Source organism: Centropristis striata, chromosome 13 (genome assembly GCF_030273125.1).
Source record: "Centropristis striata isolate RG_2023a ecotype Rhode Island chromosome 13, C.striata_1.0, whole genome shotgun sequence".
Classification (NCBI taxonomy): Eukaryota; Metazoa; Chordata; class Actinopteri; order Perciformes; family Serranidae; genus Centropristis; species Centropristis striata.
The window spans coordinates 22,285,648-22,342,844 of NC_081529.1; the positions used below are offsets into that span (position 1 = coordinate 22,285,648).

General features: G+C 37.5%; 3 protein-coding genes across 6 annotated transcripts in view; 2 read left to right on the forward strand and 1 right to left on the reverse strand.

The window, feature by feature from the left end:
• The first annotated feature begins 676 nt into the window (after positions 1-676).
• On the forward strand, positions 677-29,715 carry rapgefl1 (Rap guanine nucleotide exchange factor (GEF)-like 1). The gene is made up of 16 exons (XM_059348743.1): positions 677-1,428; positions 3,712-3,977; positions 18,498-18,576; positions 19,985-20,198; positions 20,968-21,065; positions 21,212-21,324; positions 21,592-21,759; positions 21,841-21,938; positions 23,087-23,209; positions 24,118-24,296; positions 24,918-25,008; positions 25,326-25,376; positions 26,051-26,138; positions 28,002-28,066; positions 28,691-28,745; positions 29,164-29,715. Exons 1-16 carry the CDS (start codon positions 1,226-1,228, stop codon positions 29,286-29,288), a joined length of 2,016 nt encoding a protein of 671 aa, XP_059204726.1. The 5' UTR covers positions 677-1,225; the 3' UTR covers positions 29,289-29,715.
• A 12,017-nt stretch (positions 29,716-41,732) lies between these two features.
• On the forward strand, positions 41,733-46,925 carry LOC131983924 (nucleoside diphosphate kinase A-like). Of its 2 annotated transcripts, XM_059348765.1 has the most exons (5): positions 41,733-41,755; positions 44,114-44,246; positions 45,324-45,425; positions 45,911-46,023; positions 46,736-46,925. In XM_059348765.1, the coding sequence occupies exons 2-5, from the start codon at positions 44,130-44,132 to the stop codon at positions 46,851-46,853; spliced, it is 450 nt and encodes a 149-aa protein (XP_059204748.1). In that variant the 5' UTR covers positions 41,733-41,755; positions 44,114-44,129; the 3' UTR covers positions 46,854-46,925. The 2 variants fall into 2 exon arrangements, with proteins under 2 accessions (XP_059204748.1, XP_059204747.1); XM_059348764.1 differs by lacking the exon at positions 41,733-41,755 and having other exon boundaries at positions 44,016-44,246.
• Positions 46,926-48,644: 1,719 nt separating this feature from the next.
• Positions 48,645-57,197, reverse strand: part of LOC131983907 (MBT domain-containing protein 1-like) — a 30,912-nt gene continuing 22,359 nt past the window's right edge. For all 3 annotated transcript variants that reach the window (XM_059348740.1, XM_059348738.1, XM_059348742.1), the window contains one exon: positions 48,645-57,134. In XM_059348740.1, coding sequence (XP_059204723.1) covers positions 57,043-57,134 — 92 coding nt within the window. In that variant the 3' untranslated portion in view covers positions 48,645-57,042. The remainder of the gene's footprint in view (positions 57,135-57,197) is intronic.

Consider the following 57,197-nt stretch of genomic DNA (forward strand, 5'->3'; position numbering starts at 1 on the left):
ATTTCCACAAAAGACGGAAACAACAAAAAAAGATGAAAAATGACCAAAGTAATACGTAAAATTAACAAAAAAGAAGTCAAATGAAAAAGAAAGACGTGAAATTAACAGAAAAAGACCTAAAGGTAATAAGCCGCGCCCCCTGCTGGAGGGCTGCAATAAGGGTTATAAGCTCCGCCCCCTGGTGGAGGGCTGGTGCAGGTTGCAGCTGCCCCCCATCTGAATCCAGATCAAAATGTGTGAGTTGATGCTGTGAGAAGTTGCAGGTTTGCGTCTAAATGAAACGTGTAATTAAATTTCCCTCCTGCGTGGGAACTCGGCGGCCTGCAGCTCTGATGAATATTTCTGCTGCCTGTCGTCAGGGATATTTTCATTCCCATCAATTTTACAGCACTGGAAGTAAATGTGCATGCGCGCGGCCGTGCAGTCGGGAGCGCGCAACTGCAGCAGATCAGAGGAGGGGGGGGGGGGGGGGAGGAGGAGGAGGAGGGGGGGAGGAGTGTGAATGTTACGAGTCACTTCTCATTCCACTAATTCAGTGGAGAGGAGGAGGAGGAGAGCCGTGACTGCAGCAAAAACACGCCGCGACTCAGAAAACCCACAGCACCTAAACGCACCGGGCCGGGCGGGTCGGTGTGCTCCAGGTGAGTGAGGAGGATCAACCGCAGCAGGAGGGAAAGAAAAAAAAAACACCCTGCACCGTCGATCGCTGCTCCGCCGTCTGTCTGTCTGTCGGAGATATCGCGGAGAAACGCGACGCGCACACGGTGTTCCAGCCGCCGGGGAGCTGCGGAGGCTCGGCCCGGAGAGGAGCAGCTCTGTTCGGGCTTCAGATTGTCGGTTTTTTCCGCCCACGGAGGGCTCGGTCCTGGGGAGGGAGAGTAGAGGCGGAGGAGGGCGCGCTGCAGCCGTGGAGGAGCGGCCCCACGGAGCACGGAGCGCTCCGGAGCCTTTTCTATAAAAACGGGTTTTATTCAGAGCACGGTGCGGTGATACCGGACTCCACCCCCCACCCCCACCCCCCTCCACCAATGGGTTAACGCTCGGTGTGAGCCCGCAGAGCCCGGAGGTCAGCTCACACCTGCACACACCTGCAGCCCGACCCGCGACCTGCGGGGGCCGGATGATGTAGCCCCCCACCGCAGCTCCGTTTCTCTGCATCGCCATCCTCTAAACCCCCCTCACACACACACACACACACACACACACACACACACAGAGTCCCATCATGCCGGCGGGGATGAAACCGCTGGAGAAGTTCTTGAAGAAGCAGACCACGGCTCTGACCCGGGCCGGGGGTTTTGTCGGTGGGGTGGCGGACAAGGCCAGCGGGGGGACGGGGGCGTCCCGCAGGAGGGCCAGCCTGTCCCGGGTCGTCCCCTTCTTCAGGGAGACCTCACCGGAGAGCGGCCAGGCCCGGGAGGTGTTCAGGTGAGACTCGTTCAGCAGTCGCTATAAAAATTTGTGTTTTTTACGACAGGGCCGGATTTACCTGTCAATGGCCGAGGGCGAGAACGACCTCTGTGGGCCCCGATAGGCCCCCCTTGAGGAATAGAAATAAACATTTCTAGCAACAATTTGACGTTTTGATATAGTTGAATACATAAATCACATGTTATTGAGCAGAAACTGCCTTTGTGTTTGTTTTTCAGGATGTCAAACAGTAACGTGACGCGTCTTTATTGAGTTTGTTTATTTTATTTATTCCTTTATTTTAAAGCGCTTTACAAATGCAATTTACTATTAATATTGTTATTATTATTTAAAGTATGAAAAGTATTTTTTAAGAGTCAAAGTCAGATGTTATGATTCAGGAGCATCGTCGGTTAAATTCGGTAAAATGTTAATGGCGTCTGGGATAGAAGACAGTTAGCGTTTGCAGTAGCTCGGCCACCTGATAAACAAAAATATTTTTCCAGCAACAATTTGATGTTTAAACCTAAACGCTGTTGGAATACATCACACTGTCAAAAAAAAGTTATTTTACAGAAATTTACTGTATTATTTTACAGTTTTAGTGCAAACGCAATGGAAAATGTTATTTAGTTTTAATACAAATATTAACCATACAATGGAAGTTGATCTGTTTAATTACAGTAAATACAGATATTTACTGTTTATTATTTTTGAAGGTTATTTTAAAACATTTTTTATGAGTTTCTAATATTTTTGATGGGTTTTTAGTATATATTCTTTTTTAGGATTTTTCAATATTTTTTAGAAGTTTCTAACATTGAGGTTATTTTAAGATTTTATGTGGTTTTAATACATTTTGAGGATATTTTATTATTTTTGAGCTTACTTTAATTTTTTTTTTAGGATATTTCAATATTTTTTTAGAAGGTTTTAATATTTTTGAGTATATTTAATATTTTTGAGGATATTTTAATATATTTTTTAGGAGTTTTTAACATTTTTAAGGGTTTTTAATATTTTTAAATACAGATATTTACTGTTTATTATCTGTAAAATAACTTATGGTTGTTGACTGTTGACGTCTTTAGTTTATTTAAAGTTTTTCTTTTTTAAATGGACTGCAAATGGACTGCACTTATATATCGCTTTTATCCAAACCGCTTTACACTACAGACTGCGCTCATTCACCTGTGCACACACATTCATACTGGTGGCCGAGGCTACCAGGGCGCACTGGTGCCACCTGCCACCATTGACAATTCATGGTCAGGGGATCAAACCACCAACCTTCCGATCAGTAAGCGGCCGCTCTACCAACTGAGCCACAGCCGTCCCAATGCTCTATACGATTAAACTGTGTTATTATTCATTAACGTAGATCACATGGGAGAAAATCTTCCTTTAGGAGTCAAATGGAGTCAGACGTTAAAATGTGAATGGAGTCTGAAATAGAAGACAGTTAGCGCTTAGCGTTAGCTCGGCCACCAAACATGCAGCCGTAAAAACATAAATCATGGAACGTAAACATTTATTCAGCACTGTTACACTGAGTTTTACCTCAACATCTCTGCAGCCTGATGAAAACATGAAACACTCAGATGAGTTTGTTGTTATATAATTCTGTTGAGTAAAACGTCAGAATAGAAAGTATATTTTATTTATAGAGTCATGGAAACAATGATTAGACCACTCTTGTTTTCTTCAGTTTCTTGTTCATTTTAATGGCTGGTACAACTAAAGGTACATTTGTTTGGACAAATATATGAAAACAAAAATAGCTGATAAGAGTTTAATTTAATAGCTGATATCTTGACTTTTTCAATGGTTTTATTGATAATAACCAAAATAATTGTCAAGAAAACCATGGAAAATGTCTAGATATCAGCTCTTAAATTAAACTCATATGAACTATTTTTGTTGTTATCATTATATTTGTCTAAACAGATGTACCAGGCATTAAAAGGAACAAGAAAGCAAGGAGAAAACAAGGGCGGTCTAATACTTTTTTCCATGACTGTATTTTCGGTCATTTTGTGCCTTTTTCAGTCATTTTTACATCTACAGTCATGGAAACATTCTTGATAGTAACCAAAATCATTATCAATAAAACCATGGAAAATGTCTAGATGTCATCTCTTAAATTAAACTCTTATCAGATATTTTTGCTGTTATCATTATATTTGTCCAAACAGATGTACCTTTAGTTGTACCAGGCATTAAAATGGACAAGAAATTAGAGAAAACAATGGTATAATCATGAAGACGATGCCTTTGACCCGTGACCTTTGACCCCTGCAGCCCCGACAGCGAGGACCCACCCTCCTGGCCCTCGGCGGCGGGGCCCGGTGTGGTGTCTCTGCCTAGCAGTGCCAACGGCTCGGGCTCTGGCGGCGGCGGAGACGTCCGCAGCCCGTCCCTGTCTAGCGACGAGCAGAGCTCCGAGGCCAGCCTGGTGACGGAGGGGGGCGGGGGCGGGGGCACGCCGCTGCCCCCTGACACGCCCGACAACCTGACGCTCGCTCTGCTGGACAGTGCGGCGGGGAGACGCTCGGCCACCTGCACAGGTGAGACGCTCGCTTTTGGTTTACTGTTTCCTGTACAGCTCCAGATCCCGAAATGCTTTTATTCAGGATGTCTTCATATTTAATGAGGTTTTAATATTTTTGAGCATATTTTATTATTTTTTGAAGTTATTTTAACATTTTTTTTGGAGTTTCTATTATTTTTTAGGTTGTTTTAATATTTTATGAGTTTTTCATATTTTTTGAGGATATTTTGATATTTTTTTAGGATATTTTGATATTTTTGTGGAGGTTTTAATATTTTTTTAGGATATTTTGATATTTTTGTGGAGGTTTTAATATTTTTCAGGATATTTTGATATTAAGGAGTTTGTAATAATATTTAGGATATTTTAATATTTTTCAGGATATTTTAATGAATATTTTAATTAAGGACTGACTTGAATTTCCTCTAAATCGGAATATTTTGAGTTTCTTCGTCTCTCTGATTGAATTTATTGAGTATACCGTATTTCGTGTATATAGTAGCCGGGGCTTCTATTAATAAAATATCAGTTTGGGACCCGGCTAATAATAGTGGCAGGCTATTATTTGAAGGAGGCTTTTATTAAAAAAATAAAATCAGAGCAGCTCTGACCGGCACTTTTTAGAGTGTTTTACACAGCGCATTGTAGCCAGTTACCTGGATGTCAGCCATATTGGAAGTACTCGGATGTAAACAAACAATGAACAGCACGCTGAATGTTCATTTTAAGCAGGATTTAAAATGTCTGAACTACTAAAAAGCCCAGAAGAACGTGTGTAAACGACTCGCCTTTACAGAGAATGACTAGGACAGCGGGAGAAACAGCGATATTTACCTACAGTACTAACTCGTGTGGCGAAACTTCAAAATACAGGTGTTGTGTCGAAATCTGTTACCGTCAAATGATGTTTCCTGAATGGTGTTCTCCGTAGCATCACCTCCGCGGTTGGAGTTAGGATTTAAGTTTAAGGTTAGGCCTTGTAGAGAGAACTGTTTGGGGTTAAGGTAAACCTGGGGTCATGTTAAGCAACTTAAAGGAGGACTGGTTGGGGTCAGGGGTCAGGTTGGTGCAGGTTAAGGTAAGGGGGACACATATCGACGGGGGAACAGACTTTGACATAACACCGGTAAGACACCCGGCTTATAAAAGAGGCCGGCTTTTATTTACTAAAAATTGTTTTTACACCCGGTTACTAAATGAGGCCGGTCATTAATAGGGGCCCAGCTTGAAATTGAGGAAATACGGTATTTCCTTATTCTGTAACGATGTTTTACGGTGCGTGCTGAGAAACCTGCCGCCACGTTAGTTTAGCCCCGCCCCCAACACCTCGCCAGCCAACAGGAGCCAACAGAAAAGTCTAATGTGGAGAATAAAAAATCTGAAACACGTTCAGACGATCCTGCAGAGATTCATAATACAGACTGTTCCTGCAGCCTGTGTGCTACAGTGTGTGTGTGTGTGTGTGTGTGTGTGTGTGTGTGTGTGTGTGTGTGTGTGTGGTTATATAATCGCTGCCGTCCTCTCAGCTGCTTATTACAGCTGAAGTGGCTGTGCATGCATGCGTGTACGTATGTGTTCCTGCAGGAATGTTTGTCTGTGTGTGTGTGTGTGTGTGTGTGTGTGTGTGTGTGTGTGTGTGTGTGTGTGTGTGTGTGTGTACGGCTGCAGGGTGTGTTTATGTGTTTTTGTCCACGTTCCGTTTGTATTTTTCCAGAAAGCCAAACAACAGAAACAGAACAAGTGGAGTCGATGTTTTCTGATTGTAAAATATTTAATATTTGATTATTTATTTTTCTGTATATACAAAAGATATATTTGCATTAAAAGTCTTCACTTTCAAAAACAAGTAATTGACAAAGTGTTTCAAAACAAATTGTCAAATTTAAAAAGAACAGAAACTGAAAAACATTTTAATCCCCAAATTAATCATTTTAATATACTTTAGAAACCAAAAAAAATCTTCTTAAACGTTACATAAACACACACACACACTGTTTACACAGAGCAGAGAGGAGAGGACAGGAGAAGCTGGAGACATGACAATACTGAAAATATGTGGAGAAAACTGGTTATGGTCATTTTTTGGTAATATTGTCTCTTTTTATGGTCATTTTATGTGTTTTTTAACAACACTTGTGACACTTGTGGCCACTTGGAAAAGTGTTTATGTATAAATTCTGTTTTATTCACAATGTAAACAATAATTTATCAGAGAAATTTAACTTTTTTTTTCTGATTTCTGTCATTCTAACTGTGTTATTATGTTTGAGTGGTTCTGATTATGCTGATTCCATAGAGCTGCAGGACTTGTATGGTCTGGTTGGGCTCCAGAGGGTTAAAGCAGCAGGAACGTCTCCTCTGCAGGTTTCACGCCTTCATTCAGTCACAATCAGATTTTAGCTTCTGTGTGAAAATAAAACTTCATGGAGCTGAAGCCTCAAACTGAATATTAACTGAGATGTGTTGCATAACACACACACACACACACACACACACACACAATGAGCTGGTGATAATGCGTCCTTTGAGAGAGTTTAACTAGGTGTGCAGAAGCAGCTCGACATCTTCATCACTGTCAGATGTATCACTTTGTTTCACATCAGCAGCTGAAAATAAACCTGAAATAGTATTTATATCTGAGAGAAGGAGTTCATTCAAATCACTAATCAATAAGTCCTGCAGCTCTGTGGAATCAGCACAATCAGAACAACTCAAACATGTCTTTGTCCAGAATAACACAGTTAGAATGACAGAAATCAAACTTTCTCTGATATTTTTTTTTAATTGGAATAAAATGTAATATATATATATATATATATATGATGATATGATGATATGATGATAAGATGATATATGATCAAGATGAAAATTGACACAAGACAATTACCAAAAAATATACAAAAAGACCAAAATAATACTTAAAATTACCAAAAAAATATGTTTCCTCGACACAATGTTCATGTTCTCAGTATTGTCATGTTTCCAGCCTCTCCTTTCCTCTCCTCTCTGCTCTGTGTAAGAGATTCTGACACAAATATCAACATTTAACACGAGTTTTGGTCACTTTTTATAACTGATGATCCATTTAAGGGCCGTGGGAAAGTTCAAACTCCAACGATAATCTCTGTTTTTACAGTTTCAGTTTCTTCAGTTGCCCAGAGCGGCCAGGCAGAGAGACTTTACTGTTTCAGGTCCAAAGGTCTCAGATTATCTGTTTGTTTGTTTGTTGCTTCAGTTTCTGGCTGCAGATTCGTTTTACTGTTAAAACCTTCCTGAGTTTCTTGTGCAGCTTTATCCAAACAACTGTTTACTGTCAGAGACGCATTTCAGACTCTCCCTCCTGAGAAACACACACACACACACACACACACACACACACACACACACTCACAAACACTCACAAAAACTCACAAATACTCACAGTGTTCATGTCACGTTCGTTGACTGATGATGGATTCTCATCTGTCTGGTTTTACCTGCTCCACACACGCACGCACACACACACACACACACACACACACACGCCTACAGGAGTTGTTTAGTTCGTCACTTTGTTTCAATGTTCTCCAGAACAGGGTTTTTTTTAACTGATCACAGTTATGTTCAAAATGTTACTTATTGAACCAAAACAACTGTTTTTTTATTAATGTTTCTTAATTCTTAAGGCTGAGTCAGACAGAAACATTCTCAGGAGAAAATAAATACATGAATACTTTTGTGTTCCTCCAACCAACTTTTGCTCATGTTAGAATAACACATCTGATAAAGTTCTAATTAATTCATCTTTTTTGATATAACGAGATTCTGATGTTATCGAGCACGCTGTGCACAATAACATCATAACACACTGTTTATTGTCCAGCATGGTGGAAGTGATGTTTCTCATGATAATATCAAAGTTTCTCATGATAACATAAACGTTTTTCATAATTATTTAAAAGTTTCTCAAAAAAGCAAAAATTTCTCATGATAACATCAACGTTTCTCATGATAAAATAAAAAAATCTCAACATATAAAGTTTCTCATGATAATATAAAGTTTTCTCATGACAAAGTAAAAGTTTCTTATGATCATATAAAAGTTTCTCATGATAATATAAAAGTTTCTCATGATAATATGAAGTTTCTCATGATAATATGAAGTTTCTCATAATAATATAAAAAAATCTCATAATATAAAAGTTACTCATTATAATATAAAGTTTCTCATGATAACGCAAAATAAATAAAACAATAAAAATAAAGTAATTAATAATAGTCATTTTTTTCTCTGCACTTTTGTCACAAGTGTTCTGTAGTAAATCAGAATGTAAAATAATTAATATAAAAACTAGTTTAAACTAAAGAGACAACAGAGCGACATCATGAGCAGCTGATCTGAAAAAAAACTTTGCGAACCGTCTGCCAATATTATCAGAGTGTGTGTGTGTGTGTGTGTGTGTGTGTGTGTGTGTGTGTGTTCAGCTGCCTCGCAGGTAAAACAGAGAGACGATAAGTTTCCTGACAGTTTGATAAAAGAGGAACAAACCGCCGAGTTCTTACATAACACACACACACACACACACACACACACACACACACACGAGTGCAGGCGTGTCCTGGCAGGAAGGCAGGTGTGTGTGTGTGCAGCGAAGCGTTCTTTCATTGCTTCACTGCTGGAGAGTCACTGTACTCGGATACTTCAGTTTATTTGTTTTATTTACTTTATTCTTTTAACTGCACTATTATTATTTTTATTATTATTATTATTATTATTATTATTATTATTGTTATTATTATTATTACCATTATTTATTATTATTATTATTATTATTATATATTACGGCCAGAAGAAACATGACAGTGGGATGATCGGGAATATTGTGCTCTGTTTTCTTTTTAACGAAGATTCGCCAAAAAACTCCGATAACATGTCCCATAGAACACAATGAGAACTCAGCGTATAAGGAGGTGATGACCAGCTGACTCAGCAGCTCTCTGAACTTTAACATGAAACAGGATTTAAAGTTTAAACCATCAGGAGACTTTTCAATGTCAGAGTTTGTAATGGGTGTGTATTGGGTGAACTTTTTTTACAACATTCGTGACACAGTCTTTTCTGGTTTCTGTCATTCTAACTGTGTTGTTCTGCACAAAGACATGTTTGAATTGTTCTGATTGTGCTGATTCCACAGAGCTGCAGTACTAATAGATTATAGAGATTTTATATGTTGCAGTGAAACATGAGGACACAGAGGAGAATTATATATTTTGTGTCTTTTCCTTTGGTAATGTTGTGTCTTTTTGGTCATTTTACGTTCCTAACAACATTCATGACACTTATAACTCATAATTTATCAGACAAATTCAAGATTCAGAGCTGCAGGACTTATAGATTATATAGATTTTATATAGATTTATATGTTGCAGCGAGACAGACGAGGTCACAGAGAGGGGAATGTAGAAAGAGTAAAAAAAGATCTTCAGACCAGCAGAGAAAAATCCTGCTTTTTCACTTTAAAACATTTAGACATTTCGTGGATTTCTGTAAGAATTCTGAAATACTGTATGTCCCATAATTTTTTGCAGCAATTGTTTGGGTTGACTCCATTTCTTCAACACATTGGGTGCTAATTTTTTTAAATGAAGAGTGGATAAAAATGGACTAAAGTCCCTCCAACGTCCCACATTCAGACACCAAAACCTTAAGGAACATCAGAGAAAAATCCATGCTATGATTTGACTTGAGACGTTTTAGAGATTTCGGCAAGATTGCAAGTAATGTTTCACAATTAAAATCATAAACCATTTGTTCAACACGGTGCTATTTTTTTTTAACGTAAAAAAATGATAAAAATGGGTCAAAATCCCTCCAAATACAACATTCAGACAGCAGGACCTCAAAGAACAGCAGAGAAAAAAAAACTTGCTGTGATTTGACTTTAAAAAGTTTCAACATTTTGGAGATTTCTGCAAGATTTCTGACCATCTATTCAACACATTTGGTGTCAATTTTAGGCATTTTCTAATATCGAGAAAGAATTTAAATGTTTAAACTTCCTCCAGAATCCCACATTCAGACTCCAAGACCTTTAGACCAGCAGAGAAAACTCCATGCTGTGATCTGGTTTCAGAAACTTTAGACATTTAGTAGATTTGTGTATTTTGTGCGATTGTATGGCAGCTCTTGTGTTGTGTTGCTGCTTATTGTGAATCTAGTGTGTCAGCCATCCATCCTCTGAATGCTCTAGGTCTCTAGTTTGTGGTTGTAAAGTTTCATGAGGCTGTGATTATCCTAGAGGTCACAGCAGCTCATTTTATACACTGAGCTCAAGTTTCACTCACTAACATCATCACACATGAAGAACATTGGGCTCACTGAATCCACAAGAGTCTCAGCTTTCCAGTCAGACCCGATTTATGCAGCTCACAGACTGTTCAGGGACCCCAGGATGCACAAAGATTCACACACAAGAGAACACAATAACACATTTACTGCAAGAGAAACACTGCATGGTTTCTGCTTAAAACGTAAAACTAAAATCGTAAAAGTGCATAAAGTGGGCATGTCACCTCTAAAATGTGCTGTTGCCTATATAAAGATAAAATAGGACAAAACTTTTGCTTCAGCAGAAAAAATGCAGGTTTCTGCCACAAACTGCATATTTATCAGCATAAAGTGGGCTTGTCTGTAAAGAGGTGCCTTGTTTAGAAGTTTAATAAGATGCCAAAATATTCTCTGTAGCTTTAAAACTTTATCTCAGGCTCCCTCAACTCAAACAAGTTAAAAAAAGAAAAGAAAAAGAGAATCTGATACATAAAATAATGTTGTTGTTTTTTAGGTCAGACCCGATTTATGCAGCTCACAAACTGTTTAGGGCCCCCTGTATGCACAAAGATTCACACACAAGAGGACACAATAACACATTTTACTGCAGGAGAAAAACTCAATGGGTTCTGCCCCAAACAACTTCTGATAAACGCCATAAAGTGGGCATGTCACGTCTAAAAACAGCCCAAAGATTTAGTATCAGATGAAACAGAGAAAAAAGCAGCCAGGCTTGACACACAAAGTTTTGTCTTGTTGTTTCTCGTGATTTATGCAGCTCACAGACTGTTAGAAATATTCACATGAACCATTTCTATAATAGGCAAAACTACCAAATTTTTCTGCATGAGATCAGCATAAAGTGGGCATGTCTGTAAAGAAGTCTCATGGGTACCCATAGAACCCATTTACATTCAGATATATTGATGTCAGAGGTCAGAGGGAGCCCTTTGAAAATGACCATTTGGGCTCATTAAAAGTTTCAGCTTTTCAGTCAGACCCGATTTATGCAGCTCACAGACTGTTTAGGGACCCCAGGATGCACAAAGATTCACATAATATCAACATTTCTGACAGTAAAAGAACAAAATGTCCCGACAGGATGTTTTTATTGCCAGGGCATGTTTTCCTTTGTTATTTGTGGAACATTTTTTCATTGTGAGGTCATGTTTTACTTCCCAAGATTCATAATATAAAGTTATTTTGTGTTGTGTTGTTCAGAGTGTCTGTCACCTGTCAATCCAGTCTAGCGTCTTACTACAGATGTCCAGAGATCTGAGCTTCCTTCAGAAAAAGAGGCGGCTCTGCCCCTTTTTGTAGAGAGTGTCAGTGTTTAGGGACCAGTCCAACTTATTATCCAGGTATACACCTATACTTATAACTTGGCACCACCTCCATGTCCACCCCACAGGTATTCACTGGCAGAAGAGGGGGCTTGAGCCTGTGGAAATCTCTGATCATTTCCTTAGTCTTTGAGGTGTTCAGTAGCAGATAGTTCTTGTGACTCCAGTCACTGAAGGCTTTTATCAGATCCCTAGATTCAGATTCCTGTCCATTCCTGATACACGCCGCAATAGCAGTGTCGTCCGAGTACTTCTGGATGAGGCAGGACTCAGAGTTTAATTTGAAGTCCGCTCTGTACAGTGTGAACAGGAATGGAGCCAGAACAACATGAGGCGCATTCACACACTTACACACATGACTGAATATATCGAGTTGCCCTCCCCACTACTCCGCTTCAAAACAATTGAAGCATGATAGAGAAACATGCCTACCTGTCTGTATCAGTCCCGTCCCCACATTATCTCTCCGTGTGTCTCTGAGTCAGCCGAACTAAATACTACCAACCTGTCCGGGGCCGTCACATCCAAACACACTGTTGCATTATGCCGTTCGTTAGCCGCAAGCTAACATTAGCTTACAATTAAAAGTTGTGTTAATCACAAAAAGCTACTTCCTGTCGCTATACACATGCAGCTTTCAAAATAAGAGTACAGGAGGGTCACTGGTTCAAATCCCAGGTCAAGGACCGAAGTGCCCTTGAGCAAGGCACCTTAATTAGTAATAAGTAATATGCGGCCATTATAGTTATGTATCAACCTCCAGCAGCTCCGTAGTTCTCCGTCTCAGAGTCTTGACGCTCGGCCATGTGTGAACTACGCGTCTGTTCTATATTTGAAGCTCGAAGCGAGCAGCACACGTCAAGATGGACAGAGAGCGGATCGTTCTGACAGGAAGTCAGATATAAATTGCAGAGAGAATCCGATCGTTTTTCAAAATAAAACACCATGAGCAGACTCCGGGTCGTATTTCACGTCGCTAGATCAACATTTCTCACATTAAATAGAAATACACAGGTTATAGCATAAAAGGTATGAAACCACAATAAACACCAGTTAAATCACACAAAAAACACAAAAGACATTTACTATGAAGCCTACTTACCCATGGTAGAAGAGCCAATAGCGACGAAAAATGATCAAATTGGCAAGTAAACACTGTCGGACAAAAGGTACACACTGTGGCGCACGCAAGACGAGACGCTTTAAATGCTCCAGGTGGGTGTTGACGCCGCGTGGATGACGGACCAAATACGAGACGCTCACGCAACGCACTGCCGGCACACGCAGCTCCACGGGCACAGCAGTATGCAGCCCACCAAGATGCCTCCAATTAAATATACAAGAACCCTTTTTCTGCTTTACAATAATTAATTACAAATTATGCCCCCGGACCCTCTAGATGGTTATTGTTATAATTTGCTAATACTCAAGAATCAAGAGTACATTTTTTGTATTTGGCAGCTGTCAAGATTTGCACTTGATTATTATTTTGTTGTATGATTTTTATTTATACAGACTGAAAAAAAATCATATTTTCTATATATTTTTCAGTATTTTGTAATATCCTAAGAAATATCGTTATCGCAACAAATTTCACAAACAAATATTGTGATAATCTTTTAGAGCCATATCACCCAGCTCTACCTGTCACAACATTCTTTTTTACTGAATCCACAAGAGTCTCAGCATTCCAGTCAGATGAATAAATACATTTGATATTTTTACATTTATTTTATTACATATTTAAGTTTTTCTATTTTTATTTATTTGTTTACACATTATTTTTTATATTTCCACATTTTTGCATAACATGTATTTATTTCTATTTTTTTTATTTCTACATTTATTCATCTTTTTCTGTGAGACTTTTGTTGCCAAACAATGCGAAAAACTAGCTGAAATGTCAAAATAAATGAATGAATAAATAAATGAATAAATATAGAAACAAGCAAATACATAAAAAATGTAAATATATATAATTAATTAATTAATATTTATTATTGAAATGATCTCATTGCTCATTGTGGACGTGGAGCGTCTTCAGGTTGTTTGGGAGAAAGTTAGGACACAAATCAACATTTCTGACGTCGGTTTCTGGACATTTTGATACAGAAATAATTAAATATTAAATGTTGAAGTGCAGACGAGCCGGAAACAGAGAAAGTGAGAGAGCAGCTGAGATCCGTGTGGGAGGAACGTTTCTGAACAAGAGAAGAAGAAGAAGAAGAAGTGAACGCCGCCCACTCGTTCACCTCCTCCTCTCAGCTGCAGCATCATGTGGACATGCATGGACTCTGTGTGTGTGTGTGTGTGTGTGTGTGTGTCTGTTTGTGTGTGTCTGTTTGTGTGTGTGTGTGCGTGCGTGCGTGCGTGCATGCCCGTAGATACATGAGAGGCTCTTTAGCACCTGTTCACATAGCAACCAGCTCTCAACAAGACATGTGGAGAAGAAGAAGAGTGGGAGGAAGAGAGAGAGAGAGAGAGAGAGAGAGAGAGAGAGAGAGAGAGAGAGAGAGAGAGAGAGAGAGAGAGACTGAGCAGCGTCCTGCAGGCAGCTTTATTTTCAGTAAAAATAAATGAAAAAATAATAAACGGATAAATTAATTAATTAATATAGATTTTTTAAAATTAATCCATAATAAATGAATTTAAAAATTAATAAATAGATGAATAATGTGGAAATGTAAAATTAAATGGGATATTACCGAATAAATTATATATAAAACACATTTATGTAAAAATATGGAATTCTTATATATTTTTTGTATTTTTCATCCTTTACAGGAACAGTTTATTATTGATTACACACACACACACACACACACACACACAGCTTTAAAGCATGTTTCCGTTTTTTTTTAAATCCCCCAAAATACACAATTTATCACAAGCAGAAACTGTAAAAACTGAAATTTTCTGCAGATTGTCACGTTTTGTGGATCCTCGAACAAGTCAAGTGTGACAAATGCTTCCGCCAGGAAAAAAAACAGAATTAGACGTTAAAATGTTGATCTGTGATAAAAATGTGTTAGTTTGGATATAGATGATATTTTCTTCTTGTTTTTTTAAACTGAGCTGCATTTTTCAGCGTTAAAAAGAGAATCTGAACTTTGTTGTGTAACAGTTTTCGTCTCGCTGTCAGTCGGTGAGCTCGGAGGCGTTTTTACATCCTTTCTCTCCTCTTCCTCCCACGTTCACACCATCCCTCTCTCTCTCTCTCTCTCTCTGTTTGTGAATTCATGTCCGACACATGAATCTGAGGCTCATATCAGAGAGAAACTAGCAGCTTTAACATAATTTTCTTTCTTCTAGTGAACAGATTTAGAAGTGGGAACAACTCTAACATGTCTTTGTGCAGAATAACACAGTAAGAATGACAGAAATCTGTAAAAATATGAAAAAATGTGTCCTAAATGTAGGAAAACCAGTTTTCTCCACATATTGTACATTTTCTCAGTATTTTCATGTTTCGAGCCTCTCCTGTCCTCTCCTCTCTGCTTTGTGTAAACAGCCTCTCCTGTCCTCTCCTCTCTGCTCTGTGTAAACGGATTCTCAGTGAATATTTGTCACATGACCGTTGGTCTCAGCAGAATCAATCATGTCTTCACAGTGTCTCTGAGGAGCAGAATTTAATGTTTTTAACAGGATCTGGTTAGTGCAAATGCTTTATTTTAAATGACACATGGAGAATAAAGAGATTCTGACACAAATATCAACATTTAACACAAGTTTTGGTCACTTTTTATAACTGATGATCTGTTCAGGGACCGTCGGAAAGTTCAAACTCTGATCATAATGCCTGTTTTTACAGTTTCTTTCTAGATACATGGAGGATTGTTGGCAGGTTTTGGGGTTTGGAGACAATCATCAGAAAATAATGATTCATAAAATCTTACTTCTTGTGTTTTAGCATTTTTGAGGCTTTTGAAAGATCGACTTCAGGCATTTTATTACCAATTATGGATTCATAAATTAATTAACAGCCTTTAAAGACAAAAACATGATAATGATTGTATGTCAGCTCTTGTGTTGTGTTGCTGCTTATTGTGAATCTAGTGTGTCAGCCATCCATCCTCTGAATGCTCTAGGTCTCTAGTTTGTGGTTGTAAAGTTTCATGAGGCTATGATTATCCTAGAGGTCACAGCAGCTCATTTTATACACTGAGCTCAAGTTTCACTCACTAACATCATCACACATGAAGAACATTGGGCTCATTGAATCCACAAGAGTCTCAGCTTTCCAGTCAGACCCGATTTATGCAGCTTATGCAGATTTTAATTTTATTTCTTCATTTCTTCATGTTTTTCTGTGAGAAATGTAAAAGTAAATGAATAAATTTTAAATACATAATGAATAAACACATTTATAAATACATTTGGAAATAAACTTAATACATGAATAATCAATTAAAATGAAAAATAAATACAGAAATAAATTAGATAAATTGATAAATAAATAATTGTAGAAGTTATACATAATTACATATAAAAAAATATTTATATAACAAATAGATTTATTTAGATAAATACATTTATAAACTAATACATAGTAAATAAACACAACATTTTGAATACATTTATGTGGAAATGTAAAAATAAATGGATCAATAATAAAAGGGTAAATAAATTAAATAATATGGAAATATTTTAGAAATGAATCCATAATAAATAAACTTATAAATAAATGTGGAAATGTATATATATATATATATATATATATATATATATATATATATATATATATATATATTAATACATGAATAATAAATCAATGTAGAAATATGGAATTCTTATTTATTTTTTGTATTTTTCATCCTTCATAGGAACACTTTTTATTGATTACACTCACACACACGCGTCTGACGCTCTTCACTGTTTCTCTCACTGTCGGCAACGTGGTGTCTCTATGGTAACCGCCTGCAGAGAGGCGGACCCCAGCAGGACACGCCCACTGCAGCATGCATCACACAGACACACACACACACACACACTCTCAGCAGCAGTGTGCTGGATGTGACCACAGGTTTGGAGTCGTGCTGTTTCAGCTGCAGCGAAAAACAAAGAATGTGTTTGATGTGAATCATCAACGTTTAAAAATAGAAAAATCTGACTGTCACAAAAGCTTCACTGCTGCTTCAGAAACAACACGGCTAAATATGTCTTCATGGCCTACATTTAGAGGGTGTGTGTGTGTGTGTGTGTGTGTGTGTGTGTGTGTGTGTCTGTGTCTGTGTGTGTCTGTGTGTGTGTGTGATGTAGAAGCAGGTCAAGTCTCTTGCAGTTATTTACAGTTTTTCTGCATATATTTTAAAACACTTTGGCATCAGATTTCTGCATTTTGTCATTAAATTAATCATTTTTCCTCTCTTTCTTGTTTGATGCAGCCATGCTAGCAGTTTCCACCTGCTTTCAGTCATTGTGCTAAGCTAGGCTAAGATAGAACTGCTTTGTAGCACAGCAGCAGAGATCAGTTGTGTGTGTGTGTGTGTGTGTGTGTGTGTGTGTGTGTGTGTAATGATATCTGATTGATGATTTCCATGTATTTGTGTGCGCTCGGCCGCAGCTCTCTGTGCTTTGGCTTCAGATGTTCAGTGAGCAGCAGAAACTCTTCAGCTGCAGGAGCTTTAGTAATGTTTATTTAAAGCTGCGTCTGGCGCCCCCTGTGGACAGAACAGTGTTCATGAACACCAGACTCCATTTAGAAAACAACTGACTTTACTGCAGCAGGTCTGACAGTCCGCCTCGCTCCGAGTTCAAACTTTATCAAGAAAGTCCGAAAAGAACTCGTAGGTCTTGATAAGTCCAGATTTTTGGCCTACAAAAGTCTAAACTTACAAAGACAAGTGAGCACTAAATCGGTTCTCGAGTCCAGTCAGACCCGATCTATGCAGCTCCAAACTTTTGGACAAGTGAGCTCTAAAATGGTTCAGTAGGAAACAGGAACTTCTAGCTGTGGACAAAACAGAGTGTTTCCACGAGCACCAGACTCCCTTTAGAAAACGTCTAATTTTACTCCAGCAGGTCTGACAGTTAGCCTCGCTCCAAGTTCAGACTTTATCAAGAAAGTCCTGCAGACTATTAAAGAACTTCAGCTTCTGTTAACAAACGAAAGGATATTCAGAGTAATCAGGTCCGAAAAAAAACTTGTAGGTCTTTGGAAGTCTAGATTTTTGGACCTATAAGAGTCTGAACTTACGAAGGCAAGCAAGCACTAAAACGGTTCTCGAGTCCAGTCAGACCCGATCTATGCAGCTCCAAACTTTTGGACAAGTGAGCTCTAAAATGGTTCAGTAGGAAACAGGAACTTCTAGCTGTGGACAAACAGAGTGTTTCCACAAGCACCAGACTCCCTCACAGACTGTTTGGGGACCCCAGGATGCACAAATATCCAGTCAATATTCCTAAACAACGCTGTCCAAAATGTTGTTTTTTTACTGAGAGCCCAGTTCAGTCAGTTTGAGGCTCCTGATGAGTTTATTCAGCATTTATTCTTAGTGATGTCATAACTTTACACAGCTGGTTGATCCTCTGATCAGCTGCAGGACTTTCCTTGGTGTGGCATCAGAAACTACTGCATATTCTTTTGGGGTATTTGGCAAGCTGAATTTATTGAGGAATCACCCTCTAAGTGTCCCTAAGCATTCACCAGCTGTTTCACTAGAACTAAGACCTTTTCTTATAGTACACTGATTTATTTTTTTATTGAATATTCTTGTTCATCCAGATGTAACATCTAGTTGGCGAGAAGTTATGCTTGTACACCATTTTCAAGTGGTCATGTGACGTCAGCACAGGTTGTTGTTGAACTGTTGGTGCGTTCAGGTGCAGTGTGTAAAACTAACCTCTGTGTGTGTGTGTGTGTGTGTGTGTGTGTGTGTCTCTGCAGAAACCCTGCTGGACGACTTCATGTTGACACATCCCATCTTCCTGACGGCCGACAGGTTCCAGCAGGTCCTGCTGCAGCAGTATCCTCCTCATGTCTCTCTCTCTCTCTCTGTCTCTCTCTCTTTCTCTCTCTCTCTCTCTCAGTATCAGCAGGTTACAACGTGCAGGTGTTGCTGCCCTGCTCACTGCCTGCAGGCTCACGCTGCCTGATCAGTCCTGCTTTCCAGAATATAAAAGATTATTATGATCAATACTGAGATCTTGATAGTTATGAACACAACAAAAATAAGTCTATTTATTCATTTACATTATTTGTGTATGTATGTCTTAAACTGTTTTTTCTTCAACTTTAAATGTAATTCAACTGAAAAACAAATAAAACAAATAAATAGATAAAATATAAAATTATATATTAATCATAAATAAGTCAAAATAAACGAGATAATCTATCTACCAACTAAAATGAATATTAAATTAATAAATCAAAATAATAAATCAATAATTTTGTTGTAGTGCACCGCCACAACCCACTGAAAGCTTAATAAAAATGAATTTGACAATTATTTGAAAAATATATATTGTAGTGCACTTTCATAACAAACGGAAAAATACAAATTAATACATTAAAATAATATATTAATAAATGTTGTAGTGCACTTTCAGAACAAACTAAAAACCACTAAATATATATTTAATGGATCAAATCAATAAAATGAAAATTAAAAAAAATTGAATTATATCAAATATCTTTAGTGTATCTTCATAACTAAAAGTTTATATTTAATATATGAAAAAAAATATACAAATTAATTAAACTAATGTTAATTTGAATAAATATGTTTTATTTCACCTTCTTAAATAGAAACTACAAAATATATATGAAATGTATCAAATAAATAAGAAATATAGATTTTTATTGAAAATTAAATGAAATATGTTGCCACAACCAACTGAAAAAATATGTCTTGCAGTATGAATATCAATATGGGGAGAAAACAGGTTTTTTTGTGGCCACTTGGGAAAGTAAAAAATATACACATTCAGTTTTAATCACATTTAAAAAAAATATCAGAGAAATTCAACTTTTTTTCAGATTTCTGTCACTCTAACTGTGTTATTCTTGGCGCCCTCATCAGGCTGCTGGAGGAACTGCACCCAGTGTTCAGTGTGTGCAGAGACGGAGGCAGCTGTGTGTGTGTGTGTGTGTGTGTGCAGTGGTATGTGGGTCATCATGGCGTCTCTACAGCTGCTCTCTGCGGCTCAGACACTGAACATAAACTGATTTAATTTCATTATTTTAATTAAATTGATATTAATGACTTAATTAATGACTGTTTTGACAAGCTTAAGTTCAGAGTCTCCTTCAGTTTATCCTCACATACGTCACATTTTATTCTCCAGTCTCACGTTCACGTCTCAGATCTTTTTCACGTTTTCATAATTCATTTATTATTTATTTCTTGATTCTCCTTAACTCGAGACTTCCAGATTCAGCCTGGAGACAGAGGGGAGGGAGGGGGAGGGGGGAGGGAGGGAGGGTGAGAGGAGACGAGGAGGAGGAGGAGGTGGAGAGGCGGAGGCTGACGGAGCGATGGATGCAGCGGAGAGAAAGCAGGCGGTGCTGAACGTGGCGTTCAGATATCTGGAGACGTACAGAGAACTACTGCAGGAGGAAGGAGAGAGGAGCAACAGTTTCCCCAAGGTCACACACACACACACACACACACACACACACAATAGTTTCTGGGAAAATATATTGTCCTAAAAAATGTGTTATGGTGACAGGCCTACTGCCAGTGGTCATAGAAGCTCTACACAGCTTACAGACACCATGGCTTCTGTCCAGCTTCCCTTTCTTCTTATAGAACACAAAAATTGTCTACACTTTGGATTTTTGTTCCCCCATGCGTTAAAAATCAACCGATTCCAAGTCTCACGATACCCGATCCATGACTCTACAACCGATCCATGACTCTACAACTGATCCATGACTCTACAACTGATCCATGACTCTACAACTGATCCATGACTCTACAACTGATCCATGACTCTACAACTGATTCATCTAGGAGTTCACGACTGACTCGTATCGATTGAGAAGGCCGCTACCGACACAGTTGTATCTCTCACTAGTTAAACCTAATATCTGGTCGCACCGGTTTATTATTCACAACCGTAGTTATTACCGAGAAATGAGTCATGATGTGAAAGAAAAAGCTGCAGAATATCCCTTTAACTATCTCCTAACACACACACACACACTAACACACACACACACGGGACGGGTGTGGCGGGACTGTTGTTTCTGGAGTGACTCATCTCAGCACACACCTGGAGAACTTTGACTCTCCCTCCACCTGTGTGTGTGTGTGTGTGTGTGTGTGTGTGTTATGTAATGTTGGATTTGACATCAGACTGTTTATTTTGTGTTAACCGTATGTGTGTGTGTGTGTGTGTGTGTGTGTGTGCAGGAGCTGTACCTGTGTGCGGTTCAGGAGTTGACTCGTTATCCTGAGCTGGTGGAGGATGTCCTCAAACTGCAGAGATGGACCGAGATTTTACACTGCCCGTAAGACACACACACACACACACACACACACTAATAATACACACAATAACATACTGGTGTCTTGATTTGTCACTTTGTTTTATATTTCTCCTGAAGTCAAACAAACCTGTTTATCACTGTGTGTGTGTGTGTGTGTGTGTGTGTAGCTCTGAGGAGGAGAAGGAGAGCAGGAAGAAGCAGGTTCGTCCTCTGTTCAGACACTTCAGACGCATCGACGCCTGTCTGCAGCCCAGAGAGGCCTTCAGAGGCTCCGACGAGAGTAAGACACACACACACACACACACACACACACACACACACACACCTGCACACTGACTACACTGGATTATCACACAGTTGAAATGCAAACACACCTGCAGTCTGTGGTTTTTATATTCAAAATCACAAACTGACACACAGAGCTCAGCTACTGTTAGCCTAGCTTAGGATGAAGACTAGAAGCAGAGGGAAACTATATTTAAGTTATGAAGTTAACTATATTTGTGTGTGTGTGTGTGTGTGTGTGTGTGTGTGTGTGTGTTTGTAGTCTTCTGTAGAGTCTACACCCCGGACCACTCCTACGTGACCATCCGGAGCCGTCTGTCCTGTCGTGTCGGGGAGATTCTGGCCCTGGTGCGTGAGAAGCTGCAGTACAGCGAGGACCAGCCGGTGCTGCCGGGACACCTGGTGCTGGTGGCCGTCACGTCAGCTGGAGGTCAGAAACACGGTGATATCTGAGTGTTGTTTCCGCGCGGCGTGGTGCAGCGCGGTGTGTAACTGTTGTGTGTGTGTCCAGAGAAGGCCGTGTTCAGGCCCAGTGACGAGGCCGTGTTCACCACGCTGGGAGTCAACACACACCTGTTCGCCTGCGAGCCCAACGAGCTCGACTCACTGGTAAGGAATTCACTCACTGATTCACTGAACACTGTTTTGTTTTCTTGTTTCTTTAAATATTATTATGAAAATATATTTTTTAACCCTCTGAACCCGCCAACCTGCTGACAGGCTTGAAAAGTCATCAGAAATCCAGCAGAGAGAATCTGTAAAAACAGACATTATCGTCAGAGTTTAACCTTTCCGACGGTCCTTGAACACCTCATCAATTATTGTTGATGTTGATATTTGTGTCAGAATGTCTTTATTCTCCATGTGTCATTTAAAATAAAGCGTTTGCACTAACCAGATCCTGTTAGAAACATTAAAATCTGCTCCTCAGAGACACTGTGAAGACATGATTGATTCTGCTGAGACCAACGGTCACATGACAAATATTCACTGAAAATCTGTTTACACAGAGCAGAGAGGAGAGGACAGGAGAGGCTGTTTACACAGAGCAGAGAGGAGAGGACAGGAGAGGCTGCAAACATGACAATACCTCAATATGTACAATATGTGAAGTAAACTGGTTTTATGGTCATTTAACATCTTTTGCCTTTTGACGTAATTATGTATGGAAATGTGTAATTTTATGTGATTTTGTTATTTAGTCGTTTGGGTAATGTTGTCTCTTTATGGTCATTTTATGTATTTTTTGTCATTTTGTGGGTTTTTTTGTGTTTCCAAAAAAAAATTTTTTACAACATTCATGACCCTTGTGGGCACTTGGAGAAGTTTTTGATATATAAATTCCATTTTATTACAATTTTTACAATCAGAGAAAAACATTTTTTTCTGATTTCTGTCATTCTTAGTTACTCTGCACTAAAACATGTTTGAGTTGTTCTGATTGTGCTGATTACATAGAGCTGCAGGACTTATAGATTATAGAGATTTTAATAGATTTATATAGATTCTTTATATTGCAGTAAATCAAGGCCACAGTGACTGAACGGTAAATCTGTCCATTGAGGTTCAGAGGGTTAAAAGGATGAAACATCAGGTTATAGATTAAAGTGTTTACAAAAGCTTGGAAACGAACCATGATAACCAAAATAATTTGCAGGTTAGATGATTAAAAAGGGCTTTGATTCGTCTTGGAGGTGAACTGCCTCCAAAGCTCCACCTGCTGTGTTTTCTAACCTGATGACATCATTTCCTCTCAGCTCCCTCTACCTGAGGAGATCCACTGGACGCCCGGCGACAGCAAACTGCATGACATGTCAGCGGAGGAGGTGGCCAACCAGCTGGTGGTGTTTGACTGGGAGCTGTTCAGCTGTGTGCACGAGGTCAGAGAGACTTTACACTCCCTCCCCAGAACGGGTCATCAGTTATAAATTGTGACCAAAACTTATCTTAAAATGTTAATAAAATTCCTTGCAACAAAACAACTTTTTTTGAAAATCCTTTAAAAAAACCTGATAAAAGTTTTTGCACCTAAAATTCTTTTTAAAGAATATTGATAATAGTTTTTGTACCAAAAATTCTTTTAAAAAAATCATGATAGAGGTTTTCACACCAAAACTTCTTTTTGTAAATTTCTTTTGCACCAAGACAACTTTTAAAAAAATTCCTGATGGAAGTTTTTGCCCCTAACCTAAAAAAAAATCCTAGTAAAATGTTTTATACCAAAACCTAGAAAAATATTTTCCTGATAAAAGTTTTTGCACCGAAATAAAAAAAAAAAAGCATGATGAAATTTTTTGGACCAAAACAACTTAAAAAAAAACAAAAAAAAAAACAATCCTGATTTAAAAAAAAAATGCCCCCAAAAAATATAAAATATAATATAAATATTTTTAAAAATCAGTTTTCTTCTTATAGATCTGAAGAGTAACAGAGTAAAGGGTCATCCCAAATGTTTATTGTGTTAAATTGAGTGACTGGACCCGCCAAGACAAATATGTTTTCTGGAAAAAAATCACCATAAATACATTTATTATAGAAAGAAACTGTAAAAACAGACATTATCCTCAGAGTTTGAACTTTCTGATGGTCCTTAAACAGATCATCAGCTATAAAAAGTGACCAAAACGAAGCTTAAAATGTTGATATTTCTTTCAGAATCTCTTTATTCTACATGTGTCATTTAAAAATCCAAAATGTGTCCAAAATTAAAGTGTGAAACTTTGAGCTCAAACACAGGAGAGCAAAGCCATTTCACGTTTGTCTTCTTCTTCGTTGGTGTCCCCTGCAGGTGGAGTTTGTGTGTTACGTGTTTCACGGGGAGCAGTCCCGCTGGCGCCCCCTGAACCTGGAGCTGGTACTGCAGCGCTGCAGCGAGGTGCAGCACTGGGTCGCCACGGAGATCCTGCAGTGCCAGTCGCTGCCGAAGAGGATCCAGCTGCTGCGCAAGTTCATCAAGATCGCAGCTCTGTGAGTCCAAAACAGCAGCAGAGTTCTCGTACTGAATTCCTGATGAAAGTTTTGGCACCGAAACAACGTTTTAAAAAAATCCTGATCAAAGTTTATGCACCAAAACTATTTTTTTGAAATTCCTGAACGTTTTTCCATCTAAATAATTTTGAATAAATATTTCTGATGAAAGTTTTTGCTCCAAAACTTCTTTAAAAAAAATCCTGATGAAAGTTTTTACACCATTTTTTTTTAAAATTTCTGATAAATGTTTTTGCACCAAATTTTTTTTTTTCTTTGCGATCAACTTTTTATTGACACCTTTTCAGTAACAGATACATGTGAAATAACAGCAAGCATGACACTTCATGCATGACACTCAAATGGTGCACCAAACTTATTTAAAAAAAATCCTGTTAAAGTTTTTGCACCCAAACTTAAAAAAAAAATTCCTAATGAAAGTTTTTGTACCAAAACCCCCCAAAACATCCAGATAAAATGTTTGGAACCAAAACTTCTAAAAAAAATTGCTGATGAAAACACTGAAACAACATTTTTAAAATTCCCTGATGAAAGTCTTGTCACGTGGTGATAAAAGCCCTGCTGGTGGCTGGAGATGCTGACTGTGTCTCTGTGTTTCAGCTGTAAGCAGCAGCAGGACCTGCTGTCGTTCCTCGCCGTCGTTCTGGGTTTAGACAACCCGGCCGTCAGCCGACTACGACTCACCTGGGAGGTACAGCCTTTATTCCATCATTAATTAATTTAAAAATAACCAAAACCTGTCTTTCAGACCCGTCAGTGGGCTGTGGGGTTCAGAGGGTTAATTGTTAATTACTTTTATTACAGCTTTTCTTTAAAAAAGTAAAGAAAACTTGTTGTCTTATGATGATACTTAAAATTTTTCTCTTTTGAAGCCTTTTTGTTGCAGCATGTTTATCACAATACAGTTTTTATTGGGAGATATAACTTTATTTAAGTTATTTTATTTATGTGTGTGTGTGTGTGTGTGTGTGTGTGTGTGTGTGTGTGTGTGTGTGTGTGCATGTTCAGGGTCTCCCGGGGAAGTTCAGGAAGCAGTTTCAGCAGTTTGAGAGCGTTGCAGTGAGTAAACATTGTTTTTTTATTGCTGATGTCAACAAAAACAAAAACATGCGACTTAAATCGTTGAATCAGTGAAATAGGTATTTGTAAGTATTTCCATACATATTCTTAATGCCAGCCTTTTTTAAAATTTATTTTGTGTCCATGGCAACAGGTGAAGTATTATTTTTAAAGCTCCTTTTTCTAATCTTTTTTAATTTAATTTTTTTTACTCTTGATAGAAGAGTGAAAAAGTATGTTTTTATTTTATTTATTTTTTATTCATGAAAACAGGTGATATTTATTAATGTTTTTTCGGCTCCTTTTTCTGAAATTTGTTTTTTCTTCTACATCTGTGAAAACAGGTGAACTTTGACCTTTGAAATTTACCAGTTTTACCCCAAAATCAAACCAAAAATCTTAAAATAGATAAATCTGAAACAAAAGAGAAAACATCCTGAGATCTCACCAGAACCTTCCTGTTCTTTAAATTAAAAACTATAAGACGCTTCGCTGCAGAATAAACTGACCAACAGGACGTAAAGAGTTAAAATCCTCATGACTGCAGCAGGAATATAAAATATAAAAATGATTAATTTAAAAACAGATATAACAGGAAAACATTTTTACTGCAACAGACAAACGTTTATTGTCACAGTGAGGTATCAGTAAAGTAATCTGATTACTTCCTACAGGATCCGTCCAGGAACCACAAGTCCTACAGAGACCTGATCACCGGTCTGAGGCCTCCGCTGATCCCCTTCACCCCCCTGCTGCTCAAAGGTCCGTCAGTTAATATAACAGCTTCATCCTCCTCTCTATGTCCTCATTTAAATCTATATCATCTATAAATCCTGCAGCTCTATGGAAACAGCACAATCAGAACAACTCAAACATGTCTTTGTGCAGAATAACACAGTTAGAATGACAGAAATCTGAAAAAAGTTGAATTTATCTGATAAATTATGAGTTATAAGGAATACATTATAAATTATAAGTGTCATGAATGTTGTTACAAACGTAAAATGACAAAAAAAGACACAAAATTACCCAAAAAAGACAAAAAACAAACAAAATTACCAACAAAGGACACAACATTACCAGGTAATACCAAGTATGTCACTGCAACATATAAAATCTATATAATCTATAAATCCTGCAGCTCTATGGAATCAAACATGTCTTTGTGCAGAATAACACAGTTAGAATGACAGAAATCAGAAAAAAAAGAAAAACACAAGTTAAATTTCTCTGAAGAATAAAAAAAAAAAATTGAAATAAAATATATAAACACTTTTCCAAGTGCCACAAATGTTGTATAATTTTTAAAAAGCCTCTCCTGTCCTCTCCTCTCTGCTCTCGGCTGGTCTTTCTTCTGCTCTCACGCAGTTTTAAAAGGACTTTAAATGAGATTACTGTACACACTGTACGCCTCCACCGTGTGTGTGTGTGTGTGTGTGTGTGTGTGTGTGTGCAGCCTTAAGCTCTGTCTCCATGGTAACCAGTGGAAGAGGAGGCAGGGATGGTTGGAAACGGTTAAAAACAGAAAGAAAGAATGAAACATGTGACGCTCAGTTATCAAATGCAAAAATGACAGAAGTAGAAATAAATAAATTATTAACTTAAAATAAATAATATATAAATAAAAGCAAAACAAATTCTATATTTTTACATTTATGTTTGGGTTATTTATGTATTTTTTTCATGTATTTAGTTTTTTATTCCCTCATTTATTTTGACATTAACACATGTATTAATTTTTGTGCAAATGTGTTTATTCATTATGCTTTCATTTCTACATTTATTTATTTCTATATTTATTCATTTATTTCAATTTTTTTCATGTATTTAGTTTATTTCCATTTTAATTTCTAAATGTTTTTATTTATCTGTACATTTATTTTTTCATTGTGTATTAATAACATTCATTTTTTTAAATATTTTTACATTTATATTAATATGTAAATAATAAAATAATTGTAAAAATATAGAATTGCCAATTATTTTTCACATTGATTCATTTATTTATTTATTCATTCATTTATTTATTTTTACTTGTTATTTTCCGTCCTTCAGACTCTGGCGCCCCCTGGTGCCACTGCACCAATATTTTTATAGAAGATAGCAGATAATATACTAATTAACCGATCAATAATAATGATTTATTTAATGTTGCAATTAAGGACCGAAGTCCAAAGTCACGTCCCTGTTCTATATAATAATAATAATAATAATAATAATAATAATAGTAATAGTAATAATAATAATAATAATAATTTATAATTTATTTATTTAATTTATTAGTACATTTAAAAGAAAAGCCGTAGAAAAGTTAAATAAATATATAAATATAAATATATAAATGAAATACATGTTTATATCTAAAAAGCTCATGTAAAAGAGAACAAAATATATATTAACACATACAGAAAAAATTAAATGAGTTGAAATTAAATAGAAAAAATCAAATAAAAATATATATTAACACTTCAAAAATAAAATAAATACTAGATAAAATATAAAATTTGAAAAATATATAAAATGTAAAATAATCTATTCTAACATTTACATATAAATGAAAAAACAAACCGATAAACAATAAACAGCAGACAACATGAAGGTGTCTGTTTGTTTGTTCTTGTTCAGACCTGACCTTCCTCCACGAGAGCTGCAAGACGTTCCATGGAGAACTAGTCAACTTCGAGAAGATGGTGAGTCCCAGCTGCACCTCCTGCTCCTGCTCCTCCTCTTGCTCCTCCTCCTGCTCTTCCTCTTTCTCCTCCTCCTGCACTTCCTCCTTCTCCTCCTCTTTCTCCTCCTGCACTTCCTCCTCTTCCTCTCTCTTTCCTCCTCCTCCTCTCTCTCTCTCCTCCTCCTGCTCCTCTCTCTCTTCCTCCTCCTGCTCCTTCTCCTCTCTCTCCTCCTCCTGCTCCTCTCTCTCTCTCTCTCTGCCTCCTCTCTCTCTCCTCCTCCCTCCTCCTTCTCCTCTCTCTCCTCCTCCTCCTCTCTCTCTCTCTCTCTCTCTGCCTCCTCTCTCTCTCTCCTCCTCCTCCTCCTCCTGCTCCTCTCTCTCTTCCTCCTCCTGCTCCTTCTCCTCTCTCTCCTCCTCCTGCTCCTCTCTCTCTCTCTCTCCTCCTCCTCCTCCTCTCTCTCTCCTCTCTCTCTCTCTCTCTCTCTCTGCCTCCTCTCTCTCCTCCTCCTCCTCCTGTGCCCTTATATTTCACTGCAATATATAATATCTATATAAATCTATAATTTATCTACTCCTTCTCCTCCAATCTCTTCTTCTTCTCCTCCTCCTCCTCCTCCTCCTCCTCCTGCTCCTCCTCCTGCAGCATAAAGTTGCAGAGATGGTGCGGATCATCAGGAGATATCGGAGCAGTCAGCTCGGTGAGTTTAAATAATAACTCAGTTAGTTTTTGACTCTTTCTACAGTTTTAATGTATTTATTAATTTGATATGCATCATATTTTTGTTGAGCTACTGTTTCTACACATTTATAAATATATAAATAAATATATACATACATGCAAAAATGTAGAAATAAATGTCAAATATATATATATTAAGTTATTTCTACTTATGTAATTTTTGTCCCTCAGTTTCACAGTAAAGTTCTGCCACTGACTTCACATTAAAAAGCTTTTATTGTGAAGGAAAAGTCCAGAGAACATGTGGTGAACTTTGTCTCCATCTGGTGGAGGCGCTGTGTCACTGCACATGTGTGTTTGTGTGTGTGTGTGTGTGTGTGTGTGTGTGTGTGTGTGTGTGTATGATGATTTTAACGTTGTCTCTCGTCTCCTGGCAGCGTTGGACACGGAGACGTCTCCGTCCCACCTGCAGACGAAGGCCTACGTCCGGCAGCTGCAGGTGATCGACAACCAGAACCTGCTGTTTGACATGTCCTGCAAACTGGAGCCCAAAGACACATAAAGGGACCGGAGGGAGCAGCAGGAGGAGCAGGAGGAGGTTTTGTTTTGTGCCCAGAAACAACAAAGAAAAACAGACGGAGCAAAGTTCTTCATCTTCATCCTGCTGAAACTAAAAACTCTTTGTTCAGCGACCACTTTTAATTAGTTTCTCCTCCTCCTCTTTCTCCTCCTCTTCCTCTGCCGTCAAACTGGACCGAACCCTGAGGAACTCCTCCAGGATCGGGTCCTGACAGCTGGCGTCTGTCAGTCTGATCCGAGTTCTTTCGACCTTCAGCAGGTTTGAAGGACGGATGAATCCTCGTCAGGGCTGCAAAACTTTGGCAGAATTCAAGCTGGAAACTTTCCGCCGGAATTATCAGGAATAAAGTGTTTCCGTTTAGTCACACCGGGACGCGTGTCCCTTTAATCTCGTCTTGTTTTCGTTTCATTTTTGAATTATGTGTCACATTTTATTAAATTTACCAGAAAATAAACTTTCAAATTTACCAAAATAAAACAAAAAAATACCAGAAAAAAACTATTTCTGTTTTTTGGTAATTTTTTGTTTTTTATCTGGTAAGTTTTTGTTTTTTTCTAAATTAGATATTTTTTTCTGGTAAATTTGAGTTTAGAAAAACCCCCTCAAATTTACCAGAATTTTTTTTTATTTTGAAAGTATCTAAAAAAAAAAATCTAATTTACCAGAAAGAAATCACATTTTGGAAATAACTCAAATATACAAGAAAAAATCTCTCAAATTTACCAGAAAAAAAATCTAATTTACCAGAAAAACCTTCAGTTTTCTACTCTCCATAAAGTTCCGTCTCTTTTAAAACAAATCTTTCACTGACAGAAAAAGTCTTTGTTTCTCAACCAGAATCGGTACTCTGGTACAAGCTGCAGAGTCTTGCAAACTGAGGTTTGTCTTTATCAAATTCTTCACCCGTTTCGGCTGCCGTATCATTACAATGTTGCTCTATTTTTCTATTTCCCCCAAAAACAAGTTCACTATGAAAAGGTACTATTTTTACATTTAAATTCACGAATTTAACTTCCATTGGAAAGTTTCTGGATAATTCCCGACCCTTTGCAGCCCTGATCATCATCTGACGGACACCTGACGACCTCCTACAACCGCAGGAATTTCACCATATTGGGCCGAATATCAGAAAATGAGACGGAACAAACTGGACAAACGTGGGATTTATGTTCTGCTTTGATGGTTTCATCTCTTCTCAGTGGACAAACTCAGAGTTTCACAAAAGTCTCAAGGTCTGTTTCCGCAGGTTGTTTCCAATGATCTTGTGTTTGAGTCGGTAATGTCTCGCGTGTTATGGGTAACTTTTCCATTAAAACACTGCACTTTAAACAGCTGATCCAACTTCCTGTTGGTAGGCAGGTTTGGACTTGTCAAAAACAAACAGAAACACCACGTGAACATCTGTGGACGCAGGAAACGCTTCCAAACTAAACCGGATGTAAAAATGCCAGACGAGGGATTCTTTGGTTTTTTCTTTTTCTAACCGACAAACGTGGATTTGTGTCTTGAAGGACACAAAATAAATCACTGTAAACCTTCGTGGAGACCCGTTTGATCACCGGTGGAGTCGATCGATCAACTTTAGACTTTTCAGTCCGAGTTTACACGCAAGACTCAGAAAATGTGGATTTCAGGACTGAATCTATTTTTCCAACTCTTGACGTCACATCGACGACACAGCTGTGGATCCGAGGCTTTCGGCTCCGGTTTACTGACCTCTGACCTCTGACCTCTGATCTGTGGTTCCTAACAGCTGCCATATCCCACACAGAGCCGTCAGGAGCTGCTTCTGTTCTCCTGGTCAGAGACGCGTTGGTGGACTCTGATCAGGCGACCGGACTTGTTGGAGGAGGACGGTCGTAGATGCTGGTTTTCTACTGAACGAGATCTCAACAAGACGTTCGCCAAGTCTTTGGTCTTTTCTGCTTTTTGTTTCTGGACTTTGATGAAATTATTAAAAGTCTCTTACGGTGACTATGATCCAACTGGACGGTTGGAGAGATCGCGCCACTTTAAAGGACCATAACGCTGTTTTTATTGTATCTTGTAATCAGTTTACTACACACCGCCACATCGTCTTTATATCTTTGAATGTGATTTAGTTCCTCTCAGACGGCCACAAAGATCAGCCTGCAGGCCAGACTCACTTTAATTCCAGACTTTGTCCACCAGAGAGCGCCGATTATTCTTCAGATTTATAGACTTGAGTAGATACATTAACAGCATCAGAAGTTTAAGGTTCCCTGTTTGTTTTTTTTGTCGACACGTAGCTGCATCTCTTTGCGTGTTGGCGTCTTCAGTCAGCAGACTAACGTGAATCTGGCGGCAGGAATCACATGTTCAGCCACAGGATACATTTAGGTGTTCTCATATTAAAATAACAAAAATATCAACATATGGATGATACTTTATCATTGTTTCTATTCCGATTCAGATTGATTTGAGGAAGTCAAAAGCAAAAAAACAACATAAAATCTGATTAATGTTTCTCTCGTCAGCAGATCATGCACCAGCAGCCTCCCTGATGAATTTACTGTTTATCAGAATACAAATCAGGGTTAGGGCTGGACGCCAGTCTGATGTTAGAGTCTGATCTCAGAAAATGAGCCGAATTCAAACGCAAAAAACCCATACGCCTGGACACCCAAGAACACAAGTTAAATATCAGTAAAACTGCCAAGAACGCATCGTAAAACCCAAATTTGAACTCCCCAGAACACAAATTAGAACTCTAAAGCTTAAGGTTGAAATTCAAACTCTGAAAAAAAAAACACATTTTGATTGCCAAGAAACCAAATTCAGTCTCAAACAAAGAGCACTACTTTCAACTCAAGTTCAAACTCCCAAAAGCAGAAGTTTGGACTCCCATAAACTTCAGTAAAGGCTCCAAGAAACCCAAGTTTAAACTCAAGTTTGAAACCTAGTTAGCTAACATTAGCAATCAAATTTTACCAACTTAGCAACTGGCTAGTTAGCTAGCTAGCTTGCTAATTCCGCCATGTATTCATGTCGCACTGATCACAAAACATGTTGCCACTCACCAGAAAATCAGCATGTTTTACAAAATTTGAAAAGAGTGTGTGGAGGAAGTTTTAACGTGTTATTTAACTCATTTTTTAGCTTGCTAGCTCTTGCTTCTGTATTATGAATCTGTGTCATCAGCGTAGTTACGTCGTTGCTGAATGCTAAACACAAATCCGATCTTGCAGATAAGAGGTCGGACAAGCCGACTCTGGCTATTTCTCGTTGTCCTGAAGGCGTCTGCAGATATTAACCTGCTGTTGGAGTTGAAGTTGGAGTGCAGCGAATCAGCTGTTTTTCTGGTGGTAAGCGTTAGAGTGAATGGGCTAAAACAGGCAGAAATAACAAACACGTGTATGGTCCTTTAAGAAGGCGGCGGACGGCGAGCTCATGCTGATTGAACTGATTATCACACGGCAGCCAATCAGCTGTGTTTAGAGGTTGACATCACACCAGAAAGACGAATACAAACATACGGAAAGAGTCGACAGGATTTTTTCTTCTTCTTCTACTCAGCGTTTTGGGATCTACCTGCTGTCACATGTGAACGACCAGTCGGCTGTAAGGACGCAGAGCCGCCCTGCCATTGGTCGGTCCGAGGCAATAATGGAGCAACAGGAAGCGGAGCTGGTTGGTCAACTTATTGCAGCAACGAAGCACTTTTGCCAAACCTCAGGGCTCAGAGACACAGAGAGGTTTTGTTTACTCTTTATTCTAGATTTTCAGTAGAGTTCGGTTCAGTTGAGTCCAGTTGTGTTGCAATCGATTGGTTCTGTGTTTGTACAGCTGATCACACTTCAGTCATATTTACTATAATAATAGAAATCTACAGAGTTGTTGTTTTTCTGCTGTGATCACCACCAGGTCTGAGTCCAGCCTGAACACGGAAACTTTAGATTTCTTCAGATTGTTTATTTTTAATGCAGCGCACTGAAGAGTTTCACTCTCAGATGTTGCACTGAAATTATGGTTGTATGCTTTCTGCTTCACAGACGTGATATTTTGAGAGAGAAAAAAGCTGTGTTATAAAAAGAATATATGGTTGTAATTCGGGACAGAATGCAATATCTGAAAAAGTCGTATTTTCATGAATTTTTATGAGAAATTCGTAATCTGATAAATTTACAAGAAAAACAAATGTTGAGATATAAAGTTCGCAACTTGACGACTTTTAGATTAAGATTGAATTATGAAGAGATGTTTATTATTCTATTTAATGGAATGTTGTATTTCAGGTATTATGTGAGCCCCCTCTACATTAACTCTTATTTTTATTTGAGAATTTAAGTGATTTTCAGTGAGACGAGTCGGTGCTCTGTGGTGGGATGAAACTCTTCAGTGCGTCAGGACGATGTGTGTGTTTGTGTAAATTATCTGTAAAGGTGTAAATGGTTTGAGAAATGTTCTTTGTGCTCAGCTCTGGTGGCAGTGAGACTTTATTAATCTCCATCTGTACCATAACATCCTGTTTGTAAAAGCTCAGTGAGGCCAATCCCGTCCAGAGACAAGTCCACACTGGACCAGAACGGGACCAGATAATCCCTCTGTAGTCCAGGTTTCACACCCAAAAAAGTCTTCTTCATTTATTTATATTTTGGTAGTTTTGAGGCTTTCCAATCACAGTAAAACAAGTTTGACAAAGGAAATCTTGATTTTGTTTAAAGAGAGAAAATCATTCTTTTATTGATTATTATTATTATTCATGTAGTTTTTTCCTCAGATTTTGAACAGTTTACTGTGTGAAGTGAAGCGGCTTGATTCTGGACGGGACAAAATCTGCAGAACGTCTCCAGTTTGACAAAACCTTATATTTCTTATGGAGTCACAGAATCTTTTTACTCCCAGGATTCCCAAGAACACAAGGTCAGTCTCCATGAAAACGTGTTTTAACTCTCAAAAACATGACTAAAAAACTCAAGTTCAAGCTCCCCAAAAACAGCAGATAAGACTCACAAGAATATAAGTTCAAACTCAAATTACAATTCCCAAACACACAAATTCAGACTCCCCAAAACACCCAAGTTTGACTCCCAAAGACTCCAGAGAACACCCTCGAGAAAACCCGACCAATTAAATCTAAAAATCGAATTAATTCCTGGTGCCCATTTTTCTATTTCATATTTTTGATCTGAGCCTAACATTGCAATATGAAAAAACAAGCATTTTGTTCCTTTCTTGTGTTAATAATAATAATTTAAAAAAAAACAAATAACAAAATAACCAGTCAATTTTTAATTATTTGATTGCAATTGAAAATGGAAAGAACGAATGATACACGGATTAAGACGGAGTGTTAAAACCCAAGTTTGAACTCTACAAAACACAAATCAGAACTCCAAAATACACAAGTTTAAACTGCAAAAATACAATTTCAAACCCTGAAGAACACAAATGAAACTAAAGTTTTAAATTCCAGAAAGATGTTTGAGTTTGAACACAATAAAACACTTAATCTAAATGTGAGTTCTGATTCTTGTGAACTCGGTAGGTTTCAGATTTCTTCACCCACTCTGAGGTAAAAACACGTTTTCTGGACTGTGTTTGAGGTTTGAGGTTTTGTCGAGGCGGGGACGTTTACGGAGGTTTGGTCGGGTACAAAGTGTGAAACCCAGCGAAGATGACATCATCACTCAGGACTGCTTCCTGGGTGTGGGGCGCCGCGTCATAGATCCCACCGTGGTTCTGGGCAGAAACACAAGTCCTAAATCCTGACTGTATATTTAATCTTAAACAAAACGACGTAACGCCCGAACTGAACCGACCAAACCTGCCGGTGTCTCGGCCTCTGCCTGTGATCCTGCTGGGATCTGTGGCCTGTGGTGGCGGCGGCGGTCTCTTGGGTCGAGGCCGTCCGCGCGAAAACACTGAAGATTGAAAAATGTGTACATACTGCAACCCTGTAAATAAGCAAATACTAACGGAGACTCTATTTTACGTATGAGCTGAGAGAGATCGATGCTAACTCAAGGAGAAATATTTGATTTGATGTTTTTTATTTGTAAAAGAGAACGTGTACAGCGACGACAGACAGAAAGAAATGATTATGAATTTATGACTTTATGAATTGTACAGTTAAATCTCTTCAGTTTGATTGTTTTGTTGTTTTCTATCTAAAGCTTGGGGTCGTTTCTGTTTGTTTTTTTGTACAGAAGTGGTTGTTTACATCGATACAAGTCCTTATTTCTTTGAACGTCAGGCAGACAATGTAATTGGAGCAGAGGTCTGGGAGGAGGCGGGGCCTCGGCAGCTGGTGTCGTATTACCGAATATTCAAGAAAAACTACAAATAGGAAAATTTGGGAACTAGTTCAGCTTGTACGATTATTAGAGTAGCAGAGTAAAAATGTTATTATTTTCAGAAAAATACTTAAAAATACGAGAAAAAAAGTGATGTCATCAGTATTAAAATAAACCATAATTGAGTCCTTATTTTACAGGAAACAAGTCGAGATTCATTTTTTAATTTTTTCAAAAAATTCTACCATAATATTTGTTACTTGAATGAAGTCAATGTTTGTTTTTTTTAAGTTATAATTTTACAAGAGAAAATTGTAATATTTTAAGAAAAAAGTTGCAGAAAAAGTTGTATTATGAAATAGTTTAATTTGAAAAATTGGATATAAATTGAATTAAAAAATATTTTGGGATAGTATATTTTAAGATAAAGGAATAATAATTTCAAGAAAAAGTCAAAAGAAAAAAGTCAGAGAAGATAAAGTTAATAAGTGAATAATAATTAGAATACATTAATTAATAAACATTCCCATTAGTCTTTTTTCTTATAAAATAAAACTTAATTCACTCTGTAGTTCTATTAAAGTTAATTAATTAATAATTCTTTGTTAAAATACTACAATTTCTTCCCACTAAATGATAAGGTTTTTTTTGCTTGATGACTTTATTAATTTAATTCCTTAAGTTAGTTTTTTAACTTTTTGTCTCAGTGTGTGTTTGTTGAGCAGCTTCAGGTGTTTGTGTTGGTTGTTTGGACTCGTCTCCTCCAGACTGAAGCTCCTCTGCTGTCTCACTGAAATAAAACCTCTGGACAACAACATCTGTCTGACTTTATTTACCGCCAGAGACTATTACCTTCTTCTGTGAGTCTTTTTATGTCTTTGTTTGGTCCTTTTATAGGGATTCTTTGGTCTTTTTGTGTCTTTGTCTTTTTATGTCTTAATTTGGTCATTTTATGTATTTTTGTTGGTCGTTTTGTATCTTTTTTTGTTGTCTTTTTATGTCTTTTTTGTCATAACTCAGTCATTTTATACATTTTCTTTGGTCAATTTGTGTCTTTCTCGTCTTATTGTGTCTTTCTGTGTGTTTTTCATCATTACTTGGTAATTTTACTAATTTTCTTTGTTCAATTTGTGTCTTCATGTTTTTTTGTGTCTTTAGTTGTCTTTATTTGGTCGTTTTATACATTTTCTTTGGTCAATTTGTGTCCTTTTTATCTTTTCGTGTCTGTGTCTTTTTTTTTGGTAATTTTGTGTGTCTTTAGTTGTCTTTATTTGGTCATTTTATACATTTTCTTGGGTCAATGTGTGTCTTTTTATGTCTTTGTGTCTTCATAAGGGTTTTTTGTGTCTTTGTGGTCATTTTATGTATTTTTTGTCATTTTGTGTCTTTAGTTGTCTTTGTTTGGTAATTTTATACATTTTCTTTGGTCAATTTGTGTCTTTAGTTGTCTTCATGTGTTTTGTGTGTCTTTATTAGTCTTTATTTGGTCATTTCATGCCTTTTGTTCTTTGTGTCTTTATTTGTCACTTTATATCTCTTTTTGCCTTTTCACGTCTCCTGGGTGAGACTCGTGGGTCTGAGCTGTTGCAGAGACGGCGTCCCCTCACTGCTGAGACCTGAGACACTCTGTCTCCTCGTGGGACAGAAACAATCGGACTAACTCTGCTCAATGTGAGCATGCACATTCCTGTTTCTCATGCGAAGCAGGAAAAAGCATCAGTAACAGGAGAGGCCTCACAGCTGCCTCAGGTTCCTGCTCCAAACCATCGCAATGTAAGATGTGTTAAAGTGTGTGTGTGTGTACGTGTGAGGGGAGGCGTGTTTTAATTTCAGCTGATAGGGTCCTTGTCTCGGCCGCCCCCACCACCCCCAGGACTGTCCTCTGGACCCGCGTCCCCCGGGAGGACAGCTTTCCATCCCTGATTAGGAGAAGGTTTATATTTAGGGTCAAATTTGGGGGAAGGGTGAAGGTTGGACTGCAGATTGAAGACATACAGCGGAGGGTGTGAGTTTGATTTCAGTTATTATATAAGAGACATGATGAGCTTACATAACACATTACACCTGTTATCTCACCGCAAGGCCAGCCAAACCACGAACATGGGAACAAAAGTCCTGCATTCAGTATTCCACTGATCAATGATCCAGATCAGGGTCAGTATGACTGTCTCGGTACAGTTACAGTGTATTATACTACCACACGTTCTGTTGCCGGGCAGATCTTTGTCAAACTCGTTGAATTCTGTTAACTAAGCCCCGCCCACTTTGTCACTGTCTCTAACCTGTCAGTCATCCTGCTAGGGAAGCACAAATAACTGGAAGATTAAACATCAAAATCCTTCATTTATTAAACCATTAGCTGGAAGAATACTCCATCCTGATTGGCTGAAGGGTGTCACATGGGTGGCCAGTAACTTTTATACAGGGTGCCACAGAAATGAGTTCAAAGTGAGTTGTTTTTTTATGACTTTTTCACTTTCTCACTCTTCCTGAGTGACCCTGACCTTGATCTGTCTGTCTGTGATGGAGACAGATGAGAAGTGAACACCTGATATCTGAGGTGAACGAGTTCCAGCTTTCCCGACCAATCAGAGCGGAGCTGACCTGAGTCCATGTGTATCATGTATGTCACTATATATAAAACGGCTTACTGTCATGGAAATCATATATGTACTTTTCAGGCAGCAACCTCCGAGTATGAGCAGTGAGACAGGAAGCGCCTTCAGCTGTATTCTACCGAAAATTCCAGCAGGGGGCGCTGACGGCTGCAGAAGCATTTGGGTCCATTCATTTCAATACAAAATGAGAAAACTTCTCACTTGATTTATTACCTCAGAAATGTTTTTTTGGACACTATGGTCTCAGTCGCTAGTAAAAAATCTTCAAGACAGTCTGATGTTAATAGTGCAAATAATGGTTCAATTTATAAGAAAATAGAAGATAAAGAATCGTATGATTTGGAGCGTGGTTACCTTTAATTGACAGGTCACTAACAAGGCGAGCCATCATCAGGAGAAAAGCAGAACAATGCGTATCCAGGATAACGTGTCGATAAAGTTATATATATATATATATATATATATACAGTCACGGAAAAAATTATTGGACCACCTTGTTTTCTTCAATTTCTTGATCATTTTAATGCCTGGTACAACTAAAGGTCATTTTCCATGATTTTCTTGATAATGAATTTGGTTATTATCAAGAAAACCTAGATATCAGCTCTTAAATTAAACTCGTATTAGCTATTTTTGTTGTTATCATTATATTCGTCCAAACAAATTTACCCTCAGTTGTACCAGCCATTAAAATTAACAAGAAAGCAAGGAGAAAACAAGGGTGGTCTAATCATTTTTCCATGACTATATATATAAAAAGACATGTTTAGTGGTTTGGTATCTTAATCGTAACTTTGACCCTTTCAATGTATTTGCACTTAATGACAGTTTATTTGAATGTTTTGTTCATTAAAAATGTCTTCTTCAGCGTTTGGTTGGACTAACAGACACTCCAAGGAGTTCTCTCTCTCTGCTGGTTCTCATTGTTTGGCCTGCTTGGTTTTTAGTATGTTATTGTGGAGGAAATTCTGCCTTTAATGGATTTCCATTTCAAACAGTAAAAAGTCAGAATAACCTGCAGAGATATAATGATAAACTGCAGACTCACTGTGTGTGTGTGTGTGTGTGTGTGTGTGTGTGTGTAGGTGTATGTATGTGTGTGTGTGTGCGTGTGTGTCATGTCAGCACAGCACAGTTTAAACTCACTCACCTGCTGCTTCAGTCTGTCACTCAGATATCAGATGTTCACATGTGTGCTGCATCAGTACAGTATCAGTTTAACGTCCAGCTGCTGAGGATCATGGGTAATGTAGTTCAGACTGTCACCAGCTGGAGCAGCTCAGCCCTCAAGAGTTATTAAAGCAGTAGCTCACGACAGGCTGTGGTATAATCACAACATACCACAGTCTGTCATGGTATGTTGGATTATACCGGGGCTAACAGTCACCAAATGGAGGGCAGGAAGCGGTAGCCTAAACTTGGAGGAAACCATAGTCCGTCCGACGTTAGCACGCTAGCTCGCTGTATCAATCACATTGCTGTTAAACAAATCAAATAAATTAAATTCTTGGCGGTGGAAAACCAAAGAACCCGCAATTGCACACCGGCCCGGACACCGGTTGCTATGGAATGTTCTCTCTTGTAAACTATGAAGGTGCTCTCCCTTAAAGACACAGCGTCCCTATAACGCAGCATATGAGACTCAGCCATAGACTGTATTTAAATAATGAACATAGTGGCGTCTCGTTGTTTTGTGAACAACCCGTTGGAAGCATTGAGTTCAGCTTTATACTCATCACCATCTTGTTTCCGGAAACGGGGAGCAGACCATATATGGACTGTGGAGGAGTGAGAGGGATCTGACGACACTGACTACACGCCTCTCTACACCGGCAACCCGACTGAGAGAAGCCGCTGCTAATTCATGTTATTGAGCATGAACTGGATGTTAGATTTGGCTAACAAAAAACAAAAACAAAATGTATTTTACTTACCTCAGAAAACTGAACAGCGACTCCTTGGAGTGTCTGTTAGTCCAACCAAACGATGAACAAGACATTTTTAATGAATAAAACGTTTATTTAAACTGTCATTAAGTGAAAATACAGTGAAAGGGTCAAAGTTACGATTAAGATACCAAACCACTAAACATGTCTTTTTATATATATAGTCATGGAAAAAATTATTAGACCACCCTTGTTTTCTCCTTGCTTTCTTGTTCATTTTAATGGCTGGTACAACTAAGGGTAAATTTGTTTGGACGAATATAATGATAACAACAAAAATAGCTAATACGAGTTTAAATTAAGAGCTGATATCTAGACATTTAACGTGGTTTTCTTGATAATAACCAAATTCATTATCAAGAAAACAATGGAAAATTACCTTTAGTTGTACCAGGCATTAAAATGATCAAGAAATTGAAGAAAACAAGGTGGTCAATAAACGGCCTTTTTTATATTGTTATATTATTATTATATAATTTTATTGGCACGTTGCCTTGGATACACATCGTTCTGCTTCTCTCCTGATAACAGCTCGCCTTGTTAGTGACCTGTCAATCATACGATTCTTTATCTTCTATTTTCTTCTAAATGGGGCCATTATTTACACTATTAACATCAAATTGTCTTGAAAATGATTTTTTACTAGCGATGGAGACCATAGGGTTGTCCTAAAAAATAATTCTGAGGTAATAAATCAAGTGAGAAGTTTTCTCATTTTGTATTGAAATGAGTGGACCCAAATGCTTCTGCAGCTGCCGTCAGCTGGAGTCTTTCAAACTTCCTGTTTGCCTCACTGCTCAGACCCAGAGGTTGGCGCCTGGTGACGGCTGAGATGCTGACAGTAGATTTCTCTCTCTCTGAAGAACATTGACTAATACACAAACAAAGACTGAAAGGATATAGGTTTGATTTTGATTGAGTCCGGCCACCATGGAGGTCAAAGTTGGCCATAAATGTTTCCATTTTGTAGCTAAAAAAAACAGTTTGATACAGGAGATTAAAGCTGTTTTGGTTGCTTAGTAACAGCAGGAAGTCCCAAGCACCTTGTATAAAAAGATGAAAGCGGAATGCTATAGAACTGTGATGAGTCATAGCCGTGGCATACAGGATTTATACCACGGCTAACAACCAATCAGATCGCTTGATTCCAGCCATACGTTTGATAGTATTCGTTAAACAGTCCACTCTCACAAGTGTCCCAATGTATTCAAACTTCTGAAATCTGAATGAATGTCCCTACTTCTCACAAATATCCTAATTTTCCACAAATGTCCTCACTTTCCATACAGGTTCCCACTTTGCTCAAATGTCTTCCCTTGTATTAACATTTGTTGAAGGACATTTGGGACATTAGGACAAATGTCTCAGTTTCCATGAAATGTCTCGACTTGAGATCTTGAACTAAAACACAGATGGACCCTGAGAGTGTTGGTGTCTGTCAAGTAGCAACCGCATTCCACACACACACACACACACACACACACACACACACACACACACACACACATTCTGTGAACCCTGTCCCCGCCCTGTCCCCAGCCTTTAAATAGCGTCCTCTCTGGCTGTTCGGCCTCGGTGATCGCATCCCGCTGCTCGTCTTCACAAGTTCTCTTCAGCCCGAAACCAAGGTAGATATACACACACACACACACACACACACACACGCACACACCTGTTTAATATTCACACTTTTAACTCTAAATCATTTAAAGCTGCAGAAAGAAGCAGACAGTTTACTCTGTGAGTTCTGAAGGAGAAAGTCGAATATTTTACAGAAACAAAAGAAGAAGTTGTGTTCTTGGTTTTCTTCATGTGACATGCGATTAGTTTGACTTTGATCTTTTCTCAGATTTTAAATGAAATGATAAACTCAAACATGTGAATGTGCTCGAAGCATTTGTAGCTGCAGAGATGACAGAATAAATAACAGCTGAGTGAAGTTAAACAGCAGATAATGTACAAAAATGTGCAAAATCTGCAGAATGAAACGTTGAATTCAATCAGTGTGAATCCTGGCTGTGGTTTTAATCCTAAAATCGTCTCTTAAAAGCAACATTAATAATTTCCTTTGATATATTGTAGAAAGTTTACACAGATTTTCAGAGAGAGGCTTTAAAATGTTTGTGGAATTATTTCACAAGCTTAAAAAAACAATGAAATATTGACAGAAAACATGTCTCCTGTCGAGTCTATCTTGTTAAAAAGTGGATTCACCACGTGTCTGAGCAGCTGCAGAAGCCCCGCTCCCGCCGCCTCCACCCACAGAGAGAAGCCTTTTGATTGGTTCACTCAAAGAATGAATACAGTCATTCAAACAAGCGCACAGTAAAATGAAGATTTTTTTTATATTTAAGTATCTTGTTGTTGGTCACGTGTCTCATTTTCGTTCCTCTGAGGAGCCTGAATTTGTGCAGAACTTTTCAGGTTAAATGTGGAGTTTCTTCAGTAAATGTTGGTCAGAGTTCATCCTCTGAGGACGCAGAATGTCCACGTCAGTTTCAATGCTGTCTGGTCGATATTTGTTGACATAAAAGGACAAATTAAAGTGTCTAATGGATCAGTTTTTATCCTCTGAGGACGCAGAATATCCAGGGTTTAGTTCACTTCTAGTCACGACTTATAGATGTTATATTTATATTTTACAAATATTTGTATATGTTTGATATTTGGATTTTATATATTTAGTATTCTTTTTTAATATATATATATATATATATATATACATATTTTGTATACATTTTATATTTATATTTTTATATATTTGATGGACATGATGGTGAGTGTTGCTGTGCAGCTCAGAAGATAAACATGCATTAGCAATCTGTTGATAATCAGCAGAATATAATATAAGCTCCATATGTGACCTCGGATCCTAATTATACCCTGAGAATCTCCAGCATCTCCTAAGGATTTTTTTCAGCTCTCTCAGCCTGAATTCCTGCCGAGCCTGCAGCCACCTGCCTGCAGCAGCCGGCAGTAAAATTAGAAAGCAGCCAAAGCTTTTTGTCCGACGAGTTGCTGGTGTTGCGCTTCAACCTGACGGAGCCGAAATCTGATAGTTTTTTTATGCAGGACAAACAGAATAGCAGAATAGCCCTTTATTTATTATTTTTTGACCTTATGTCTGTGAATTAGATATTAAATTTTATTCTTAGTAATAATAAACCTTTATTACCTTCAGCCCTCTCACCCCACAGCCTGCCGTCAGCTTTAAAATATTTTTTAAATTAATAAAATGCTTTCTATAAGAAAAATGGCAGAAATGACTGAAAACGTAAACACAGAAATAATTGATGGATTTTTTAAAAGCCTATTACACCCAAAAACCTGAGAAAAAAAGCACAAACTAAAAACAAAATTATAAACAGATTCTTATTTATTTGCAGCAGTGATTTTTTTCCATTTTATATTTGGTTAAGTTAGTTGATTATTTTCAATTGACACAAAAACCTGCTTCTGGCAGGTTTGAAAAGAATGATTTCTATAAAAATAAAAAAAAGACAGCATTTATCACAGCTGGAAAAACAGAATTAATGTTCAGATTTTCCCGCGACCCGATTGCGGATAATTGGTTAACGGTAATGGATGGATGGATAGATAGATGGATGTTCAGATTTTTACCTTTCTGACGGTTCCTGAATGCATCATGTGTGACAAACACTTTCATCAGAAAAAATGTGTGTGTGTGAGATTTAAAATCAAATCAAATAAAACGTTATAAATAATGAAAGAAATTCTTGCGTCAGGTTGTTACAAATATACAATAAAATAATAACAACATAATCACAATGAATAAAAATATATTAATATTGAGTTACACACATGATGGTATAAAAATAGTATATAAAAAAAAATATTGTTTTTATTGATTGTGTTTTATCCTATTTTTTGAAAAAAGCTGTAGAACTTATAGATTCAAATTTATATTGAAGCTGCTGGTGTTTGTTAATGTTTTATCTCTGTGTTGTGATATTTGTGTCTGTCAGCCTTCATCCAGTCGACATGGAGCAGACCTTCATCGCTGTGAAGCCTGACGGCGTCCAGAGAGGACTGTGCGGCGAGATCATCAAGCGATTCGAGCAGAGAGGCTTCAGGCTTGTCTCCGCCAAGTTCATGCAGGTACACAGACGATTCATAAAGTTTATAAAGTATAAAATATCTGAAAAAAGCTCCATGAGTGCAGATGACTGGAAACTGTCAGATTCTCTCATTAGAAAACATAATAAATAAATATGTAGAAATAAAATGACATTAAAATAGAATTAATAGCAATAATAATAATAATAATAATAATAATAATAAAATAGTAATAATAATAATAATAAAATAAAATAAAAATAGAAAATAATAATAATAAGTATAGCAGCTGGCAGCAGTCAACATCATATTTTACTTTGTAGCATATTAATTATCTCCAAATTCACTCCAAACATATATTTTTTTATTATTTTTATTTATTTTTAAATTAGTAAAATTAAATTAAGTTTTGCTTTCTAGCATATTAATTATCTCTTTTACATATTTTTATTTTATTTATTTTGTTTATTTTATTTATGTATTTATTTTTTTCTCCTGTTAATTAATATTTATATATTATATAAGTGTTCCTGTAGCAGGTGAAGTTGTAGTCTGCTTAGTGAAGTATTTTAATACTGACACATACACATCCACACAGGCACAGACACACACACACACACACACACACACACACACACACACACACACACACACACACACACACACACAAACAGAACAGCTGTGAGTGAGGACACTAAGTGTGTGACAGTGTGTGTCCTTCAGAATAGCTGCCACATTCAACAACTCAACAGCTGTCATCTCAAGCGTGTGTATGTGTGTTTGTCTGTGTGTGTCTGTGTGTGTGTTTGTGTGTGTGTGAGGATGAACTCAGACTGAGGTTCAGTCAGTTCAGTTAAAAAAATAAGCCTTTTATGATCTTTATAACACTTGTAATGATTTTGTTTTTCACTCAGATTGTTCTTTTATCAAATATATTGATATAAAAATTTTACATTATAGTATATTTCATATCAAATATAATACTATATTATATTATTAGATTTTATACACAATTAAATATAATAAATATTATGTTATGAAATAACTATTTCTAAGGCCAACAGTGAACCCTGAAACTTTTATTTGATTAAATTTATATATATATTTTGTATTTTTCAGGCTTCTGAGGACTTCATGAAGCAGCACTACCTGGACCTGAAGGACATGCCTTTCTACGGAAGTCTCTGCAAGTACATGTCCTCTGGACCCGTCCTCGCCATGGTAACACACACACACACACACACACACACACAGCGCATATCTTTCTCTTTTTATCTCTCTCTCTCTGTCTTCACACCTTCTTTGTTTTCAGGCTCTCTCTATCCGACACCGAGATAAAATGTGTTTTAATTCTATTTTAAATTAATTGCAATCTGGAAGTGGCCTTTTATTTTTTCTCGTTCAGAGAAGCCAGATAATTGAATAAATTGTGTTCTGTGTTAAAGCTTTTTAGGGCTTTTATTTTGAAAAATAGCCTTGTTGTGGTTGTGCTGTTAAGCCACAGTTACTTTGAAGGGCTTTTATTCTACGAAACTGTGAAGATACAGCAGCTTTGTAGGTTTTTTATTTTGAAAAACAGCCTTGTCCTGGTTTTCCTGTTAAGCCACAGTTACATCTCAGGCATTTATTCTTCTAAAATACTGCAACATAGTTACTTTGTGGTGCTTGTATTTTGAAAAACAGCATTGCTCTGGTTCTGTGTGCAGGTGTGGGAGGGGCAGAGCATTGTGAAGCTGGCCAGGATGATGCTGGGTGAGACCAACCCCGCTGACTCCAAGCCAGGCAGCATCCGTGGAGACCTGTGCATCAACATCGGCAGGTGAGTGTCACGTCTAAGGAGGAACTATCAAACATTTATAAGCATTAATAATCAACTATTTCTTGGGTTATTAATCAAACTGTGAGAATGAGAGAAAAGCAATGCAACAATATAATATTATCCAATGAAAGTTTAATTAATGCCTTGAAAAAAGTTTTATTAAATTTTTATGACATACTTATTATTTAAAAAAGAAAGCAAGGCAGCTTTATTTATAGAGCACATTTCATACACAACTCAATCATTCAATACACAACTCTAACAGAAGTTAAAACAGACAATGGAGCATAAAATAGAAGTATTAAAATAGAAGTATTATGACTTTTAATGTTTTGACTTAAAAAAATATTTTTATTACATACTTGACTTTGATCATTTTCCTTATATATATATATATATATATATATATATATTTATGACACACTATAATTGTATGAATTTTACAAATATTTTTAATATTTTATATATATATATATATATATATATATATATTCATGACATCCTATAGTACGAGGTTTTCTTACATTTTTGACAAACTATATCATGAATTTTTTTTAATGACATGCTGTACTAACTGTTCATGGGTAGTCAGAGATTGGAGAAGCAGCAGATGTTTTTAATATCAGATTTCAAGACAGAAAGTATTGAATGGGAAATTAAAATGAATGCATGCAAAATCATCAGTGATGACTCATTCTTTGTTTTTTTCCAGGAACATCATCCACGGCAGCGACACCCTGGAGAACGCCAAGCGTGAGGTCGGACTGTGGTTCAAGCCCGAGGAGATGGTCGCCTACACCCCTTGTGCCAAGGCCTTCCTGTACGAGTAAACTGGCCAATCACCAACCAGTAACCTACACCCACCTGGACCCCACTGACCCCGCCCCCCGTCACACCCGACAGTCCATCCTCTAACTTGGTCTTCACTCAACAATCCAAACATGTAGCGCTTATCAATAAAGTCTCATGTTAACAAAACCTGTCGATGTTTCTGTGTCTGTGAATGAACCCGAGCGGGTTCAAACCCGGAGGAGCGAACTGCTGCACTGCCACATTTGGAATAGTGAATACTATATAAAATCATATTATAGCGTATCCAAAATTTGAAAAAAATAAAAAAAATAGTATGGGGAAGTATAAAAAGTATAGTTTGTCCAAAAATAGGGAAAAAGGCAGAAGAATAGCAGGTTGAACATGGTGACCAAAAATAACCAAAAGACATTGTCCTTCAAGATATTAAAAAAAAAAAGTCATATTACAGACCAATGTGGATTCTACCACACTGTTGGCTAAAGACTTTAGCATTTTAGGAATTTTAAAATCTGACCATTTTTGACAAAAATGTACATACTATATTATGACTTTTGTTTGAGGGGGTCATTTTGGACATCCCATAATATGAGGTTTTTCTGTTATTTCTGGCCATATTATGCTATAATATGTATTACATGACAGCAATTGACCCATTTCTAGTATTTTTAGGCATTATGAAATTTGACCATTTTTGACAGAAATCGACATGCTATTGTATGACTTTTTTTAGGGGGTAATTTTTGGACATTTACAGTCTGTTGATACATATTAGAGCATAATATGGCCAGAAATGAAAGAAAAACACCATATCATGTGTCCAAAACTTACCCCATCAAACAGGGCATGTCCTCTTCAGCATAAGGCAACATGACCTCTTCAAGTATTTTGACATATGCAAACTGATCCATGATCCTGGTATGTGATAAATAGGCCCAACACCATAGTAGGAGAAACATGCCCATATCATGATGCTGCACCACCATGCTTCACTGTCTTCACTGTGTACTGTGGCTTGAATTCAGAGTTTGGGGCTCGTCTCACAAACTGTCTGCGGCCCTTGGACCCAAAAAGAACAATTTTACTCTCATCAGTCCACAAAATGTTCCTCCATTTCTCTTTAGGCCAGTTGATATGTTCTTTGGCAAATTGTAACCTCTTCTGCACATGCCTTTTTTTTAACAGAGGGACTTTGCAGGAGATTCTTGTAAATAGATTAGCTTCACACAGATGTCTTCTAACTGTCACAGCACTTACAGGTAACTCCAGACCGTCTTTGATCATCCTGGAGCTGATCATTGGCTGAGCCTTTGCCATTCTGCTTATTCTTCCATCCATTTTGATGGTTGTCTTCTGTTTTCTGCCACGTGTCTCTGGTTTTGCTCTCCATTTTAAAGCATTGGAGATCATTTTAGCTGAACAGCCTATAATTGTTTTCCCCTCTCCAATCAACTTTTTAATCAAAGTACGCTGTTCTTCTGAACAATGTCTTGAACGACCCATTTTCCTCAGGCTTTCCTCACTGCTATTTTTTAAACACACCCCTTTCAACTAATTGCCCAATTGCACAGCCTTAAGACGTAACCAACTGGTATCTTGTTTGCCATGTAGCAATAAAAAATATACTAAAAACCTGGATTAATCTGGTTAGTCACATTGGACTGCTATTATATTGAACACTACTGTATGTCGTCATTATTGTTATTGCGCCAGTTTGCGTCATTTTATTTGTCTCAGCATTGGGTGGAATTTGCAACTCACCAATATTAAATAACAGAAAACAACACCACAAAAAAAATGACTTCAAAAAATATCTCAGAGCTTTTTTATTGCATAAAAAATGTAAAGTCAGTCATCTAAATGTCATAATTTCTTCACAATCATGCTGCCAAAAAATTGCACAATTTATAAAAAAAAGCTTCATAAAGTTAACATCGGTACAGAACTACATTTCTTTTGTCAGACACTTAAAGTTTATAGATGTATATCTATATATATATTTATATTATTATGAGCTCAGTAAACATCGTGTTCACAGCACAAACCAAAGGGACAGTTACAGTTTCGGCAGGTTTCCATAAACCTCATCAGTGTGGGACACAAACAAATTAAAATCTCAATTTTTAATCCAATGTTGTAGTTATTTTAAATGATTAATAAATATAACTAAATCAGATCAGTCTGTAACAGCAGCTGTGGTGCCAAGAGCTTCATCAAGTTTAAAGTTCTCGTTTCATTATCTTCTGTTCTCAACATCATGAATCTCCCACAAATGTTTGAAATGTTGAAAATCAATTTATGCAAATCAGGACTGGGCAGATTTTTCACGGCCCGTTTGGGGACGGATCCAATATTTTGCATCCATCAAAGATCTCTAATCTTGAGATAACAATCTCATGATCTTGACTCTATTCTCTTCAAAATTCTGCACTTGATCCAGTCGTGGATTGGATCCAACAATTGGTACCCAATCAAAGACCTCGACATCTCGAGATAATAAACTCAAGAAAAAAAATGAAGACATTTAACATGACGATACATTAACAACACTCATTTTTTGTTCCAGTCTTCGAATTCTGCATCCGATCTGATTTTGATTTAATTCTAAGTTTATTGTAAGCAGAAGTTTTATTTATTTTAAGAGTGAAACACATTTCAAATTAGAAGTGCAAAAAAATAAGCTACTTAGATCAGGGGTTCCCCGGTAAATTCTTGATGTTGTAAAGAGTCCGTGGCTTCTGATCTCAAGATATTAAACTCCTGACGTCTTTTTATTTATATCAGATTCCAAATTTGTAGCTGAAGCGGGTTCAAGCTTTTGTACTTGATCTCAGATCTCTAATCTCCAGATTATAATCTCATGATCTTGACTCTATTATCTTCAAAATTCAAGTTGTGGATTGGATCCAACAATTAGTACCCAATCAAAGACCTTAAATCTCGAGATAATAAACTCAACTTGACGCCAACATTTTTGGACCCGATAGAAACTTCAGATATTGAGACATTTAACACGCCAATAAATAAATAATCTCCAAAACGGTCTACTTGTTTTTTTGTTCCCATCTTGGAATTCTGCAACCGATCTGATTTTGGTTTCAGTTTTCATATTTTTTATTTAAAAGTTTTATCTTATGTTTGCACTTAAAGTCAAATTAAAAGTGTTATTTGTGGTTTCAACCTTGGTTTGGATGATTTAAATCTTTTAAATGCTTTTTTAAAAACTTTGCGGTTGATCCAAATTTACAAGTACAAGGTCAAAACTTTTATGTCAAACCGTTTGATGAATAGAAAATAAACTTCAGAATAGACACTTTATGGTTAATTCTCTGCTATATTAAGATATATGGCTGAAAGCGCTGGTGTTGGTGTTCAGGCCGAGTCAAACATAATTTTTTTGGTCTTTGAGTCCCAAACTTCAGTCTAAGGAAACTCTGCCGCTGTAGAAAGTCTTTATTTTAACCCTTCCCGCTGCTGACGGACACACAGAACATCACAGACTGACGAGGATTATAACACAATTCAACTCGTGTCACAGCATACAAGAATCTTTTCTTTTTTCCCCCTTTTAAACACGTTATTTATTTTCTCCTGGTACAAAAGTCTGTCACACACAGCTGCGACTTCTTCACCGGGTCACAGCCTGTCAAAGTCATCCCATAAAAACTTTATCAAATGTGTAGATATCAACGATAGATAGCACCAGAATACAAAGAGGACAATATCACGTACAAAAAGATAACAAACACAAACAGAAGACGTGTACGCACACAAACAAGTCAAAGAAAACAGCTACTAGAGTAGTGTGCAGGATGTATACACACACACACACACACACACACACACACACACTGCTATCAGGGGCATTTTATGCCAGCGAACTATACTAAAACGCCTTAACCGCACCGCCTGCACCTGCATAAAGACTGATAAATAGGCGTATTGCGAGTACACCGGATAATGAAGGGGTGATGGGTGACTTCATCGTTGTGTGTAGACTGAAATAGCCTAAACTGTCTCATCGGTCTCTCTTGGTAATACATGAACTGTTTGAATTGTAAAGCGAAGCGGCTGTTAAACTCAAAATTTGTCATCATGAAGTAAATAATTATTTGTACATTGAGACGAGTGTGCACACAGGCGTCCGCTACGTTCGCTCATGGCGCGGCAAAAATAACCCTTTGCTATTTGATTTCCACAAACACTACACAGCGTGTGTCTGTACGCTCATGTAAAATTGTACTTAACAGTCACGCGGGTCTTCATGTCACGTATTTGAGGCGTAGTTCACCCGTCATGCAGCCGTCACATAGGCGTATGCGCAACAACGCTTGTGTGCAGCGTCTGCACGACGCCTACGTGACGCTCGTTTGTCCACTGAAAGTGAATGGAATTTACACGCGCACGTTAGAGGTTTGATGTCATCGCATAGGCGCTGTACACACGTTTTAGTATAGTTCGCTGGTATAAAATACCCCTCATACACTGCGAGCCCTGTAATACTTGATTTGTGCGCGTTGTCGTGACTTTCCCTCCTCAGGCTCCTACGTTACATTAGTGCTAAATAATGAAGTAGAAAACTTTGACAGCTTGACAAAAACAAAAATACTTACACATAAATTCGGAGATTATACATCAAAAAAAAATCTGACCATGTACAGTTAATACACAAATGTTTTTATGGTGAAAATTATTTAATAACTTTCTTTCCACTTTCGGCCTTATTTGTTTGCATTCATATTTGTTTCATCCAAGAGGCAACTTTCAAGTGTTAAACCTGCATTGTTTCTAACGGTCAGCATGGGGCGACTCCACTGGCTGCAAAAAGAAGTCCTGTATAGGAGTCTATGAGAAAATTACCCTTCTTCTCACTGGATTTATTACATCAAGTTTCATTTCTACCATGACATGTTGGTGACATTGTTTTCAGCACAGCCTCACCTACAGGAGTGTTCAAAATAATAGCAGTCCAATGTGACTAACCAGATTAATCCAGTAGATTCTCAGAAAACCAACAAGACCCAGCATTCGTGATATGCCTGCTCTTAAGGCTGTGCAATTGGGCAATTAGTTGAAAGGGGTGTGTTAAAAAAATAGCAGTGTGACATTCAATCAGTGAGGTCATCAATTTTGTGAAAAAACAGGTGTAAATCAGGTGACCCCTATTTAAGGATGAAGCCAGCACTTGTTGAACATGCATTTCTCTTTGAAAGCCTGAGGAAAATGGGTCGTTCAAGACATTGTTAAGAAGAACAGCGTACTTTGATTAAAAAGTTGATTGGAGAGGGAAAAACAATTATAGGCTGTTCAGCTAAAATTATCTCCAATGCTTTAAACTGGAGAGCACAACCAGACACGTGACAGAAAACGGAAGACTGGTTAGTCACATTGGATTGCTATTATTTTGAACACTATGACCTGATCATTATTTTCACTTTGACTCACTGGATCAACGTGTTAAACACAAAAAACATAAAATCTGATATAGAAAATTATGTTCTTTTACGTTCAGTGAAGAATTATGAAGTATGAACCGAACCGTTACAACCGTGGAGAGGAAGTGAAAAAGTTTCTTAGTAAAAAATTACGAACCAAGAGTCTTTTCATTTAAATTATGTTTAAACTTTCATCTTGTCTTTTTTGTTTTCTAGGCAAAACTGGGCGTCCGGACTTTGGATATTTGAATTAGATTAAAACAGATACGTTTAGATATGAATGTGAATTTGGGAATTTGTAATTCTCAGCTTTATCTTATCTTTCAATAAATGTTTGTACCAGGTCTTAAAATAACATATTACATCAAAATTGTTAGTTTGTCTGTAAATCAGTTTTTTATTTCATTTTCAATGTAACTGTTTATTTCGATTGTCTATATTTTTCAGTATTTAGATTGTGACAAAGAAAGGTCAGCAAATATTTTCAGCCATAGAAGTCAATTAGCAAAATGAACACTAGTAATTAGATCAGACTGTCACTTACACTGTTTGATGGTAACGAGCAATGGGTTGAGCTACAGCGTGCAGAAAGACGAGATGATAACAACATTTAGAAATCACATCACTCTACAAACTCACAACTGTAGACAAAACTAACATTGGACATCACAGAGAGACATGGTCGAGCACCAAAATTTAATCAACGCCAGTTTTAAAAGGCATCTTTTCTCTTCAGCCTGGCCTTCCTGACACACTGAGATGCTCAATAACAAGTAACATCAACACAAGGTCCATCTTATTGGTTTTTTGAAGGAAGTTAAAAATTAAAAATGAGCTAAACTCTGAAATAAGTTACTCATATTATCAACGCTCCAAAGGGAAACACCTCAAACCAGGAGTTTAGGCTTCAATTATAATTTATTTTTGATTTGAATTTTGTCAGCAGTGAGGTTAAGTCACTGTTAGACTACGTCTATATTCATAAAGGTAAAAATAAATGATCGGTTTTAGTCCCTGACAACTGTCGAAACTGTCGAAACATTTTACATTTAAAAACAAACCACATGTTTTTCAGTGTGATATAACAGTCCCACTAATGACAGTAACACTAAAGTTTTTTACGTAACTTCTGTAGCTCACGTTTTTATTACGTAAATTACCTTTTTTCGTCAGTTGCGTTTTTTACGTAACTTCTGTGTCTCACGTCGTCCTCGTAACTCCTTCACTTACAGCATTTAGGTCATTTATTTCCTGTCTTTTAGAGCCTAACCAGGAAGGTTTCTGCCCTAAACCTAGCTCAGTGGTTTTGAAGCCTAAATTCACAGAAACTGCATCTATTTTTTTTTACAACAACTGCTGAACCAAATGCGTCAGCATCCAAAATCCCAGAGGAGAACTCTAACAGACCTGATGTCGATGCTACTTCCGTGTCGGCCTACAAAAATACGTAATTTTGTTTGCTCATTGAAAACAAACTGACAAACAGAAATATAACCACGACAAATACAGAATGGCACTTTATGACAACAGCTCCAGTTCTCCTGAATGCACCATGAAGTCCCTGTGGGGAACACGCAGGAGTTTTACATATATTTTTCGGGAAATCATGCGTGAACGAACTGGGACGTCTGGTCACCTAAATAAAACTCATCAAGCTGAAGAAGTCCATGATATGAGGATGAAAGCTTCCAAAACAGCTACCATGGACCCTGTGTTGAGATTGTTTTATTCTTGTCCAGCTGCTGTTTCTTTAACAAACTCCTCCCTCGTGCTGCCGGTTTCAACATTTAGTAACACATTCATGAAACCTAATGAGTATTGAGCGTATTTTCAGAACAGAAATGTTTATCCATCTAATGCTACATGCTAATCATGGCCATAAATATCTAATATATGTTTTAAAATGTAACACTAGGCAAGTCTGAAGTAATAATGTTATACGGAAGTTATAATATAATGTTTAATTACTGAAGTCCAAATATTTGTTCGTATAATAATATTGTTTGAGTTAAATTTGAAACATGTATTTACTTTTAATGTGATAATCTTCACTAGAATGTTTAAATATACTCCTTTTTTAATATTCTTTATTATACCATTTTGTTTTCCAACCTTTAAATGCTGAATGTTCTTTTAATTATTGTTTTTATAAACTTCTTGTGAGGTATGAACAGTTTATCAGCTGCAGAACGACTCTCAGCTCGTATTTATAGATTTACTGAGGGAAGCTTCACATTCACACGGAGCTGCCAGTGGAAACACGCTGGTGACTGCCGGGAACTTCCCAGCACGACTTAACAACCAAAACAGTTTACGGTGGGCTTTAAAACCTTTAAACTCCAAACTGCAGCAGCTCAAACATAGCCTAAAATAGCAACGACTGATTTTTGATTTGAATATCAGTCCAGTACATCGGCGTCAGCCCTGACCCACGATTAAAACTGCAGGAAACTGTAAACGCTTCATCTCTGACATGTTTTAAATGACACATACAATAAAGAGATTCCGGAAGAAATATCAACATTTTAAGACAACTTTAACGCAACCTCTTGTGAATCGTTTTTTACGTCACTTACGTTTTTCATGTAACTTCCGGGGCCTCTTATGTGAATCACTTTTTTTTTAGTGTAACTTATGTTTTTTAATATATCTTACATTTTTTTACCTAACTTCTGTGGCTCACGTTTTTTACGTAACTGCTGTGGCTCATGTTTTGTGAATCTTACACAAAACACACTTACATTTTTTTTATTTTTATACATACATCTTACATTATGTACCTAACTTCTGTGGCTTGCGTTTTTTACGTAACTTACATATTTATGTCGCTTACATTTTTGACGTGTGGCTCACGTTTTGTGAATCGCTGTTTTTTAATGTAACATTGGGTCGTTGTTTTTTTACATTTTTTTTATACATCTTACATTTTTTACCTAACTTCTGTGGCTAATGTTTTTGTCACCTATGTTTTTTTGTAATTTACGTTTTTATGTCACCTATGTTTTTGACTTAACTTCTGTGGCTCATGGTTTTGAATCACGTTTTTTACGTAACTTACGTTTTTACATCATATGTTTTTGACATAACTTTTGGTGGCTCACGTCGTCCTCGTAACTCCTTCACTTTACAGCATTTCTTTCCTGTTGAAACTGTCTTTTAGATCCTTACCAAGAAGGTTTAACCCTAGCTCAGTGGTTTTGTAGCCTAAACCCACAGAAACCGCAGCTTTTTTACAACCGTACGAGTAAGTATAATGACGTGTGTTCTATTTTTTAGAAAGCTCCTCCGTTTCACTTAATTTTTCGCTAAATATGAGCCACCAGCACATAATTCGGTGTTAAGAAGTTGTGGTCATTTCACGTAATGTTGTGAGATCAGGCTGTTTTTAAATGATACTCAGACCAACGTCAGTCTCTTATTGCAGTTGTTTGGATGTGTGTTTATTGCAGTTACTGACACTGAGGTTTTAGATTTAAAAAAGTGTGTTTTTTTCTGACGAACAGCAGAATTTCTATAACCGAACTTCATTCACTTTTGGCTGGTTTTAAACTTTCAGCGCACAACAACAATAACCAACACAGGCTCAGTTTATCTGACCCTGCAGCATCCTGACGCCTCGTCAATCCACAATCCACCACACACACACACACACGCACACACACACACACACACATTTTTTAAATGACTGCTAATCTCAACATGACATCACACAGCATCCAGTATTATTATTAACTTTACGTCAAGAGTTTTGACCCTCGAACACACCACGAACACGTACAAACAACAAAGATGTTGGCGTTGAAAAAAGTCATTATACAAAAGTTTTCTCATTGTGTTTTTTCTTTTTTTTCTCCATCCATTTTTTTTCTCTCTCAGGAGAATTGAACGTGTAAACGCTTATGTCTGTGGACGAACCGGTCCTCCTTCTTTTTTCTCTATTTTTTTGTATTTTGGTTTTCTTCCCTCGTTTTTCAGTCACAAGAGTCAGACGAGACAAGCTCCGCCAAAAACAGACGTATGAAAAGTGGGATTGGGGGAAATTAAAAAGGTTCCGGTCAGACCAGCTTTGAGGGGGAAATTTCAGCTCAAATTCGATTTATTAAAAACATAATTTGCATAAAAACATGATTTCTTCAATAGATACTGTTTAGCCTGTTGTGGCAAATGTTGGCATTTTCCCAGCAAAGTAATAACAATAATAAATAAAATAATTCTGAGGAAGATTCAGGAAAAACAACTGTGGTATAAGACCAAACTTGACTCACTTTCACTGAACAAGACGTTTCAGGGAGTTTTTAGCTCTTTCTACATTCTCCTCTCTGTGTCCTCATGTTTTTACTGCAAAATATAAAATCTCTAAGTCCTGCAGCTCTATGGAATCAGCACAATCAGAACAACTCAAACACAGTTAGAAAAAAATATCCAGTAAAAAGTTTGGACACAGTGAAAATTGTAAAATAAAACTGAATGCATGATCGATGTCCATCATTGATTCCATCAGCCACTAAATCATTGTTCACACTTTGTAGTTTTTGTGTGTTGACCATATTTGGATCAGGGCCTTTATATATATGAGTTTTTAAAAGTTTTTTGAATAGTTCTGCTGAGCTGCTTTCTGGTCTGACCGTAAAAACCCCAAGAGGAAAACCTGGATGTTGAGATGACGGGACTGTAAAACATTTTCATCATGCAGCTGTTGATGTTTACAGTCTGAAATAAAACCTGATCAGCTCACAGTCGGTCAGTCTGACGAAGAGTGAGAGAGAGATGAAGCCTAATGGAACTCTCCGGAGGATCCGTTGGTTTCTGTCTCAGTCCGCTCAGAAGAAAACTCTCCGTCCACGTTCTCCTCTTTAACCTGCGAACCTTCACAAACAAACAAACAAACAAAAAATAAACAAACAAACAAACACATTCAGGTGCTCAAAA

Coding starts and splice junctions, on each gene's coding strand:
- LOC131983924 (XM_059348764.1), top strand. CDS start 44,076: ATGTTTTATCTCTGTGTTGTGATATTTGTGTCTGTCAGCCTTCATCCA. Junction 44,247..45,323: donor TCTCCGCCAAGTTCATGCAG/GTACACAGACGA, acceptor TGTATTTTTCAG/GCTTCTGAGGACTTCATGAA. Junction 46,024..46,735: donor CTGTGCATCAACATCGGCAG/GTGAGTGTCACG, acceptor GTTTTTTTCCAG/GAACATCATCCACGGCAGCG.
- rapgefl1 (XM_059348743.1), top strand. CDS start 1,226: ATGCCGGCGGGGATGAAACCGCTGGAGAAGTTCTTGAAGAAGCAGACC. Junction 21,760..21,840: donor GGCCGTCACGTCAGCTGGAG/GTCAGAAACACG, acceptor GTGTGTGTCCAG/AGAAGGCCGTGTTCAGGCCC. Junction 26,139..28,001: donor CACCCCCCTGCTGCTCAAAG/GTCCGTCAGTTA, acceptor GTTCTTGTTCAG/ACCTGACCTTCCTCCACGAG.